This window comes from Nelusetta ayraudi, unplaced genomic scaffold (assembly GCF_046127955.1).
Source record: "Nelusetta ayraudi isolate G7.1 ecotype Tasmania unplaced genomic scaffold, CSIRO-AGI_Nayr_v1 ptg000042l, whole genome shotgun sequence".
Classification (NCBI taxonomy): Eukaryota; Metazoa; Chordata; class Actinopteri; order Tetraodontiformes; family Monacanthidae; genus Nelusetta; species Nelusetta ayraudi.
The window spans coordinates 18,531,324-18,600,413 of NW_027466092.1; the positions used below are offsets into that span (position 1 = coordinate 18,531,324).

Here is a 69,090-nt window from a genome sequence, read left to right on the forward strand (position 1 = left end):
AAGCGGAGTGGCAGCAGCATAGCTAGGATAAAGAAGTCAGTTGGGAGGGTCTAAATAGCCCACCTTGTCAGGTGAGGACAGCATGTAACCAATCAGCTGATCAGTCACATGTGCAGCCTTGAGCTGTCTGCCTGAACTCGCTCTGCAGGCTTAGCATCATTTCTATGGTGGGGAACGCTCACAATGCTGTGTGCTGCTGTGATGAGCTGATCAAAGCCTGGGAGCTGCATCTTCAGGGAGTCCAGCTCCTGTTTGCTATCCACTAGGAACATAATGTGACATAATGGTATTAAAGGAGTGTAATTCCCCTTGTAACGCTGGCACTCATTTTATTCAAGTCACAATAACAGACAAGACTTGTTCAAATTGGAGGGTTTTGCTGCACAGCACATGCTATAGCTTCACATGCCTGTGAAGGTTCTCAGTCTCAGTCATTTTAGTGTAGAAGGGCTGAGTTGAGGCAACTGGATTTGCTATCTTGAAGACGTTTCACCTCTCTTCCAAAAGGTTTCTTCTTCAGTCAGGTGACCGGCACCTAGACGATGGGGCGCCCTCTAAGGGTTTGATGGGGGAGTTGTAATTAAATGGATAATTATTATTATGTAATTATTAAATATTAATTGTGCTGGTCAATACGACAGGTATGGAAGGGAGAGTCCTAGCAGGTTTTCGCTCCTAGCAGAACAGGAAGGAAGTCTACGGCTGTGAAAGATGAGGAGCTCCTTTAAAGCAATTGTAGCGCCTCTCTAGTGTGTTTCACCATGAGGAGAGGTGGCTAACCTCAGTTCTTTCGATAGATATGAAATGATAAGACTTCTATAGTAATAATAATTCTATAATGTGTGGAAATCAATTGTTTTCAATACTGTGTGACCACTTCTTTGAACCAATTTTTTTACACATCAACTCTAGACACTTTAATAATGAATTGAAACACCTTTTAACTTATGTGTCTGCTCAACCAGTTTTTTAAATTTCTTATTTACCTTGACGAATTTAAAATAACAAACTCAATGACCAACACTGTTTTAGTAATAATAAAAAAAAAGTTTACTCAACAAATAAATTCAGAAAATAAACATTTGTAAACAGATTTCTTTCACATGTGCAAAATATACACAATACGCCATTACTGTATGGGGCCCCCAATAAAATAAAATAAAATAGCCAACAATACTCAAGTTACCGTAGCAGGCCTGGTGGCAGCTCAGGTGCGTGGTAGCCTAAAACGAATGGCTGCTTCACCTTACAGGCCAAAATAAAAGTGTGGCTGTACCTCAGGTGAGTAGAATAACTGCTGGCAGGGGAAGGGAGGATCCACGGGAAGGTAGAGAAAACTCCTGGCGCAGGCCGTCTCGCTACAGCTCGCTTGGTGGCTGACGATCCGCCTCGGTTCGGCTCCGTCGCACACCCGCTCCCTCAGACTCGGCCCATGAGGTCGCTAGCCGCTAGCTCGTTAGCCAAGTTCAGGGTTAGCAGTGAATATTACATTTAATCTTGATGCATTGATATAAATATGCATAATTATATAATCATTGCTATGAATATGTTTAAATAAGTCAATGTATACTTAAAGATGGGCAATCTATGCTTAATATACAATAAGATTCTGTGCAGAGTAAAATGATACCTAAGAGAGGAGACAGGAATGCAGCCATCGTAAAACAGTGACCTTAGGTGACCCGCAGCACCAGGCCGAGAGAGGATCCAGCATCTCTCTACCAAGCATCTATACCTCGGACCTCAGCCTGCATCTGGGAACAAAGCCAGCGGCAACATCCAATGAGACTGGGATACGGAGACCAGAGAGCCAATCAGAGGAGGACATAATCTGAGCGCGCCAGCAAGAACAACTGGATCTTCTCTATTTAAAAGACTGACCAGGGGACAAAGAGTCAGTCAGACTTCAGGACCTTATAGCACTTGTTGATGTGAGGCTTGAACTCCACCCAGAGCTCTGTATACTTTTATTCTAAATTTGCATATTAAAGATAAAATCAGCATTCTTCTCCTAAAACTCTTCATTAAACGAACACGCGGATCATCAGCACGACACTAGAAAATAAGGCCATCCAACAGCAGCTACTTGGTAAGCAGCTACGTGCACTCTCCACTTCCTCCGTTCGTTGTATCGAGTACTCCACTCAACACTTCCATGAAAGTCGTCACTAAGTCTTCAAAAGAGTTCTGGTTGAACACTAAAACAACTATAGTGACAAACTTCTAAGACACTTAATTCACTTTCCTGTTTCACCGTGCTCCTCTCCCTCTTCTTCTCTCCTTCTGCTCACCTCAACCACGTGATTCACATCAATATATTGATATATATATTAATATGTATATATATGTATATATGTGTATATATATAAATATACATATTAGTGGTGTAAAGATAAACCGATTTGAATGGGTTATCGGTCAGTGACGTATGAGATCCGAGTGCATTGGTTGATGGAGCCCTGGATCGGTAAAGTAAAAATAAGCACTTGGGGTTATATATATATATATATATACATATATATATATATACATATTTGCTGGACAGAAAGTATTGATTAGGGAGGATCCAGGCCTTCCTCTACGTCACATCATCCACAAATCAATACCCATAAGTGAAAATACTCTATTGTAAGACAGTAACATCTCATAATGGAACAAAGCTCATACAGATCTGTAACTTCAGCACAGAGTGTTGACATACAGTTTGACCACGACAGGAGTGAGTGTCGAGGATAACAGGGGGAATTGTTGATCTCTGACTCTTGACTGAGTTTTACAATTGCATGAGGGTAATGTATGGAATCACAGGAGTGTCAAAAAAGAATTAAAAAAAAGAAAAATAAAGAGTCATAAATTGATAAATAGAAAGGTAAGGTAAGAAAGGTAGCTTTTTTTATTGCAACATTAATCCAACAGCACTCGACTCCCTGGCTGCTGTTCGTTACAGGTGGCGCTCTACCTGTCATCAGTGAATTAGCCATCTTCATCGGCCTGCACAGCCACATGGCAATGCACGGCCTCAACACACCCCGATAGGCACCCATACCTTAACGTTCTGGAGCAACGTCATCACCAATAACCATGGACTGCCATAAGCTAAGTAAGCTTTTACCATCAGGTAAGAGTAAAGGCAGTCAGATGGCTTTGGGTGGGGCGTTGCAAGACAGCGAACCGCTGACTCATAAGTTTCGCCTCTTGGAGAAATATTATCCAGCGGCAGACTGGGAGGAGGCTGTTTAAGGCAAGGCTTCTTTGTGCCGGATGTGACGTCAGAAGGATTCAGTCCCAATAGGAGTAAACCACACACGTGGAGTTTAAAAGTTTTAATGGTGCTGTAGGATCATTTAACGGAAAAATGAACAAAAAGCCGTAAGGAGTTGTGGTAGATTAATGTTACGATCACAATAACGACGGTGGTATTCAGTCCGTTAACATCAATACAAACTTTATGCTACCTTGAATCCCTGCAAAACAGGAGCAAGAAGTCAGGCTTCGACAAAAACAGGAAGCAGCAAAGTACCAGTGGCGCTCTTCAAAATAAAAAGAAAAAATATTTTCACAGTCGCTCCATTTTTAATGTTCTCCCTCTTTGTTTCTAATTGAATTTAAAAAAGTATGAAGAAAAAAAACCTGTAACATTAATGTGGCTAGTTTTATGTTTTTGCTGGAATACAAATTTAGGTTTTGTTTGACACATTTATTTTCTAATTTTAGAACAGCTTCCATATATAGCCTTATGCAGTATGTTAGTTCAAAGTCTTGTGACGTTGATTCATATTTATATGATATTATTTTCAGAGACGTGCACAGACAGTAGGTGGTGTTCGAGCACCTGCCCTTGTTATCACTTAATTCTGGATTCATACATTACACTTATGACCCAAAATGTGTGTGTGTGTGTGTGTGTGTGTGTGTGTGTGTGTGTGTGTGTGTGTGTATGTCAGTGTCAGTGTCTCCCCTTCTTGAGTCGGTGTGGTGCCCCTCCCCTGACTCCCTGAGCTTGATCTCAACATGACTGCGAACACAGCAGCAGTGCGAGAGGTCTACGGTGGCCAAAAAGGGCCAAACACAATGCAACTGCCTAATGCGCCTTAGTTAGCGAAAACAGCTGCAAGCTTGGAAATTATGCAAATCTACAACACATACACAAGTCTAAAGAACTGCAAGACAAAAAAAATATATAGCTAATCGTCAAATGCTCTGCAAACAGAGAAGTGATGCAAAACACAACCGATGCAAACCAAGAAAACACATGCAAACGAAAAGAACGCTGCATAAAGCAGTCACTACAACAGGGATTCTACCATAGTGTGCATTACAATTAAGGCTGTTATGAGAGGGAGGTGAATAGCGAGGGCAGCCTATCAAAAAAAGACGAGAGAAGAAGGTTGCATGAAGTTGGGAAAACAGCTAACAACACTGGAACAGCAACATGAAAACAACAAGGACAATACAGTTTTACAACAAATGATCAGTGTCAGATGGCAGATAGATGATAAGGCAAGAGGTTGAGAAAAAAAACAAGACTCACTAAACAGATCTACTATGAATCAGGCTCTAAATCAACCAAACATTTAGCAAGGAGACTCAAGGCCCAGCAAGCTTCTCACACAATACACCAAATTAGAGACCCACTAATGAAACAGCAACTATTTGGACCTGAAGAACTAGAGAGGGTTTTTAAAGACTATTATGAAAACCTATATACCCAACCCACAGTTAAAGGAGAGTGCGAGATGAAAGAATTCCTTTACTCATTGGACTTAACGTCCATTGGAGAAGAGCAAAATGACACTAATTTCTAGTATTACTAAAAAAGAATTTGATGCTGCAACTAGCAGACTAAATAGAACAAAACACCTAGTAGTGACTTCCTAGTGAGTGGTAGAAAACATTTAGAGAACAATTAACCCTGCTACACCTAAATTCTTTTAATCTGACTCTGACAGAGGGCAAAACGCCTTCCTCATGGACAGAGGCTATAACTTCAGTTCTACCAAAGGAAGGCAAAAATAAGGAACTTTGTGAAGATTTAAATGAAGAACCTTTTCCAGGAGGTCAGAGAAATGGACTGCTTTTATTATGGCAATGGAGGATGCTTCTCATTGAAGACATCAGACATCAGACATCTATTATAGTACCACTACTGAAGGAGCCCCCATGTTTTTATTCTTTTTTCTCTTTCCTTTTTTGTCTGTTTGTTCTCTCTGTGTGTGTTTTTGCCTTGACATTTTGTTGTCAGCTTGTCTCCCCTTAAATTGAAAACACTAAATAAAAAGTATCAAAAAACCAGTCACTGCAACGGAAGTGCTCCAAACCTGCAGGGGCGCTCTTTGCGAAACAGCTCAATGGAGAGACACACAGGTTGATTGAGGACGGCTGACTGACGGTGTTATTAACAACAGCAAGAAGGTGCGGCTTAGCGCGGGAATGTGACTTTAATTTGAGTATATCTAACACCAGTTTCAACGAGAAACTTTCAAGTCAGCCGTCCTCGGTCTACATGTGTGGCAGTGCAGAAACCAACCTGTTGAATATTATCAAACATCTGCATCAGACTACTATTGCCAATAGTCATGCAGTCCCATGCAGATGTTTAATAATATTTTTATAATGCATATGTAATTATGTCTTAATTGCACATGTATTTATTCCAACAGTCTATTGAAATAAATACATGCAATCACAACATAATTGCATATGTATTACAAGGTAATATAATATGCCTGTAATAAATCTCACAGTCAGGGGTTCAACATGCTGCACAAGGTGCCCCTTTTTTCCACTTGAGCTCCACCTCCTCAAAATTTCTGTGCACATCAATGATTATTTTGATGTACGAGAATGCATAGGAAGCCGTGGTTATTGTAATAATTACTTTATGATGTTAATGTTAAATCTGCCCTGTGTCTCAAAACATTCAAATATTTTTAATAGTATGTAGCCATATAGAATTTCATCCTTAATTTACCTAGATCCTTCCTAGATCTTTAGCTTACACAGATTGTCTGGTTTGCGACAACCTATTTGAGTTGTAATGCAGAGTAGGCCATTCAATAAGTAAAAGTAAATTAATTTTTTATTAGTTTGAATAAACCAAAGTACTTGGTTTTTAACCGTTTTTACTTAACTTTGAATAAACTACAAAGTAACTATTTTTAAACTAATCTGAACTCACAATTGTGATGAATAAACCTTTCCTTAGCATCTGCAGTCATACAATTTGTCAGGTGGCAAATTATTAAAGGGCACCTATGATGATTTTCCACTTTTCTGAGCTTTAAAAACGGTTACAATGTTGAACCCTATTGTCAAAAGACCTCGATATTTTCAAATAATGAGGTTCATGCGTTTGGACGTCAGCCCTGCAAATTGTTGGGCATGGTTCTAAACGCTCTGTTCACGGAGATTTTTTCAACACTGGGAACGCAATGACGTCATTGTGTGCCGGATCTCCTTTCATGGCCAAGCTCTGGCACCCTCTCGGACTGGTTCCGCCCTCCCCCACTCTGCCCCGGAAGTGATGTCGCAATGCACTGCTCCAAGAAAATGTTTTTTCGGTGTCAGGAAAATTAAAAAAATAAAAAATACAGAGCGACTACCGAAGCACCAAGGACCACAACCGTCAGAGTGGAACCAACAGAGAAAATGTTGGAGGTTTGTTCAGCGTAATGCGGATGCCATGGAACACCGGTCTGCAGCCAGACCCCTCTCGTCTGATTGGCAACGGGAGTGAGGCGGGCTCGACTCGGCCCCCTGGTGGACGACGAGAGAATAGTCAGCCACGGCAATATTTGAAAACATGTATGAGGACTGTGAGTGTATTGTAACCTCAAGCAACATTAGTTTTAAGACTACTTGCAACGTACAACCACTGAATGGTGTTGATGAACTGTTAGCCACCACCGCTAACTCCGTGCTCTGCTTGTTATGTGTGTTGTGTTCGCTGGCAGCGAAACTGAAGAGGCAGCGAGTTTGACTCGCAAGTTTCACTCCTTATAGCGATGTTCACGCTGCCAGCATGGTAACATGGGTTGTATAGAGCTCTTCCTGCTTTGTGCTTGGTGTGGATGTAAGTTGTGCAGATATTCTTGTCTAATAATAAACGACTCTATGACTGAAGTGATGGTTTCAGCGTCCATATTTTCTTTGCTAGGACAGTGTTTTGATACAAGTCAACAGTATGAAACCAAATCATTCTAAGCCCTGTTAAAATGTCTTGCAAAAATACAAAACAAAAACACGGTCAGTACACAAAGTAAAATATATTTCCAGGGACACGGAAGGCACAAAAACCGTCCAGGGACCTTCGGTCCGCCTTGCGGCCGTAACTCAGCCCCTGCTGGGTCCGTACGAAGCTGGATTAGCCGCTAAACAGCTGCTAAAGAGTGAAGCCTTCACGACGGTAAGTGTTTTAATTGTGCCTGTTTCGTAAAGTTTGCCGTTTACTCTGAACTCCTGCACCGGCACGATGAGGAAGTGAGGCTCAGCAGCGACCAATCACAGCGGAGTGGGCTGGGCAGGAGGCGTACACGGAGGAGGCCGCGGGTGGAGTGAAGTGAAACGGACCGTTTTCGTGGGATGCAGGAAGTACGAGGAAATGAGCAGTGAAATACACAGATCTTACAAAGCTTTCAGTGCGGGTAACCGTGTGTCAAATACAAAGGCCTAAAATTAGTATAATAGGTCACCTTTAAGCATGATAAATAAACCTTTATTTTGCTTCTGAGAGTTTCCCAGTCTGAAACAGCCTCACCTGAAACTGCCTCCTCTGAGTCTGCAGCTGGACCCTTCTCCCTTGGAGAGATTTTCAACACACGCGTGTCAACATCTGTTGAATGAAGCTGTGACTGTTTAATGCTTTGAGTGGACTTCATTAAGTTGTGCAGATATTCTTGAAAGGCCCACCCAAAGCCATTTGATTGCCTTTGCTTTTACCTAATCAGAATAAGAATCAGCTTTATTGGCCAAGTTTGTGCATACCAAACAGGGAATTTGACACCGGTTTGTCTCCGTTGTCGCTACTTGGGTTAAAAAAAACAAAACAAAACAAAAAGACAGACAACAAAAGTAAAAAAGTAAACAAATGTGCAACTCGTTGGTGGAATAAAAGAAAAATACATACGCGAGTATACGTTATATAAAAATATAATATACTGTATATACAAGTATACATTAACATATACAACATATACCTAAATATTAAAAACATATACAAGTCTACATATATTTACTGTCACAAGAAAATAAAAAAGAATTAGATAGGGATCTCATAATTACGAGATGTTTGAAGAGATAAAATGAAGAAAAGGGAAACATCTGTAAATCCTTTCTAATCAGTGGGCAATAGTGTCGCTATTGCAGTTCTTGTACATATGAGATCCTGGTCTCGTTATCACGAGATAAGGTTCCTAACTGGGTTTCTGATTACATGATCTCATTAGGACACGTCAAGGCAGCACTGGTCCGACCTCAATGGGATGCAGGATGTAGAGGGGGTTTTGAGGTGTGGGAGGGGGTTTATGAAATGCACCAGTCTAGTCACGTAACTAGTGAGAGTGTCAGTGGAGAGGGCAGAAGAAATTCATTGACTTCAGCAACAACTTCTACCAGCTCTCAGTGCTTCTGTACATTCTTAACATTTTATTCATCTGGACAAATACAAGTATGTCTTAGCTTTAAGTTAGACTTGAGTGTTTTCCTACATGAGTGGTCGTCGCCACCACAGAAACAGCAACATCATCCTCAAATCAAAAGTTGAAAATATGTGATTCTAATTTGGACTTGCTGCTGCTGACCCGATCACTGATCTGTGCTGGCAGCAGCTCTCCTCTCTTTCAGCTGCAGCCTACCTGGCTATTGATGATTTCACGTCCTCCCTGCTCTCTGATTGGCTGCTCGCTACGTGACAGTCGAGCAGCTGTTGAGATTTTTTCCGCGCGCCCTCCTCAGCAGCGGCTCACACGCTCACTGGTTGACTCGCTGGTCGACTCACTGATTGACTCGCTGGTTGACTCGCTGGTTGACGCACTCACTGGTTCAGGGTCCTCCGGCAGCTGATGATGAAGGCGGCGCTGCTCCTCTTCCTCTCCTGCGTCTCCGCTCACAGTGAGTTTACTCTTCTCGCTCGAGGTGAACACCTGCTGAGGCGGACAGGTGAGTGAGTCTGCTGTCTCTGTCCTCAGGTCTCCATGAAGACATCGCCGCTACCGGCTGTTCTCAGTCTGATGGGGAGTTCATGTACGGTCTGGATGGTGAAGAGATGTGGTACGCGGACTTTGAGAGGGGAGTTGGAGTCAACACTATGCCGCCCTTCGCAGATCCTCTTGACTATGAAGAGGGAACCTATGAACAGGCCGTGGCAAATCAACAGGTCTGCAAAGCAAACCTGGGAATTGAACTGAGCTTCTACAAAAACGCGACGATGCGTGTTGGTAAATATCTAAATAACATTTTCTCTCTCCTCGTGAGGTGATCAGGCTGCAGATCAGTTCACTCTCAACTTCCTGTTCGGCTGTGTCTCTTCCTGTCACATCACACTTCTATAACCCCACCAACATTATTATTATTATTATTATTATTATTATTATTATTATTATTATTATTATTGGTGGTGATGATGATGATGATAATGATGATGATCTAGACTAAATACACAACTACATCCATCTATTTTCAATACCCGCTTATTCTTGAGCTCAGGGTCACGGGGTTCTGCTGGAGCCTCTCCCAGCTGTCCTAGGGCGAAGGCAGGGTGAAACTGCTCAGGGCGAGTGTTCAGTTCACTCTTTGACGCACTGCTCCGCCTGCTGGTGGGATACAGTATGTCATTCCGGAAATGATAAGCAGCTAAAACTGAGGAAATTGTCCAATACTAGTAATCTGAGGTTCAGTTTCTTCTATTTATTTTTAAAAATCTATTCTAAATTTTCCACTAAACCAACAGAACCTGACCGTGGAGCAGTTTGAACCTTCACTGTCCTGTTTCTCCACAGAACAACCTTCCAGTCCGATGATCTACACCACAGACAATGTGGTCGTGGGGAGAGACAACACACTCATCTGCTTGGTTAGCAGTTTCTATCCAGCACCAGTCAAAATCTCCTGGAGCAGGAACGGGGAGGTCTTGACGGAGGGAATCAGTAACACACCCTACCTTAGCGATGATTTGACCTTCACTCAGATCTCCCGACTGGACTTCACGCCTCAACATGGAGACAAATACAACTGCACCGTGACTCATCAGTCCCTCACCACACCATTAACCAGAGCCTGGGGTACACAACTCTGTTCTCTCTCACTGCAGACACAAACAACAAAACAACATTGTCCAAAATCCTGCAGAATAACACGTGTGTTTGTGTGTGTGTGTGTGTGTCTGTGTGTCTGTGTGTTTTGCTTGCAGAAGTGGAGGCGGAGCCCCCCAGTATCGGTCCAGCTGTGTTCTGTGGGGTTGGTCTGGCCGTCGGTCTGCTGGGTGTTGCTTTGGGAACCTTCTTCCTCATCAAAGGGAACGAGTGCAGCTGATTGGCTCAAGATGATGATGTCATTCATATATAATTCTTTTAACAATGTAAAAACGCATTTTGAACACTTTCTATTCTTCTGTTTTCTGTAATTAAAATCATATTATGATCTAATTTTGCTGGAACTGTTTTCGTTTCTTTTCATGATTAGAAAACATGCTGTTCAAACAAAGTTCAATAAAAAATAAATATTGGTTAAATATTGGTCAAGAGTTTCAATGACCTTTCTTAGAAAGGTTTATCAAACTGAGTGAGTCGACTTGATTGACTTTGAAGATGGAGAACTTATGGTTTTCGTTTCATCAACTGCGTGTAGGTTAAGTATGATAATATAAAACAGAAATGTTAATGGACCCCCGGTCATTTGATTCCAGGATCTTTAAGCTCAGAGAATTCCCAGTATTCCTACCTGCACAGAATTAGTATGAAAAACAGTTGAAGCAGCAAAACTAGAATGAAGTTGTGTTTTGTTTGTTTTTTAGCCAAGTGCTATGTAACATAGCTTCGGTTTACTCTGACATTCTACTCTGTTATTTTTGTAACACTTTTAAGTGTTCCATCCACCCATCCATTTTCAATACCCACTTCTTCCTGCACTCAGGGTTGCGGGGGTTTGCTGGAGCCTCTCCCAGCTGTCATAGGGCAGCATGACACCCTGGACAAGTCGTCAGTTCATCACAGGGCCACATAGAGACAAACAAACATTCCCTCTCTCTCTCCCTCACACACACACACCAACACACACACACACACACACACACACACACACCTATGGGCAATTTAGAGTTCCTTATTGGCCTTATATGCATGTTTTTGGACTGTGGGAGGAACCTGGAGAGAACCCACACTGACACAGAGAGAACATGCAAACTTTATAAGTTTCATAATTGTTTATTTACTGAAGTATAAAACAATAAATAATAATAAAACTTTTCTACAATTAATACAAGTTGAATTCATAACAGAATTTCAGTTGTATGTAATTATTTAAAAATAATGTAGCTTTACAACCCAAAGGATATAGAAATTAAAGCTAAGAATTCTTCATTCATTTTCCATACACGCTTCTTGCCGAGCTCAGGGTCATGGGGGTCTGCTGGAGCCCATCCCTGTCCTATAGCTCATGAGCCTATCGGACAGACTTTGGGCGAAGTCAGGGTGACACCGTGGACAAGTCGCCAGTTCATCGCAGGGCCTCATAGAGACAAACAACCATTCACACTCACATGCACACCCATTGATGTGCATGTGTCCTATGGACAATTTAGAGTGTCTTAAGTAAATAAAGCAATTGACAATATTACATTTCAAGCACAAGAAAGCATGCATTGTGATCATGCAACCAATAAGTCTGTGAATTATTGCTATTGCTATTATTATTATTATTCGTTGCTGTGATTTGGTATTTAGGCTCATCACAGCTGTATGATGAGCTTGATTGTACTCCTGCTGAACTATGTAAACTTCTGATAAAGTAATCCTATGTTTAATTCTTCTTTCTTAGCTGAGCTGTAAGGGAGTGGTGTTTTATTTCATCATCTACCTTACTACACTGGCTTTTTCAGTCCGTGAATGATTTCTAACTGTTCTTTGGCTTTGGGTTGGTATAACACTGGAAACAGAATTTGAAACAAAAACACAAATTTATCCCCAATATGCTTTACACCTCCACTCTGGAATGCACTTGCTGGTTCGCTAGTTCAACAACACTCTTTCTTTTAGAAATATCAATTCTCAATAATTCAATGTAACATTAAAATAGACTTTTAAAACTTTAATTTTGCTCATTCTAGATTAGCTAGACTAGTATTTAACACGGCTAATATTTACCTTGGCAATATAAATAGGCATTACTATGAATAACTACAGTGTTCTATTTAGAAACTGAGTAAACATGACTCAAGTTAAATTAATAAACAATTAAGTAACTGACTGTGCTGTCTTTAGTAGACAGTTTTAGCAACTATAACAATGCACAGAACATTTTTCAGCGAATGCTAATAAGTGTGCCTACAAGTGATGTTTATTTTTTTCACTTTTCCAAAGCTGAAAACCAAAGAACAGTGATGCTGGATACATAATGCAAAAGAGTACAATCAGTAAAACATCCTTTTGTTCTTGCTGGAACTTTGTTTTCTTTCCAGCTGCACTCAAGGTCGTGGGTGTGCCAGTTTATTGGAGGGCCAGAAGAGAGAAAACATAAAAACAAAAATAAAAAACATTTGCATTAATGTTAGCCATGGGCCTCACTGTTTTCGGACAGTGGGAGGAAGCTGAAGTACTCAGAGAGAACCCACACAGACACAGGGAGAACATGCAAACTCCACACAGAAAGGGGATGGAACCAGTGACCTTCTTGCTGTGAGGTGACAGTGCAAACCACCTTATTGCCACTTCCTTATTGTCGTCAAATCATTACACCTCATAATACCATCAGTACTGTCAAAACTCAAAAAGTAAATGGCAATTTTAAGACATTGGTCAACAAAGTTTTAACAAGTCTGGCAAAAATTTGCTATGTTAGCCTAAACAAGTTTGTTCAATACGCAGGACATTGTTGCTGTTTCATATAAGACACCAACGAGACAATAATGAAACAGACTATTATCTGAAAATAAAAGTAAACAGATTATTTGCATTCTTTGAGGGTATGCGATATCAAAACAATAACGCACAACATTTTCATTAAAAACCTACCACAACTTGGTTCCTACCTCCGGTTGTGTTGTCTGTTATGTCAGCACATGTTCTGGACTTTGTTGTGAACAGTATAGCCTACAGATAGAATAGTTGCCTTTAACAGAATTGTCGCCCTTATATTTGTATGCTTGGGCTGGTAAAATTTTCAACTATTTGTTTAAGTTCATTTTTAGTATGACTACAATTAAATTTGATGTTAACTGTTTCCGGGTAGGTTGGGAAAAGTATAGAAATGAAAAACACTGGCACCTTAAGGACCACAGTCTGTTTTTGTATTCATAATAAAGAGTCTAAAGACCACTCAAGCAGCAAGTTTTTCCTCATGTTTATGAAAATATACTGTAGAGATGAACAATGCTCTGCTACTAGTGGACTAGACAAAGCATCAGGGAAATGCCAGTATTCCGAGGGCTGTCATCTCAATGCTAGCATAAACCTGGTTGGATTAGGATTCAAAAAGGGATATGAAGCTTAATCTGGCATAATTCTAGTGTTAAAATGGATAAAATAATGGCTTCCTGTTGTTCTATATGGGCTCTGTCAATGATCTTGACAAATAATAGCTGGCAGGAAAGTATTGGAGAAAAAATAACTGATTTAGTTCATTTTTAGGAACCATGAATTTTAGTGCAAAATGTGGAATTATGAAAGATGAATTGAACTAGTTAATTGTAAAATGGTCTAAGGACTGAGTCAATTTGTTTCCTTTGTGTGCACTTTACCTCATTTCCATTCCATGAGGCAAAGTATTAAAAAATAAATATTGCACTTTTCCAAAACATAAGTTGAAGTGGTGTTCTTATTTTCTACAGACAATGTTAATTGTGGAGTTAGGTATCACAATAAAAGTAAGTAATATGTTTACTCCACGACAAGACATATGTAATGTGACCTAAAATTAGTTTTGGGGAAAAACACCTTCATATATCGGTATCGGTTGTTATTGGAATCAGAAATTAAGCGTTCAGACAATATCGACTTATCGAATATTGGCAAAAAGTCGGTATTGGACATCCCTTCTTAAAATATGTACATCAGGAAGACAATGCTGATCTTCTACCTGTTATCCAGTGCCAAAAACTCCTAGATGGATTCAAATTAGGTAATATTAGGTAATATTGTTTCTTTAATGTGGCAATCAAGTGTAGATGCACTATATTTTTTTTTAATCTTCTTTGCTTTTCAATTTATGAAGCGTAGCTTCATAGGATGCTGTCTCCACCATAGCATCCAACCATTCCCTTAGATTAGGGGAAGCTGTGCAGTGCTCCAATGGCATATGCATATAGTCCATAATATAATTCTCTGAAGAATTACAGACAGACAAAGACTTTAGACAATTCCTGATTTGTAAATATCTCCAAAAATGTTGTTTCCCTTTAAGTTTAAAATGACACCTTAACTCTTCAGAAGACACAAATTGCTCATTCTTGCACAGATCAATGCGAATAGTAGGATTAAACAATAATGAGGCATATGGCTGTACATCATTTGATACTTTGTGCATCCGGTGTACTTTGGCCCATATTTCTCTTGAGTGAATCAGAACTGGGTTTATTGTATCGCTGGACTGGGATAATTTCTCTTTTGCACTTGTGTGTAAACAGGATTTTTTTTTTTAATTTGTTGTTTTTTTACGGCTTTGTGTAAACCCGTTTTTTTTTTTTTCGAGTGTGGTTTCAAAAATATGCAGTTTCCAAAAAAATCCCAAAACATGGAGTTGAACTGTTTTATAATTTTTATCGTCACTTTTATCGTTATCGCAATAAATGCCAGAAATTATTGTGATAAAACTTTTAGTCCATAGTCACCAGTAAATTTGCTGGTGTTTTTTTTATTATTGAATATTTTTGTTGCTGACAAACTTGTTCTACACTTCAGCCCACTTAGCGGTAATGCCTGAATGACTGGTTTGCCAGTGAAAATGATTTATAGTGTGCGCCCCTAAATTTTCTGCTTGCGCCCCTAAAATTTTAAGTTAGGGTCCACTGTGCTCCTAGTGAAAAAAGTTGGTTTGGAGCCCTGCATCATAACTAAATAGTTGAGTTGGGGAGCTATTATCATTTTGATTATATTCATTTTCCTTATAGTCCTTATAGCGACGTTCACGCTGCCAGCATGGTAACATGGGTTGTATAGAGCTCTTCCTGCTTTGTGCTTGGTGTGGACTCAAGTTGTGCAGATATTCTTGTCTAATAATAAGCGACTCTATGACTGAAGTGATGGTTTCAGCGTCCATATTTTCTCTGCTAGGACAGTGTTTTGATACAAGTCAACAGTATGAAACCAAATCATTCTAAGCCCTGTTAAAATGTCTCGCAAAAATACAAAACAAAAACACAGTACAGTACACAAAGTAAAATATATTTCCGGGGACACGGAAGGCACAAAAACCGTCCAGGGACCTTCAGTCCGCCTTGCGGCCGTGACTCCGCCCACGCTGGGTCCGTACGAAGCTGGATTAGCCGCTAAACAGCTGCTAAAGGGTGAAGCCTTCACGACGTTAAGTGTTTAAATTGTGCCTGTTTCGTAAAGTTTGCCGTTTACTCTTCACTCCCGCACCGGCAAACTGAGGAAGTGAGGCTCAGCAGCAACGAAGAGTGTGACCAATCACAGCGGAGAGGGCTGGGCGGAAGGCGTACACGGAGGAGGCCGGGGGTGGAGTGAAGTAAAACAGAGCGTTTTCGCGGGATGCAGTAAATACGAGGATGTGAGCAGTGAGACACGCAAATCTAAAAAGCTTTCAGTGCGGGAATCGTGTGTTGCTGCTCTGGAGGGGCCAGACATCAAATACAAAGGCCCGAAAATTAGTATAATAGGTCCCCTTTAAGTACAGGCTCTAGGAACGTAGCCAGAACATAACTTTAGGTGAACTCTGCATGCAGTGTGTCTTATCTGTCAACCTAAACAGGGCTCTGTAATCCGCATCGACAAACCCATATGGATGGTTTTCGTACTGAGATTCTAGGAGGAGCAACTCTCTTCGTAATGGCCGCATGATCTATAATGTGGCAAGAGGTTAAAAGGGAACCTTTAAGTTGAAAGAAAATATTGTTAGATTTCATTCTGTTGAAATACACAGTAATCAAAGACCAAAGAATTATCAAATGACAGTAACAATGGGGCAGCAGAGGGTTGGGCAGCGGTGGGTGGGGCAGCAAAAGGTGAGAAAGTGGGTCGTGGAGACGCAGGCGCCTTCGCAACAGCAGCAGTGGCCATCACAGCAGGGTGCTTTTCCTTGCACAGACTAAACTGTTTCATAACCCTGCACATCACTATTGCCTGGCAATGGATGCAGTGGTAGTGCAGTTTTGCGCTACATTGTAGCCCACATCTGTGAATGGTATACCCTATAACAGAACACTAAATTGGAATATTATTCAATAATCATATAATTTTGATATACAACATCTGAAGAAATCATCTGCTACATGTCACAGAATGATTTGTTTGGTTCCATCCAAATAAAAATGATCTTTACTGTGACTCGCACAAAATGTTTAACGCAAACTTTACCTTCATGTGACACTGCTCGATTGAAATGGCCCTCCACATGGATGTTCACCTTGCAGCGTTAAGTTGGTTTAAACAATGAGGGCTGGCAGAATGGGCAGTGGTACAAGTCGAAACACGTGGTGCATCTTTGCAGATCTGGCAGAGAGCTTACTTGTATTGTGATATGCATCTGGAAGATAAGAGAGGCCAATTGGTGAAATTCAACATTTTTAGAGGATTCCACAAAATTAAGTATGGCCATAATAATAAAACAATAACTTTTTTTTTAATAACTGTCGTTGAAAATAATAGGATACCATACAATGTTAGATGTTTTTTTTTCCCAGTACTTTTTAAAGCCACGTAGAAAGCAAAGAGGGGGAACATTAAAATAGAGCTACTGAGAAAATAACGTTACACTCTTAAAATTCAGCATTAGCACAGATAAATTTAAATGTAATATTTTATTTAAGCTTATCAATTTGATCATGACATAACGTCACAAAATTATATGGAAATGGTAAATGGACTGCACATATATAGCACTTTTTCCAGTACTTTCACGGTACCCCAAAGTGCTTTACAAAGGCATCTCATTCATCCATTTACATATGTGTGTAAATGGATGAATGAGATGCCTTGTGTCACACACACACTCATCATACTAAATACAATTAGAGAGACGGAGGTTTTTGTTCCTCATCATGTTCAGCAAGCCAGCCAAGAAGCAAAAAACTTTAGACATTTTTTTTTCCAAACAAACCGTGTAAGTTGAGTAATGCGCTAACATGTAGATAATGTTAAGCTACAACAGAGATTTTCTATGTTGTATATTATTGCCTAGGACTTTAGTTATCTAAGCTAGCTTGTTATACACCCACTCCTTCTTTAATTCTGCACAGAACATGTGCTCACTGTTTTTTGCATTATAGTTTATATTCTTATTGCCTACTTTTTCTGTTGAATAGAAAGAGCAGGGTGAGGGAGGAGAAAGTGGACCTGAGACCAACAGCAGGGATGGCCAGGGAGGGTTTTCAGTCTTCACAGCAGGTGAGGAGAGGACAAAATAAAATATGTCCTTATAATGTCTCTGTTAACACTGGCTGAGAGAAAATGTTAATGACATAAATAGGATATTTTGGTTAAATTGTAATACTGCTGTATTCCTAATTCAATTTCAAAATCTTCAAAATTCCACAATAGAAAGAGCAGGGTGAGAGAAAAGACAGTGTACCAGAGGTCAACAAGGATGATTATACAGGGTCACAGGTGAGAAAAAAAAAAAAAAGACTTGCTGAGAAAAAAAACATAAAACTGACTTTGTGATTCATTGCCGCAGCTTTGTCACCACTACTATTCTTAAATCCATTTATAACTTTTGATTTGCACATTTATTATCTATATTATTGTAAGAGAAATTTTAACTGGCTAAGGAAATGAATATATGATAAGAAATACTCTAAGATTAGCATTTCCACTGCTATTTCAGAACTAATTTTATCTATACTAAATGTTTTTGTCTGTGTTGCTGTGTGCAGGGAGAAGGTCATGTGTCAGGGGAGAGACCAGGCTGCAGCACTTACTGATTTTTAAAAATTGCACCTGGAAGAGTAAATCCTGCACACTTACAAACATGCAGAAAGATCATTTATTTTGACGTTTCGGTGCAAGACCTTAATCAAGCAAATCTTTGTGTCAGAAGAGAAAGCCATCCTAATTTGGAGTGGCTATGTGACTCCAATCAATCGCTTTGCTGCAGATCTAGCACCAAACATCAATATGCAATCAATCAATACCTTTAACTCTTTTAATTTTGCAGATGATGATTTTAATCAGTGTTTTACAGAAGTTTTGGTCTTTTGCACTTAAATATCTGGCTACTGTTGAATGGTCTTATTTTCTAGTGTCGTGCTGATGATCCGTGTGTTCGTTTAATGAAGAGTTAGGAGAAGAATGCTGATTTTAGACAGTTTATTGACAGTTTACTGTTTTTATTCCGCTATGAAGGCGGATGACAGTGAGTGTGTGACTTGTGTGAGCTGCCTGCCTGGTAACAAGTGACGATGAGGTCATGTGACTGTCTATCTGTCGGTCCTGTTCTTAGAGAAGTTCTCAGTGTGGAAACGTCAGTTTGTCAAACCGACAGAGCAACATGACTTCGGCCATCCTCAGCGTCTCGGTGCTCCTCATCGTCTTCTGCACAGCAGGTAGGATGTTAATATTATGATCAATACACTGATGAATAGGGACCTGTCACTGATCACTGTATCCACAAATTCACTGGTCAATACTCCAATCAGTAGAATTAATACGTGGAATTTTCAATAGTCTGATCAGTACTTCGATGAATAGAGTAATTACAATGCTAACCGATACTCCGATGTTTGTGCTGTAAACTGACTGTTTCCTCCTCAGATGGATTTTTAAGTTTTGGTGTGGATCGCTGCCAATTTAACTCCACTAACCCGGAGGACATCGAGTACATCTATTCTGAGTATTTCAACAAGAAAGAGTTGTTAAGGTTCAGCAGCAGCGTCGGGAAGTTTGTTGGATTCGATAAATACGGGAAGTATCAGGCAGAATATTTCAACAACAATACCGCTTACCTGGAGCAGATGAGGAATGAGAAGGCCAGATACTGTGGACGCAACGTTCCTAACGATAACAACTGTATCCTGTCGAAGTCTGGTGAGTGTTCGCCCCTATAGCAAAGAACAGCATCACATCCTGTCATTTATTTTGTGATCGACTCATGCAGAAGCATCTCTGAAACTATGTTTGACTGACAGCTGGTGTGTTTCAATTAGCTTTTTTTTTTTTTTTTTTTTTTTTTTTTAAATCATTGGAAAATAACAAAAAACAAAAACAAACAAAAATTCACGCCCTCGACCCTTCGTTCTTATTTTCTTCGTCGGTACCTTCTTGTGAGTCCCAGTCCAAAAGGCACCACGAGAGAACTTTAGCAATTAAAATGAAAAACAGTTATGTTACGCTATCTGCTGGTCTAGTTGTGTTACTACAGCTCTACAGCTTCCTTATGCTGTGTGTCTGTTCACACCATTGTGTGTTTTGGGTTGTCTGTTATTGCATTCTGCTTTTCTCTCTACCACGACTTTGAGTGTCAGCCTAAAGTAGTTATTAATGCATCCTATAAAGACATTTATTAATATTGATATTTTAGTTGAATTGAAGGCCTTTATTGTTGTACTTTCAGAACAGTGAAATTCACTGTGCAATTCCTTGGGTACAATATCAAAAAAATAATTACATTTTTTTTTTTTTTTAAAAGGCACATAATAAAATACAATAATTTAAAATGTCACAGTTTAATGTGCAGGATTTAAAGTGCAGAGCATAAAGGTGCTCGTGTGCAGAGGGGGTGGCAGGCTAGCGTTTAGTTAACGTAGTTTTGGGAAGTGGAGGAAAATAAAACTGAGATGAATACCAGGGAGTGCAGTGTCCTAAATGATGTTATTTGCATATAATTAATAATTGTGGAAAAACAAGGAGTATTCTTATATTATATTCTTATATCAAGGACCAAAAGCATTGGTCTTGCTGGTTCGCAGATTTAAATAGCAAAGAAACTTTAAAGGACAGACAGTAATGATCCAACATAAGGAGCACTGACAGGAGAGACATTGGGAATGAGTGGGAAACACATAAGGAGTCACATGTTTTTTTTTAACTATTGATCTTTGTTTCTGTCTGAAATAATTTCTATAGATGTCATTCTCAGTTGAGCAACACTGTTTCTCCACACGCTTTCAGTTGAGCCGTACGTTGTTCTGAGCTCCGTCCCGCCCGCTCCTGGTCATCATGCCACCTTGGCCTGCAGCGTCTTCAAGTTCTTCCCCAAGGAAATCACAGTGGAATGGCAAATTAACGGAAAGACAGTCACCACTGGAGTCTCTACCACTGATGTGCTACCGAGTGGAGATTGGTACAACCAGGTCCACTCTAACCTGGAGTACACGCCTGGGTGAGTCCAGCTACAGGTTCAGCTCCAGGACCAACACCAGATCCAGGTCCAGGACCAGAACCAGATCCAGGTTCTGCTCATTTGGCAGAACTAGGGATCCATGATACAGATACAAGTATTGGGTATCGGCACAGATACTGGGCTTGACTACACTTCTTGTACTCATAAAATATGTGCCGACACCGATACCCGTTGTATATCCATATGCTAAATGTTAAATTTGTGTTTGTTCTGTGGATGTTTGTGCGACAGTCACTCATGATCATGACGAAACATGCTGAGGAATGTTGTTCAAACAGGACATCTGTGGGGGGGGGGGAATCAAAGTATTTCTATAATGTAATGGCCTTATTAAGTACTCAGTAATGTTTCAGTGAGTACTGAAGTGCAAATACTTGTACTCTACTCGTTCTGTATAAAAGTTGCATCAGTGCATTACGAGGCAGAACCTCTGATGTTACTTTTTGTCCCTGCAGAAGTGGAGAGGTCTCATGTGTGGTCCACCACAGGAGCCTGATGAAGCCTCTGGCGACCGTCTGGGGTAAATAAATACCTGTCTGTCTGTCTAATGAGCTGTTTGTCACTTCACCCGTCTGACTGCCCACCCGTCTGTCCCTCTAACCCGCCTGTCCTCAGAATCCTCCATGCCCGAGTCGGAAAAAAGCAAGATTGCAATCGGAGCGTCTGGCCTGATCCTGGGTCTGATCTTGACTCTGGCTGGGTTCATCTACTACAAGACCAAGAGTCGAGGTCTGATTTGGTCTTTGTCAGTTTGGACCCCATGTCTTACTTTATAATAACTTCATACAAACTAGCTGTTGCCTTTTAATCGTCTCTTTATCACAAGCTGCTCTCAGTTGTTTTTCCGTCACCCTGTGCACAGGAATTCTGCAGCAGCAAATATTAGCGATAGCAAAATACAACACATCACAGTATCACATCATTTCAGTATAGGGAATTTAATACTCTGACTCCAAACATACACCACAGCCGAGACTCTGTTTGGAAATTAAATGAAATGTTTGCCATTTAGACCAAGGCGTCAGCGTGGACGTGTTGTACATCTCATTCCTAGCAACTCATAAAAACATGTTTGACTCTAATTAATGTACTCATCTCCTCTGCTCTCTGTTCCAGGGAGGATTCTGGTTCCCAGCAGCTGATTCTGATCCCAAATCTGCAGCTGGGCTGCCTGGTCTGTGCTGCCACCTGCTGGAGCAGTTTGCTGATCTATACCAATGAATCTTCTCTGAATGCTGATCCTGATCTGTGCTGAGCTCTTAACTCTGAGGTTGACTCTGAAATCTGCTTTTCATCTGCTGGCATGATGCTTTACTGATTTAATTGTTTTCAGATTGAACATGGAAAATCTTATTAGTCAGACAATTGTTTGTAAATTTCTACTTCGGTGAAATGTCTTTCACAATAAAACATTAAAATATACAACCCAGTAATTGTTTTGATTGATTGACAATGTTACTTCAGTTGTGTTCACACTGCTTCCTGAAATGTTAAATACTAAAACTATGTTGGATGATTTTTTTTTTCCAATCACAAAGACAATACATCATACAAGTGTTAAAACTGAGCAATTTTATTATTTGTATATGAATGCCTGTGTAATATGACAAGAAAAATCTAGGATGAAGCTACAAGGTACTGAATTTATGAAGCAGTGAAAGAGAAACATCTACTGAAACACTGGATGAAGGATTACTGGGCCAGAGGTGAGTGATCAGGTGTGAAGACAGATTCTGGGTAATTTAAGGAGGTTCGTTCTCTGAAGTGTAAAAACGGTGCTGCGTTGAAAATTGATGTTTCAGATTAAATAACTGAAAGAACCTGATCACACATCAGTACAACAATCATTCTAGCTTGAAAAGGAATCACTGGACCCAAAATGCTCCGACTGCTGCACCTGCATCAAGACTGGATGCAGGTGCAGCAGTCACATGACATCACTCACCTGGTGGACCAGATTCTGACTGTAACCCAACAGCCCTTACAAATTGTATATATTTTTTATATTGTCAATAAGAAATTTTTGGTCAGCTGCACTTATTAGATTAAAAAACAGCTGATTCACAGGCATCAAAACACAAATGACTGGTAAAAATTGAGCAGAATATATTAAATATAGGATGATTATTTTGTGAAAAGAAAATTGATTTTCTCAGTTTGAACATATTCATTTTTTAGCAATAACAATGAACAACAATTAAAACACAAATATGTACAAAAATCTCAAAAGTCTCTCAGTTTTAAATAAGAAAAAAATCATAATGACATAAAAAAGAAAAATATTTGTCCAAATGAAAAATCTTCTGGTTGTGTTCACATTTTGCTGCTTAGATGTTGATAAATCTGAAAGAAGTGTTGGATAATAAATGATCAACTGATCAAAGACTAAAATGATATCAATAGAACCATTAATCCTATTGATCATAAATACAATACAAACATCTACAATATTCAGTCACTATGGTGATCAGCACAGTCAATGATGTCATAACGCAACATGACCAAATTAGAAATGTGGTCGTGGCCTCACAGGTTGTCATGGCTACAAGAGATGGGCGGAGCTTGAATGCACCTCAACCAGGTAGGACTGTAGTGAAAACCTCGTCATCATTGTCATTACCTTTTAATCTTGAACCTTGATGCTAGCTATGCTAACAACAGCTGCTTAGCCATGTTTACTGTTCTAGTGCACTGCTACCTAAAAACAAACAAAAAACAAACAGACATGATGTGGCACAGATGTAAAGCCATCAGCACCAGGACTCCGCCCCCTGCTGGTTATCTAACCAACCTTCTGCTCAGAACTCCTGATTGTCAGAATCAAAGTGTTTATCAGTTATTGGCAGTTTTATTGCTCCCATGGTCACCACAGTGTTTGCAGGTTCAAGCAAAGTTCAACTAAAACTAACAACTAATGCTTCTCGATAAAGCAAGGTTTCAACTTGTCACAGTTATAATGTTTGTGAAGCTCCATCAAAACCATGGATTTGATGTACAAGAACCTGGCTGCAGTCACTGCACTCAGCCTTACCTCCAGCGACACCTAGAGGCATCCTGGGGAAGAACAGTTTGAGGCGCCCGGCGACTCCGACTTTCTGGGACTCACTTCAACTTTCACATTAAAACTTGAGGGTCCATTCGCAACCCACACTGACAGGATCTGACGTTCAGGGCCGGCTGTGAGATCAGTGGACACACAAACGGGAAGTAAGGCAGGAAGTGAGCAGGTGAACAGGAGGGGGCGCCATCTTTGTGTCCGGTATGCGGCACGAGACACTACATCCATGTTTTGCATTGAGAGCAGCAAGCAAAGCTAAGAGGAAGCACCGACTGGAAGACGTTTATGACATCATCATCTTTTCCCAGCATGCCTTTGGTGTCCTAAACCACCCCTCAAACCCTGAGATGTTTGTTGCAATCTACAAGCACAGACACCCTCATCCTCATCTTCATCACCATCATCACAGTTGATTCCACAGAATAGTGTGCTAAACATGTGTGTGTGTGTGTGTGTGTGTGTGTGTGTGCGTGTGTGTGTGTCAATGCTCGTTAGGCATGTGTCTGATGGTGTGGAAGATCCAGTCCATCTTGGTGCTCCAGCCACCATGATGAGCGTCATTCATCTGTTTGGTGAAATACTCCAGCGCCTCCTGCTGGCTCTTCTCTGAAAGACGGAAGGCCGGACAGGGAGATGAGGAGAGCACAGAGTAAAAGTATTTCTGAATCACATTTACAGCGTTCGTTTGTTGATAATTCTGTGAAATTTTACTTTCCTGTCACACATCCACTCAAACTTTACACACTCTCCTCCCGTCTCTCTCTCTCTCTCTCTCTCTCGCCCTCTCTCTCCACACGCACCCACAGTGTGTGACTCACCCAGGGCCAGGGTCTTCCTCAGGTAGGCAATGTCGTCAAAGCTCTGCAGTTCAGGCATGCCGCAGCCCAGCAGGAGGGAGAAGAGGTTGATGAAGAGGCCGGCATGTTGACGGATGGCCAGGTACGCTTTGTAGCACATTTCCTGGAACCTGACACACACACACACACACACACACACACACACACACACACACAGGCAGTGAGAAGGTTTCACTCTAAAACGATGGTTGTTGAAGTTGGGGTCGCAGAAAATTGTAGGAAAAAAAAGCAAATAAATAATAAAATTGAATTATCTTTTCATTATTATTGTCAAATATCATCTCATTATCGTTTTATCATTGTTACTAAATATAATCAATAATAATATATCTTATAGCCTTCCAGTCAAAAACATTATTCATGGCGTTGAGTGTGTGATGAGCCAGTTTGTGGCATTCATCAAAGTGATTTGCTCCACAAGCTTAACCTACTTAGTGCAAAATGGACAGGTGTGTGACAAAGAGACTGATGGGACAGACAGTCGGCCCAGCTGTGGAAAACACTGCTGCAAAAACCTAAGAATTGGCCGACTAAAGTAAAAAAATATGAGGCAGCAAACATTAAGTTTGGCTTTACAGCCATACAGAAAAATAGCCACGATAATAAACATGTGAGTTGACAGTATTTTTTTCTAAACACATCTAACAATTACGGAATAGCAAATTAAAGTAAGAAAAACATTCTAAAGGTTGATGATTCTTTACATATTTTGGAAAATTGTCTGTTGGTTTGTGAAAGGGGTTTCCCGTAAGAAGCTACGGAAAAGGATTCGGGCCACAAGAAGAGAAAAAAATATTACAGGAAGGAGATTTTTATTTGTTTTCATTTTGAGTTTTAAGTTGAAATTTTGTGAAGTCAAAATTTCATGAAAAAAGTCAACCAAAAAAAAGACGAAATTTTGTGAATAAAGTGGAAATTTCAGGAATGAAGTCGATGCATATAAAGGGGAAATTTTGAGATTATTGATAAATCAATTTATGGCATTCGCCTTCATCACTTGACAACATGTCTTCTGTGGAACAACTTGTGAATTTGTACTTCAAAATAGTAACAAGGAAATCCTTGCTCTTCTAGCACACGAAGACAGTGTGGTAACAAGTATTAAGACATTGAAAAGACTGCGTCGAACTTTACGTCTGTACATGAGAAAAGAAAACAGACAAACTTGGAGGAGGTTGCTGCCTTCATGCAGAACGAATACGCTGGAAATGGGCAGATGCAAGGATATCGCTGGTTACACCTGTGTGCTACACAGCGAGGCTGTGTTGTATCGCAAGATAAAATAGGACAACTGATCAAGTTAATTCACCCTGAAGGTGTGAGGCACAGACCAGCCCAGTGTCTGAGGCGCAGGCATTACGAAGCCAAGGAGCCGATGTGCTGTGGCACATGGATGGCTACGACAAACTAAAGCCACACAGCCCCCATCAGTGGCTGCATGGTTTTAGCCATTACAATTTTGTCTTTTTTACGTCAACTTTATTCTCAAAATTTCGACTTTAATCTCGACATTTCCACTTAATTCTCAAAACAGAAACTTGAAAAAAAGTCTGTCTTCATTTTTTTCTCTCTTCTTGTGGCCCTAATCTTCTTCTGTAAGAAGCTGTTTCAGAGGCCATGGCGTGGAAAAGTTTTGGAACCCCTGCTCTGGAATGTATGGTGGGCAACAGCAGCAGTACCAGAGAGCGACCGGCAGGGGGCAGCACATACCTTTCAAACTCTTTGGTCTTGGTGGACTCCTGGACACCTTTACTGATGACAATGAGGAAGTCCTGAGTGAGGACGAAAGGAACGCGCTCCCTCTTGTAGCCAAACTTCTTCTTCTTGTGGTCTAGGAAGTGGCCGAAGTCGATGTGGAACAGCTGGAGGGAAGGAGGTGGGGGGGGGGGGAGCAGGAGACAGGGAGGTGTCAGTAGGGGAGAGAAGAGACAGGGAGGTGTCAGTAGAGGAGAGAAGAGACAGTGGAGGAGTCAGTGGGGGTCTCACCTGTCCGTTCTCCTTCACCATGATGTTGGAGTTGTGTCGGTCTCCAATTCCCAGGATAAAGGTGGCCACGCAGTAACCAGCGCATGACCTGGTGAACAGGTCGATGGCCCGGTCATACCTGGGTTACGGAGAGAGAGAGAGAGAGACGGACAGACGGACAGACAGACATCGAGGGAGAGAGGGAGGGACAGGAGGATGAGAGGCGGACAGCCAGCCAGACGTTTTCAGACAGACAGTGTGCTCAGGCAGACGGGTCACTGACGCCTCTCCCCGGTTCTTGTCCTTGATCCAGTGGTGCAGCGTGTTGGAGTTGAACTGCAGCGCCCCCTTCAGGCCTCCTTTGCACTGGATCTGCATGATGGTGAAGCTGTTCTTCACCACCTCGATCAGACCCACGCAGTCGCCGATGGACAGGCAGCCGTAGGGCAGCATGCTGCAGTCACACACGCACGCACACACAACACACACACACACACACACACAGTCAGTCAGCCAGCATAGAGAACAACATCAGCAATGCCCCCCCCCTGCCCCCCCGTCACGTCAGCATAGCTCACCGCAGGTCCAGGCCCTGGTTCTGCCAGATGCTCTCCATGATTTTAATGATCTGCAGTGTCAGCATGTCCTGACGCAGATCTGCAACACACACACACACACACACACACACACACACACACACAAGCATTAGCCTGCATTAGCCATGGCCAGCCTGCAGCATATGGTCAGCTGGCACCGCCGCAATAAGCGAGCTACCGTCTCCGTTCTTGAAGATGATCTCGTTGTTGGTGAAGAGCAGCTCCGACATGATGTCGGGGTTCTCCCAGTTCAGCCACAGGGGGCGCTTTGCCGAGGACATGATCCTGCACTCCTCCAGCCTGCACACACACACACACACACACACACACACACACAGTAGTGTCACATAGTAATTTTGGGGTTTTTTGGCAAGTCGGTAAACAGAGAACTACTTACCTGAGATTCCCCAGCTGGTGAACCGGGTTCAGAGGTGAAACAAATCCCTGCAGAGCCTCCATGTAGTCAGGGCGGGACATGTGTTCAACAAGGAACTTCATCTGAGTCTGTTGAGCGATTGCAGTCACTCAGTTGAAATGTGGTGCTAGCTTTTCACTGTACTCGCACTTTTAAATTTTCAACAGTGCAAACCCTGTGTCTGTTAACACACTTTCTGAGTTTCATCCTTCTTCTCTTGTTTGAGCGTGTCAGTCAGATTCACCAGTTTATCCATGGCTTCCACCTGCACATAGACAGAGACAGACGCGTGCGTGTCACTGGCTGCAGTACTACAGTCAATCACTAGATGGCAGGTTTACAACAATATCAAAACGGAAACGTCCAATCATTTTTGAAACGTAAAGACTCACAACTTCTTCAACAAGTCGTCATATCAAACAGACCGTGCATTAAAATCATGGCCCACTATTTGCCTCTATGGGTGTCAGTGCTCACCTGTCTGTTCAGGTGTTTCAGGTACATTCCACAAGCTCTGCAGAAAGCTTCCAGCAGCAGTCCGAAGCGCCGCGACACCGTCTTGTTGTGCATCTCTGACCTGAGAACACAGCCAGTCAGTGGGAAGTCCACCAACATGGTCCCCACATGGTAACCAACCACACCAGTCCTCACTTCAGGTGCCAGAAGAAGAAATGGCCGATCCTTTGATTGGTCAGAGCCTTCTTGATCAGGAAACGGGCCAGGGGATTGTCCAGGTACATCTCGTACTTCAGCACCTGCAAACAAGACAACAGGCAGCTCAGTGTGACCTGCAGGTAGGGCTGGGCGATTTTGGACAAAAATGAAATCCAGATTGTTTTCTCGGAAAACTCCATTTTCGATTTATATTTCTTGGTAAAACTACAAAAGACAACTGAATAAATTATTTCAATATTTTATCTTTATTTTTAAAGAAATATAGCAAACAAACTTCCCTATCGGGAATGAAGTGCACCTGAAAGATGTGAAAGTGTAAATCCTCATTGGGTTTAGTGAAGTGACAATATTTACAATCTTCTTGACCATGAATCCCTTGGAATGAATGAAGTGAGAACCTCACTTTCACCAAACTTCACTTGAAAATGAACAGGTTCTTCAAAAACAAACTAGATGTGGGGTCCCCCAAGGGTCCATTTTAGGTCCGGTTCTTTTTAATCTGTACATGCTTCCCTTGGGGGACGTCATCAGGAAACACGGCGTCAGCTTCCACAGCTATGCTGATGATACACAAATGTACATTGCCGTGTCTCCTGATGACACAGGGCCAATTGATGCCTGTTTTAACTGTATTTTAGATATCAAATCATGGATGGCAGAGAATTTCCTACAGCTCAACCAGGACAAAACTGAGGTTTTAGTTATTGGTCCTGAAGGCCGGAGAGAGGAACTTTTACCAAAACTACGGGATTTTAAACCCTCACAATATGTAAAGAATCTGTGCGTTGTTTTTGATTCTGAGCTCACCTTTGTTCCACATATACAAAATATTACGAAGATAGGTTTTTATCATCTAAAGAATATAGCCAGAGTCCGCCCGTTCCTCTGTCAGGCCAACACGGAGGTGCTAATGCATGCTTTCATTTCCTGTAGATTAGATTACTGCAATGCCCTGCTCTCTGGTCTTCCCAAAAAGAGTGTTTACAGTCTACAATTACTCCAAAACTCAGCCGCTCGTGTGCTGACTAGGAACAGAGGAAGGGAACACATTACACCGGTCTTAAAGTCGTTGCATTGGCTCCCCGTCTGCTTCAGGATTGATTTTAAGGTTCTCTTATTAGTTTTTAAATGTCTTAATGGTCTTGGCCCATCTTATCTATCTGACCTGCTTTTATCATATCAGCCCTCGCCGAACCTGAGGTCTTCTGGCACTGGCCTGTTAACTGTTCCACGAGTCAAAACCAAAACCCATGGTGAGGCCGCATTCAACCATTACGGCCCTACTCAGTAGAACTATATAAATTAAGTTTTTTATTATTATTATTATTATTATTATTATTATTATTATTATTATTATTATTAAGTTCCCTTATTTGGGAATAAAGTGAAAACTTGAGAACCAAACACAAATTAATCCCCATGTGGATAAAGTGACAAACGTAATTGTCTTTCACCAAACATCACTTTAAATAAAAAAGGTTTTTCTATCATCTTGATTAACGAATTAATGAATAAAGTGCAAAACTTTTCCTGGAAGCATGCCAGAGGAAAATCTATTTTAAGATTTTCCTTTTATTAACATCGTCTTGACTAATAAATCGAATTTCAATTTAAAAGTGATTAAACGCACAGCCCTACCTGCAGGTGGCGATTATACAAGTGTGTCCTTTAATTCTAACTTGGAGTGGCACCATACTTGAAGAAGGTTTTTCCTGGATGTGCTATCTTCTATATTACACTATGACAGAATCAACAATCTGGGTAGTCGATTCAACTTGGTGCTCTATTAGTTATGAATTAGTAGTGTTATTTTCCCCTGGATTTGATAATGTGAGGCAGAGTGGTTCCGGTGTACCTGTACCAGCTGCAGCAGGTACTGAGACAGCTTGTCGTCGGTCAGACCCTGCACCAGGCAGCGCAGGGCGAACTCCCTGACCATCGGATCAGGAAAGTTGCAGTCCAACAGCTCCAGAGCTGACTCAGGCTCCATCAGAGGCCACTCCTTCAGCAGACAGTACATCTGAGGAGGAGGAGATTGGAGGGGTGCTGGTTGGATCAGTGGAGACGTGCATAATCCAATCAGATTTAGCGACTGTGCTGGGTACCTGGGACACTTCGTCTCTGGAGTTCCATTTGACGGACAGAAGCAGCTTTGGAAGAGACTCTGGCATGTTAACGCAGTAATGCCTGCAGAGAAACAGGTGAACAGGCAGAGAGACAGGTTATAGACAGAAGACAATCCCCCAGTTTGAACAGGTCCAACCTCTCATGTGTCCTCACCTGTGTCTCCACAGGAAGTCCTTCTCCTGCTCTGACAGCTCGTACAGAGGATCCTTGGCGCACAGCAGACGGAGCTGCTCTGCATCAACTGCTGAAACACTGCTGTCGCACGCCAGTCGACTGCTCTGCACCACACACAGGCAGGGACACACGTGTTCAATCTGTAGAAGCGCTGAGTGTAGCAGTTGAGTAGTGGGTGCATTAGCATTAGGGATTCATTCATTAATCGTTAGTTGATAAACCTTATCGATCCATTGACGATTAATTGATTTTCCTGAGAACCTAAATTTCACTATGAAAAATGTGTAAGGAACACATTATTTAACACTTAAATAATGTTGAGGGTCCAATGTGACCCATTTTTTCAATAGACAACAGTAAAAAGCACCCTAAACATGTATCCTCCAACTTTAAGTTGACTTCTAATGGGTCACAATTCAACTTTTATTTTTAAAGTTGTTCTGGGTATATTATGACCATCACAGTATCTACAGGTGAATTGCTCTTTCCTGCCACTACACTGTTATAATCATATTCATTGATATTACTAGTTTAATTTAATTAATTTAATGATTAACTGTTAACATTAACATTATTGTGTAGCAGTAGTTCCGAGTGTGATACCATAGTGCAGCAATGATCATCAGTGTGTGTTACAATTACAGAATAGTGGTTTAGCATGTGATAGCAGTATGGAAGTGTAGTAGTAGTTTAGTGTGTGTTACCATAGTGGAGCAGTAGTTTAGTGTTACAAAATATTGTAGTAGCAATTTGGTGTGCGTTAACATAGTATAGCAGTCGTTTAGTGTGTTTTAACATAGTGGAGCAATAGTTCAGTGTGGTATGAAATATTGTAGTAGTAGTTAAGTGTGTTTTAACATAGTATACCAGTTGTTGATTAATGTGTGTTAACATACAGTGGAGGTAGTTTAGTGTGTAAGAAAATAATATAGTCACAGTTTAATTGTTTTAACATAGTACAGCAGTCTAGTTTAGTATGTGGTACAAGAGTGCAGCGGGAGCATGCTTGATACCGAGGTGTAGCAGCAGTATGGAGTGTGTGTGGAGTGCAGTACCACAGTGTAGCAGTAGTTGTAGCCAAGCTCTCTGCTGATGGTCCAGTTTGCATGCTCCTCAATCTGCTGCTCGTCAGGAAACACCACAGTCTGACTGAACCAGGAGAACTCCAGCTCAACGCACGGCGTCTCCTGCGGGGAACAAGACCAAACTCCATCAGCACTCTCCACATGTTGTCACCATGTTGACCACAGACAGACAGAAAGACAGACGGCAGCACCGGCACCTTGTTGGGGTTGGAACCAGCGACTCCAATGGGGTTGAGAAGGTCTTCGAGGCCGTGAGGGACGGGCCACAGGCCGAGGGCCACTTTACCAGAAACCAGGACGTCTGTGTAGTCAAAGAGGTTGACGTTGCCCCAGGCCAGAGGACAGTGCTCCTGGAGGATGAGCAGAAACACAGGTGAAAAAGCACACCACCTGTCAGCCATTCAATCAATGATCTCAGTATTTATTTATTCTACAAGTCCTGTGTCCTCACCTCCTTGGCTCCTTTCCTTCCCTTGACGGAGCAGATAGACAAGCAGAGTCTGGCTGAGCGAGGGAGGTCAGACAGGTAGATGTCGTAGGTGAGCCACTCGTTCCACCTGGCCGAGGACAGACAAGTGGAGGACGACAATGAGGCGCACACTGTAGTGGTGAGGTGCCTTTTTCTGTGTGCACGTGTGGTGAATCGGTAGTTCTACATCCCAAAGTACCTTGGGTTGGAGCAGGGGACTCTCTGTGTGTTGACGTTGTCACAGAGCGGCTCTCCTCCGTGATAAATCCCCGTCCTCACGTAGATCTACGCACACAAGCACAGCTGGCTTCAGCTTCTCCAACAACTCAAACAAACAGCTTCTGAGTGTAACAACGATCTGAGTATAACAACAATCTTACAACTCGGACTGAAGTTACCTGGTTTTAACATGCTCAGACACACACTGGACCTGATTCACTCAGGCAGTGAGTGCAGCCATGAAGCGGCTCGCACGCAAATCCATGTCATTTAAAAAGTAAGATGTGCCACCAAACCAGCGTCTCAGTGTTCTACTAAGCTTCACACATCTCAATAAAGTTCAATGTAAACATTTAGGAGAAAAACAGAATATTTATGTAAATTACCATCATGGGGAAAAAAAACTAATTTTCACAAATGAGAGCTGAATTTCTCTCATATACAGTACATAGCTAAAGTGAAGCAAACTCAATTGTTGGTGGTTTGACTCTCCAGTGATCTTTGAGGAAGTCATTCTGATGAGACAAAGACATCAGAAATGCTTTAGAAAATTCAAATAATAATTCACTTAATTTGTTTGGGAGTAACTTAGGTAAATATTGTTGACTATGTCACAAGAAAGCGTTTCGAGGCAGGACCCAAAAGCAGACATAGTCCAGGTTGCAGAAGGATGAAAACTATTTATTCTAACAAGAACGCAGGTCAGAACAATCAAGGGCAGGAGACATAGGTGATGAACTCATGGGACAAAGAAATGCGGGAAAAGAGAAACAGGAAGTAACTGAAACAGGAAATCCCAAGACAGACCATGACAGACTACTGTTGTTGGTGGTCCAGCACAGTGAACTACAGTAAGACATGAAGGCTAAAAGTGTAAAGAGATTTCTTTTGTTATTATTATTTTGAAAATAAAACCGGAGAGTGACTGTTCATTTCACTTGACCTGTTCTGCACTCAACTGCTGTGTCATACTTGAACCTTCTGTAAAAATAGAAAAAGTGAAAACAGAATAGTGGGGAAGGCTCCCAGTCGCTGGAGCGGTGATGGACCAGGGAGGTGTTTCCCCCAAAGGTAGTGGAAGAACACACACCGACTAATACTGAAAACTATCAGCTCTGCTGCCGTAGAACAAAGCAGCATATACATCTGATTATGTTGATGTTGTGATTTTTGTGCTTATAAACACTATGGTCAAATCCTGATGTCATTCGAGCAGTTTTGAGGATTGGATGACCTGGAACTAACTCTTTTTTCCTGTAATGTCTATGTCTGCTCTGTCTGCTGCAGAATACCAGGGGGTAGATCCTCAAAGAAGGGTGCGCAGCGCTAAAATGCGGTGCATTTTAGCGCGGGATTGCGGACGCAATTTGCGCCACAGATGCGGGGATCCACAAAGGTTTTTGCGCTAATGACATGCAGGCGCAAACACGCCCACAAATGCGGCACCTGAAACAGGTGCGAATGTTGCGGTAACCTGAGAGCAGTTTGCGCCAAAGGTTGTTGGTGAGTGAGTGTGTTTGACAGTGAAACTCTGCTAGGATAAAGGCGCTCCTGTGCTCCTGGCATTACGATGCCTCCTCTGTCTACCAGACTGCTGCCATAATGGAAAGAAAGCCAAGACGCGTTGGTCACCAACACCTGAGTACCATTTGTATTTTTCATAGCCTATCTAAAATATTGGCATATATACTGTAGTCTATGCCTATCTATATATAAGATTTGGGGAGCCATATATATATATATATATATATATATATATATATATATATATATATAGACATACATACATATATATATATTTCAGGCTTTCCAGAGAGGAAAGTTTCACTCAGAAGCCAGAAACACTCTGACAGACAGAAGCTGCTCCTGGTTTTGGCTGGCGGTGTTTGCGTCTGTCAAACTGCGCAAACTCTTTCTGGATCTGCCGCTGTTTGAATGAGGCATATTTGCATAGAAGGGGGTGTGTCATTTTGCAGGGAATGAGTCGTTTAAATATATTCAAATGAATCTGGCGCAGCCCTGCCGCTACCTGCGCCTCGGCGCATTTTGCGCCGATTTTCACGTTTGCGTCCCCTCTGTGGATCGGAATCACCGTTTTTGGCGCTATTTACACGGATTTTCAGGCGCAAAAGCTGCGCAATCGCTTTGTGGATCTACCCCAGGTTTCTTATGGACAAGGTAACAATTGCAATCTGAGGCAACAAGGTCACAACATCATCATGGCAAGGGGTGAAATATCATTAGGGCTTTGAGATTCACATGCAGTGCATCCGAATCACAATTAGAAACTGCACACACCCCGGGTGTGGATGCTGGTGGTCTAATGATGAAGGCAGAGTTACACCATGGACAGGTTGCCAGTTTGCCACAGGGCAGTATTTTGGCAAGAATTTGCTATTGGTACCTGCACTCAAACGTACACCTACCGGCCAATAGAGAGTGACTAACTCACCTAATGTGCATGCTTTTGGACTGTGGGAGTTGACTCATAGTGAACAAAGACACCGAGACATAACAATGGAAGAGCAGTTGGACGATTTCTATCCCTACAGGGACTCTGAACAAAGACTGACCCAGGCCAGCAACAAACCTTATCGATGTCTCTGATGTTCACATTGACATAGGTGGCACAGAGCAGTCGCACCCGCAGCAGCGTGTTGAAGGCCCACAAAGAACGAGGAGGAGAACCATCTCCACCTCCGGGACAGGGAGACGGCTGAGGTGTCCGCCGACTGAAGCGCAAACAAAAACAAAACAGGATTTACCTGGTGGTAACAGCACACCTGAATACTCCCTCCTGACCCGGCTGCTGAGGCGGAGTCGTACCTGTACGAAGGTGTGACAAAGCCAGAGGCAGGCAACTGGGAGTAGAGACTGTCCTTGGAGACCAGCATCAGGTGAGGGAGACGTCCCACCGTGATGCACGAGCGGATATACTGCAGGGAGACAGGCAGAGGTGAGACGGCTGAGCGTGTTGGGGCAGGTGGGCGGAGACACCAGGCCCGAGTGGTTTACCTTGTACTGACTGAGGGGATACTTCTCCAACAGGTACTCGTCACAGCCACACACCTGAGACGCACAGGCAGATAGACACACAGGTAGAAAGACGCACAGGTGAGTAGACGCACAGGTAGAAAGACGCACAGGTGAGTCAGACAGGGAGAAAGACGCACAGGTGAGTCAGACAGGGAGAAAGACAGACAGGTGAGTCAGACAGAAAGTCAAACAAACGTGTGAGACAGACGGGTGCATTTAACAGGCAGGTTAATCTGATGGGCAGGTGAATCGGAGTCAGACAGACAGGTGAGAGCAAGGTGTACCTTCAAAATCTACAGCCCTTAGAACTCCTAGACACAGACAGACAGGTAAGTCAGGAAGACAGGTGAGTCAGACAGACAGTTCCGGGAACACCTGGATACAGACAGACCAAGGTGAGAGGGGAAGGGAGACAGGCCAAAAATAGACAGACAGGTGCGTGAGGACATCAGGTGAGTCGGGTAGTCGGGCAGGGCAGGAATGGACGAGACAGACACAGAGGAGGACGGCTGGGAGACAGGTTGTACCTTGAGGATGTACTGGCCCTGGTACTCCTGGACGCAGAGGCGGAGCTGCTGTGGCGACAGGTGCATCGACCGGCTCTTCTTCCGGATCGACTCGGCAATCAGCTGCTCAGGTAAACTGTCGTGGCTCACCTGGGGGACGAAGGCGACAGAACATCAGGCCCTGGCAGCAGAGGTGGAGGGTAATGAAGTACTTTGTTTGTTACTGCACTTCAGTAGATTGTTCAGGTATCTGTATTTTACTTAGGCTTTTTACATTTATCTCGCTACATTTCTACACAGACGTGTACTTTTCACTTCTCACATTGGAAAAATATAATTAAGTACATTTCAGAACCTTTACTTTCTTACTTTTACTAGAGCAAAGAAGTTGAATATGTACTTTTACTTTCACCACAGTATTTTTTGTAAAGTATCTGTTGGAGCCATAATATTTCTTTTCTGTCATTATTTCTGATTTACGGCGATTGTTATTTAATTCATTAATTATGAACCAAATAATTGTTTGTTTGTATTTGTGTTATCAACGCTTTGCACTAAGGGCCACGCCTCCTCATCACCATAGGCAGGTGACTGCAGCACCTGCACTATATTAGTGAGGTTAATGGAGCCGGCAGGCCTCTTGAGAGGAACGCAGCCAGTTCACTGTTCACTGTTGCGGTAAGATTGTTTTGGGGTTTTTTTGTTGGAAATAAGCAAAGACAATATTGGATCGCGGCTTCCTCCCGAGTTTTGTTTTGTACAGCGTTTGTTGTTGTTTTGGGCGTGTCAAACTAAACGATTTCACCAAAGCTATTTTTATTGGAGGAAAATCACACTTTTGGTATCCGTACTTTGACTTAAGTACAGAACCTGAATACATTTGCTACCTGGGCCTGGCAGCGTCCCGCTTCTCACCACAACCGTCCCAGGTGGCCAAAGGACCGTCTGAAACCTCGACGCTACAGTCAGACTGGAAACAACTCGGATCTGTCTGACACAGCAGTTGCTGCTTCACTGGTGGATCTTTGACTGGAAACTGGGGTCAACAGGAGAACTTTCCAGGATTGAGGCCTCAACAAGTGTCTACCCTCTGCTGTTCATACTGTTCATTAGCCCCGCCCACACCCTGCTGGCAGGTGGGCTGCACTGAAATCTAACAGCTCACATCAAGTAAACGTCTCCCTGTGTGTGAGTTTGACTAGTTCCTGTTACACTGTGATGTGTCTTTGTTTGTGGGCCTGCTGGTATATCACATTAAAACCTGCTGACAAACAAACCACGAGGTCCCAAAGACAGCCGAGTTTACCTTCAGGGTGTACTTCTGCTTGGAGTTTGACGGGGACACGATCACCCAGATGGTGACGATCAGCCTCCCTGCAGACAGACATGGTCAGAGGGGCGGGTGTCAGACAGGGGAAGATGGAGGACGTGCTCAGAGACCCCACTTAGGGAAGCAAGAGGGTTTGGTGGGAGACAGACCGTCAGGTCCGGAAAAGCAGATGTTTGGAGAGACAGACTAAGACAGGCATGGGTAAACTACGGCTTAAGGGCCATATGTAACAGTCTTTAATCCGGCCCGCCAAACTAAAAGAAAATAAGTAAGTAAGTAAGTAATAACATAGCTGTATGTCACCCATATTTTTGGTGTTTAAAGACTAACTTTAATAAAGAGCTAAATACCGTGGGACTTCAAAGACAGATTTTATGTTGTAACGTTTTTGTTCATTTTTTAAATATACATTAAAGCACATGTTTTCTACATGATTTTTTTTTCCAATGCTGTGGGTCACCAGAACACTCCGTTCATCTGCTCCGTCTCCGGCTCCTCTCCTCTTTTACAACCTATCGTGGCCAACGAGTCAATGCACAGACAGACAGACAGACAGAGAGGGACGGCGTGGTCATTGTGCGGCTGCATCTACCTTTGTCCAGCTTGCTGTAGATGTGCTGGGGCAGCTGGGGGCTGGACTCCACGTTGGGGGGATAGACGTAGAGCGCCTGGCTGTGCGCCCCTCCCCCCTCCCTCTCCTCCATGGCCTCTCTGCACACACTCAGTATGGAGCGCCGGAAGTCCTGGACCTCGGGGTCCTTCATCATCTCAAACTCACACACCGGCATCCCGATGGCGAAGCCTGCGACACAGGGACGCCGTCAGCCCGCGGCAGCACTCGTCCCGCTCAAAGACCACCAGTCTGGCACACTGACCGGTCGATGTCCGGCCGTTTGGCCGACAGGTGAGTCACGGTGATGAGTGATGGCTAAGGATGGTGAGGGATGGAAGCCAACAGCGGGCAGTGACAGGTGACTAGCGGTGATGGCGGCTGACGAGATGCGATGACGGGGGGGAACGGCGGGTGACGAGAGGTGACGGTGATGACGGGCGAAGCTGAGCGACGACTTGGACTCGTGCACTCGGGTGGGCGGATCTCACCGATCTCGCGGTTCAGAATCTTCTCCTCGCGGTTGCCCAGTGGCTCAATGACCTTGAGGATGGGATGAAAGAGTCGGAGGTCGCAGAGCCGCCTGGTCTCGTCGTAGAACTCCTCCCTCTCCGCTTCCTGAGTGACGCCCACGAAGATGTAGCACGACTCCTCCTGGACCAATCAGAGAGCGGAGGCGACGGTCAGCGCTGAAAGGGTGGAGGCGGGGCCAAAGGCCACAGGTTAGGTCGGGATCTACCTGCAGCAAGTGGAACAAAGGGTATTTCCTGGCCTCGGTGAACAGCTGCTGCTTGATGCTGACCAGAGGAGTTTCTCTCAGACACTCCAGACTGACCATCATCCCTGTCGCCATGGAGACCAGAGAAGAGAGACAAACACAGAGAGACACGGCGTCTGATGAAGGTCAAGTCTCAATCAATCACTGACGATTAAGATTCTACATTGAAAGCAAAGTTTTTATTATTAAATCAAGTTGTAGCTGTCTGGCGGAGCGCTCCTACCATTGGGGAGGCAACAGTCCACCAGTATGCGGGGGGGCATCAGGTGAAGCCCCCATAGCTCTCCTGATGACGGCCTGGGTGCCATGGCAGCCAGCAACCACTAGCTGTCTCACCCCCTCAGCTCCTGGCTACCTGGACAGACAGACAGACAGACAGACAAACAGACAGACGGATGAAAAATGTTTTAGCAATCAGTAACTCTGATTGTTCAGATCCTGGTACAGTGGCACCATGAAGGATCCTGTGTCTGTCCTGTTGATGGTAAAGATGCCTCAAGTACTCTTGTGATTCTTCACACGTAAAAAAAAAATGAAACCATTAAAGTCAAGTATCACAATGGCGATATCATGTTGTTCTCAAAACAGTTACTGTCAATGCCTGAGTAAAACTGCCATGCTGCTAAAATTTATTTTTTTAAAAAATGAAATAAAGAAACAGCTGGGATTGGTTGCAGAACCCCCCAACCCTATGTAACAAGAGAAGCCGCAGTAGAAAAGAAAACAAATTATATCAATCTTTCATTATTTCTTTATATTCAACAACGCTTTGCTTCATATTCGTCTCTGTAGTTTAGTCTTTGGCTCAGGCACACGTTCCAATGACCATGTTGTCTTTGTCTTCTGTGGGGCGTCAAACAAAGAGCTGAAAGTAGGACACAACACAAACACACACGCACGCACGCACGCACACGCACACACACACACACACACACGCACATGCACACACGGTGTGTGAAGCTCATTTCCTTCCTTCATCTTCCTGTTGACCTCCTGGTTTAAAGGAACAGTTTGCCAGGTTTTCACTTTATCATGAACAAAATGTTGAAAATAAATGTAAAAAGTTTTAAAAATATTTAGAATTAGGCACATATACATTATGGTAAAGTAACTATAGATGTATATATATAAATATACACACACAAGAATATATAAATAGTTAGATTGCGCTTTGTAAACTAAAATAGAAACCAGAATAGAACAGCAAATGGAAAAATTGAACAAACAGAAGTACACAGACTGGATGCCTCCACCCCCAACCTGTGATTGATAGATGGTCGCTCTCCCTCTCCCTCTCCCTCTCTCCCTCTCTCTCTCTCTCACTCACAGACACACACACACACACACACACACACACACACACACACACACACACACACACACACAGCCGGCAGATGGTTGAGAGACCACCGGCTAAGGCTAGAGAGATGATGGGATGGTGTCAGCAGGGAGCGCTGACACAACAAACAAACAAACAACAAACAACATGCTTACACTCGTGTGTGAACAACAATTCCATCAAACCACGATTAAACGACCACTACACTGGACTGAAGTGCTGGAAGCAATCAGTGGAGTTTGTATGACTACGGCCATGGCAAAATCAGTGAAATCAGTGTATGGAATTTTTTTGTGTGTGTAAGATCTGATGATCGTCCAGGACACGGGTGTTGTCACTGTCGATGACGTCACAACACCGCTGTACCCATCGAGCGTTCTCAGTCCGCCTGATGTGACTGATGGCGCCGTGACGGCTCAGTTTATGTGACGTCATCACCGTGCCGAGATGATGTCACAATGGGCGTGAGGAGGGTGTTGATGATGTCACTGTTCAGTAGCAACTTCAGCCGGCGTCGAACGGAAGAAGAACAGCCCAAAAACAACGTCTCCAAGCAAGTGTAATTACGAGGGCGCTAACGAACTACCGGCGCTCGGGCGGCAGGCGGGCGGCAGACGGGCGGCGCTTCCTCTCCTCGTCTCCTCATGACCTCAGACTAGGAGATGGTTGCTATGACAACGGCACATCAGAGAAGGATGGAACCGGAGGAAGAACACTTGGACGCGGTTCTCTTTGTTCTGTTCCGTCTCACCTGAGCTCGTCTCCGTCCGTCCAGCAGTGCGCGTCACCGGCAATCATGTCCACCTGTCTGTCTGTCTGTCTGTCTGTCGATCTGCCTGCCTGTCTGTCCTCCTGTCTTTGTCTCCCCTCACCGTGACAGCCAGCCGCTCCGACAGCCGTCGTCCTGTCAGACTCACAGACAGACAGACAGACGGACCCGCGACGACGTGCAGAGTCCACACCGACAGGACAACCCTATGTCGGTCTGTCTGTCTGTCTGTCGGTCGGTCTGCCTGTCAGTCTGTCTCTCCGACACTGTGTGCGTGGATGTGGTGGCGGCGGCTGCTGGCTGGCTGAGGAAACCGCTGTTCGCCGGTAGCGGCAGCAGAACAATGTGTCTGAGGGGGGAGGGGGAGGATGGGTGAGGGAGGGGTGTTGGCTCATCCTCTTCCTCTTAAAGGGCCGGTACGCGCGATCCAGAGACTCCAGTGACGTACGATACCGCCGTTTCCCTTTCCGATCCGATACTGAGTTAAAAAAATAAATAAAAAATGATGCCGATACTTAGTGCAAGTGCCTCTTTGTATGTGTGCATGTGTGTATAAGCTCACTGGGACAAACAAATGATCGGGCGACTCAGCACTGAATTCTATTATTTAGATTCAACTAGTCAGCTACCATAGAGCTTACACTAAAGGGAAACAAACACTCAGTGTTTTAAAATACTTTGTGACTCAAACTGAAATTGCCAGTAAAATATTTTATCAACTATATAAACAATAATTGGAGTGCACTTACAGTGACTCTTACCCCAAAGCGCTTTACAATGACCTCTCATTCACACACTAATGCAGAGTAATTTTAGTTCACGGGCCAATAGAGGAAAATCTATTTCTAAGCGGGCCGGACCGTTAAAGTCATGGTATGATGATAACTTCAACTAACAACAACTTATTTTGGTTGTGTTCTTAGAACACTCTGCACTCTGCATGCACGTTTCTCTTTTTTGACAGAGACAATTTGGGCCAATGAGAGTGGCAATCACGAGATGTAATAAGTTAGGCCGGAAGACAATGAAGCTTCAGAGTGGCTCTACTTGGGTCCACTTGCTCAGCCCTGGTATTAGCAGTTGGTTTTGCATAAAATAAAATGCTATTGCATCATCCAGTGGACAGCAGAGCAGCAGTCCATTCAATTTTAAAACATTGCAGCTAATTTTTAAACTTTCCAAAATCATCTTGCGGGCCAGAAATAACACGTTCACGGGCCTGATCTGGCCCCCGGGCCACATGTTTGACACCCCTGCACTAATGGATGGCTACTGTGATGCAAGACGCTGTCAGCCCCATTGGGAGGAATTTAGGGTTCAGTGTCTTTCCCAAAAACACTTTAATCAAGTGGATTTGTTGGAGCTGGGATTTCAACCACCAACTCTTCAATCATCAATTTGCAGCCAGCTCTACAAACTGAGCCACAGCTGCCCCACGATTGCACAGGTTTGTTGATACCTACATTTAACAATTAAAGCAAATTAGACTGATTGTCAACAATGATGGATATATGTTTAAATAAGATAATGTTTGTTTGTCCATCTTATAGTATTTATTTTTCAAATTTTATCGTGGCTGTTTTACTACAATTGCTCTGTATATTTTCATGACTTTGTTCACATTGATGTTAATTAATTTGAACAACTCCAACAGCACGCTTTCTCCCTCCGTACCTGGGTAGTTCCTGACTGCAGTACCAAAGTATTCCACCAGAGAAGTCTGTCTTGCCCCAGACACTGTACTTAGCATACCAGTTCTAACAGATCACACACTTACCCTTAGCAGAAAAAAACTGCAAATCGATAATTTAGTTACTTACCACTTTGTTCCTTTTAATGTCATACATCACCACAAATGACTAAAGTATTGATATTTTGATGTGAGAATCGATGTTAGAGGACAAAGATGTGTGTATCAGAGGTATCAATATTTTAGTATTGGTCCGCACATCACTACAAGAGAGGAAGTGGGATCAAGCGTATGTCCGCATTGGCAGCGCCACATCCGTGAACACCAGCAGTGTGTGTGTGTGTGTGTGTGTGTGTGTGTGTGTGTGTGTGTATTGTTCCCTCTCTTGTGTTTCATCCACAGAACAACACTTGCGCTCCAGAGTTCGAAGACGTCCTGCTAAGCAAGCTGCTCAGGCCGCTGGTGGTTCATCACAAAGTGGACATACAATGACAGTCTTGACGTTATGCCTCATTACTACTGCAATAGTTATATAGTGTGAATGAATCATTTAACATCAACACACTTGGCTTCTTGGTGGCTTCTGGATGTCATTTTATGCTCTTTCCATCACAATCTAAAGCAGTTTTTTCCCCCTTTTAAATTACAGTAAAGTTAGGGCCAGACACAAAAGCAGGAAGGCCTGAGACAGCAGTTATACGACGAGCAGACATTCTGGTTTGCATAAAAAGCCTTCATCTAGCTCATGATGTTTGTTTTGAATTGCCCATTAAGTTCTTCTTCATTTTCTCCATTATGGTTGACTACTATGAGTTCGAGTTGAAGGCTCCGAAGCCTTGACGCAAGCTGGTTAAAAACAGCCTGCGTTTACCACGATGACCAATGAACACTTTATATTCAGCGATCTTATCGCTTCGCTCCTTTAAAGAAGATGCAACCAGCTTGGTTTTTCCATCCTATGTCATGGCATTGCTATAGATGATATGTTGGAGAACCATTGTGTACACATCAATTTCATTTTCACACTGTGGCAATAGGAGGTCCTTCACGGTGATGAATTCAAAAACGTAAATTTTTCATAGATATAATACATCTCAATTACTTTCTCTGATTGAAAGTTAGGAATAGATCTATCATCCATCCTTTGGTACCTTTATTGATCATCAGCAAGATAAGCAGTTTCCACGACAACAGGTTCAAGTATTTCTCAAAAACCTTCTGTCATAACTCCAAAAATGCTGATGTTGAACCTCCATATCAATCTGAGTCACAAGTAATCACGAAAGGGAAACACATTCAAATATTTTATTGGTAAATGGACATTTGAAAATGTTGTAACAGTTTCAGTGACACACTGTCCACTGAACAATGACCTTCAGGATGACGTCACAGCTGCTGAAGGCTAGCTCTGGAATCTAAAAAAAAATTGTAAATCATTTGCTTGGAAGTTTGTGGTTGCTATAAATGCATCAAACCACTAGATGGCAGTGGTAGTCTGTCTTTGAGGTTTTCATGCTTACTTTTTTTTTTCTCAGGAAAAGGCTAAAAACTTCACAAGGCATCTTCTGACCATCTGTGTTTAGCGTATTTCCTCCCATGAGGAAACAGGGCCACAATCCACAGCTATTGTGGTGTAGATAAAAGCATTTAGTGGCATTCTTTGCTCTTATTTTAGTGAGTTAATGTTGACTAATTCTAATCAAAATGATCTAACGATACAATTTTATGACCTAAGTGTTGCTTCCTGTTTCTGTCACAACTAGAAGGGAAGCTGATTGGTTCTTCACATTCACAGTGAATGGTGGCCCTGCTGTTCAATGTGTAAAAGGGAAATAACAGCGAAACATTCTTCCGGTAATTATGCAAGAGCCCTGTGGGTAAGCAGCTTGTAGGTACACACAAGTATTTCTAATCCGAGTGGCGCAAAATTACCCAGATCTCCTTTTTTGGACTGTTGCCACAGTGAATTGTGATATCAGGCTCTGTTAATGTTGAATGAGCACAATATTAACTGAATTAAACCTACTTAAAGATTATTAAGTAAACCATATCAACAGCTCTGGAGTGAGAAACTCAAAAAGTTCTCCTTTTTTTGGTAATGAACCCAAGGTTTGGCAGCCACACCCTGGAGGTTTCTCATCAGTTAATCGTCCCCTGTTAGCTGTGAAGTTACGTATTAAACGTGATTAGAAGTTACTCATCATGATTATTTTATTATTTCGGAGTCACTCTTCGTGGTGTTTTGTGTGTGCCATGTGAAACGCGTCATGTTGTGTATGGGGTGCGTTCGCATGGGAGAGCGTTCTCAGGATGGTGTTCTCTCTCTCCAAATGCTGGTTTTTCTCCTGAAGCTCTCGGATTTGTTCCCTCAGAAGCTCCACCTCTTCTCTGACCGCCAGCATTAAGTGACTCTTTACCAAGTCCTACATGCAGACACACACACACACACACACACACACACACACACACACACACACACACACACACACACACACACACACACACACACACACAGTTTGATGAGCAACTCAAAGTGACTGTCTGATTCCAGACAACAGAAGGTGCCAAAGAGCTCAGACTCACCATCGCTTGCTCTATTTTGTTGTCGATGGCCATCAAATTAGTAGTTGAACTACAAGGAAAGCAGACAGGTCAGACAGACAGTTATGAGACAAACTGGTAAACCCACACAGGTGCAGCTGACAAATTTTTTTTTTCAGAACTGAAAAAATACTGATATTCTTGATTAATGAGAGAATGACTGACGACTCCCATTGCAAGTACTTCTACACGACTAGCACGGTTTACCTGCGGAAGAAGAGAAGCAAAGACATCAAGTTTGCCTGACAGCCCAACCCAGTGGGCGGCGCTCTAACAGGGACGGACCAATGTGGACTCCTGGTGGAGACCCAGGAGTTGTGGGAAAGTGCAGGTTGATTTATCGTCGAGGACGAGGCCCACGAGGGCGGAGTCGCTGACCGCTGACTCATTCGCGGTCGATGCTCAGAATCTTTAGGCCCCGCCCCTGGCCAGGATTCCCTGATGCCCGACACGTGACCTTTAAATTTCCCATGGTCTCGCAACACAACACTTGCCTCTGGCAGTTTAGCAACCAGGTGCAAAGCCTTGAGTGGGAGGGGCGGGGTGGCGGGTGCTCGCCGCTGAGCGCGAGGACAGGCAGCAGGCTGGAGAGGTCGAGGGCTCGTCTGACGTTGGTCCACTGCTTTTTTCTTGCCAAACATTGCGGTTCAACATCAACCCTTGGTGTCGAAATAAGTGAATTCAATATAATGGGAATTTACAAAAAAAAAAAAAACGACTCAAAGCTTATTAATCCATCGCCTTCCATGTCCTTTTTGTCCTCACTACCTGGCCACTGGACCCTGAACCCTCGTTCAGTCTAGACTCCTCAGTGTCGCTTGTTCAGATCCACAGTTCACTGCATCCTCCGTTAAGGTCCAGGCTCCTTGCTGCTCCCCAGTAAGGTCCAGACTCCTTGGTGTTCTTCCTCAAGGTCCAGACCTCTCACTGTCCCTCAGAGTCTTGGCAGCGCAGTGTTTGCCCCTGGAGATTGTCCCTCTCTGTCTGACTTGTGAAGGAGTCGGAGGCACAGAGTTTTTCTCTGTGATTGGCTCCGCTGTCATTCCAGTTCCATCCCACTCATGTCTAGGCCAATGCGGTGGCTGCGGTGAAATTCTCCCCCCGCCCACTCAGAAGAAGACAGAAAAGAAAGCTTCATTCATTCTTCGACAGACTCAAACATCTGTTGAGTTCTTTGCTTCACTCGTGTCAGAAATCAACATCACCCTCATCACGCCCCTAATGTCTCTCCTTCCTGTTTGTCAAAAGTAAAATAGTGCATGTGCTTACAAGTTATCAAAGACCAATCAGCAGAGAGGATGTCAATAAACAAATGGGCAAATTAAGACTACCTGGAGTTCGCCTGCAGGTGGAAGATAGTATTGTCCAGACTGAACGCTGCTGGTGATTGCATGGGATGATGCCATCCAGCAGGGGGTGAGCTCGGCTGAGAGTGAGACAACCTGAGGACAGACTGGGAGAGAGAGAGATGGACAGCATCATCAGAGCCATTTATGGTTTATAGTTTGTTGTTAAATATCAATAATTAATTTTGATGAACATAACCGTTAAATATATTAGATTATGACCAAAGACCAATTTCCACGTCCAGTTGTTCCAAAACTTAAAGCACAGCTATAACTTCACACACAACAATATAATGTAAAGACACACAACACTATTGAATATCAGAAGAAAAATCTGCCAAACAAAACAGTTTTGATGACTTTAAATCAGGTGTCCGTCAAGGTTAACGTACAGAGGGCCAATTAAAGTCCATGATGTGCAAACGCAATGGGGCAATGGATGAAGTGTATGGAGAGTATATACTGTATAATCAATTTATCCTAATTATGTTTTGTGTTGGATTACACAAAGCCATTTAGAAATAGGCATAAAGTACCATGTGCAAGCCAAGGGGCACTTTACTTTTTTTTTTTTTTTTTATGCGACCACAGATGATTGCATGTTTGACCTATAAATGGCCATGATGACTGCACAAAAAAACAAAAAAGCACTCATGTCTATAAATTGCATGTTAAATTGCATGGTGCTTCTCCCCAGGTGCATCCCTTTGTCACAGGAGCCATCAAACTGTTCAACTCTGCACTCGGTGGGGGTGGGGGTGGTGGGGGGTCGCGGGAGGACAGTGGAGGGGGAACTTGCAGCACTGTAGCACTTCCTGACTGACACCTTTACCGATACTGGATGTGAAATTGTCTGCCTGGTGAGTGTGTTACTACCTTTTATTATATTTTAACATTTTTTTCATTTTTCATTTTTTTATTTTTATTTTTAATATTCTATTTTTGCACTATTTTATACTTGACTGTACTTTATACTTAAAACCTTTTCTGTGGTTTTGTGTTGTGTCTGAAGCCAATTTCCCCTGAGTGATCGCTGCCAAGGGATCAATAAAGTTTGAATTGAATTGAATTGAAAATAAATTAATATGATGGTCACATATCTGGTTCCAATGAAATTTGAATTATTGCTGAGAGAAGGAGGCTGTATTATAATTCACAGCCTCATTTTGAACCAAAGTTATCTACCAAAGGGGTATCGTGCAGTCGCCTGCTAGGGGCTCTAGTGTTGCACAGGTGTTAACTTGTCTGTTAAATACATCAATGTGTTGGAGGTGGTGTACCTTCATGGGGGATTGTACGCATTGTGCAGGCATTTTTTAATGTTTCTGAAGTTGTAAAAGATATTGCCAGCATTACTTAAAGTGGCTGTAGCGCAAGCCCGTGTTCGTACCCGCCCAGAAGCATCAACATCCAATCGCAGAGGAGGGGGGAGAATCCGGGGGCGGGGCGGTGGCAGTAGTGGGGGGGTGCCTGTTTCCTCCCTGCTGTGCAGTAAGTGCAGACCGATGGGCTCCTGGTGCGTCGGCGAGGGCGGCCCGCTGTGCAAAGTGAGACCTGGCCCATCTCGCCCTCGGGCTGGATTGGTGTGCCGGTGGGTGGGGTCTCTACCGCTCTCCGGCTCGCGCCCAATCATCTGCAGGGAATCAAGCGAGTGGGCGTGCCTCATTGTATCCATCAACCGCTTGAACCGCGTCCCTTCCTTGAGTTCCAGGAAGTCCGTACATGTCCAACGTCCACGGCTGTACGGCTCGCCGCGCCTGTTGCCTCCGGCCCCGCCCACTGCCAGCCTCACCACCCGGAATCTAGAACAACCTGCTCCATGCCCCGAAGTATCGTGAGAGATAAACTTCCTCTTTGAAGTGGGCGTGGTTGGCTGGGAGGAGCTTCCAGACGAGACTGCTGCCTGGACGATACTCAGGAGTGCGCTGGGAGGGACTTGTTTGCCCAGGGTGTGGTTGATGTCTGAGGTCACGCTGGTGATCTGGAAGCCACTCCTCTTTTTACTTCCGCTCATCCTGAAACATAGAGATAAGTGTGACGAGTGTCAATGAGCTTACAGATTGTAAAAACGATACGATTACGAGGTCAGGGAGAAATAAACTGGCAGTTTGGTCAGCACCTCTTCGAGCAGTGACGTCATATCAGCATCATATCAGTAATGCCATTATACCACATCAGAACACACCCTTTGCTCTAAATGGCTCTGATGCTGATATTTTTCCCTTTCTTTAGTCTATGAATAATTTTATTTCTATATTGTCTTTTTTGCACTGTATTGTTGCTGTAAATTTCCCCAATCTAGGATTAATAAAGCTTCTTCTTCCTCGTCTCCTTCTTCTTCTTCCTCTTCCTCTTCCTCTTATTCTACACAGCTGCAGGTTATCTGTTGTGGCTGGTCCGGTGCTTTTTAACCTTTTTTGAGCCATAGCACTTTTTTTACATGAAAAAAAACCCTAACCCACCAATCCAAAGCATTATAAAATGACACTGTTTAGCTTGATAATGACAATATAGTCTCTTTATTTATGCTCACTCAGTGTGGACCTGGGCCTGTTTAGATGAACTCAAAGCTGATATCCTGGGAGGAACTGAGGAAAGTAGGCTCACATTTCCTTTAAAAGCACAGTCACTCCACAATGGAATATTATTATTATTATTATTATTATTATTATTATTATTATTATTATTATTCAGACCAATTAAGTGAAAGTAGATCATTTTTGACAGCACACCTGATATCTCCCAGCACACTGGTGTGTCGTGGCACAGTGGTTGAAAAACACTGGGCTAGTACACTGAGGATAGTTCTGCCTGTGGCCGTGTCCATCAGATGATTTCTTTTAGAAGCGCTCAGAAGAATCTTCAGGAGAGAGGCGCCTGTCTCACAGTTTTCACGCCCTCGCTCTCTCTCTCTCTACTGATCCAGCTGCACAGTGCAGACACAACAGAGGTGGTAACAGGTGTTCACCTCGCCTGGCTTTGATTCAACTGTTGCGTTAAGTTTCTGACCAGGTCTACCGAACTTGAAGAAGTTAAATTTATAGTGAGTAAGTAATGAAATAGCTGTATTGCATCCATTTCCAGTGTTTCAAAAGTCATTTCAGTAACAAGCTAAATACCGCGGGGCTTCAAAGACAGACATTTTGTTGAAACTTTGCTTTTGTTCATTTTCAATAGTCATTAAAGCACACGTTTTCTACATATCCCATGATATAGTGTTCTCTCTTCTGAGGTGTGTCACCAAAACACTCCATTCATCTGCTGCTGCTCCTCTGTCAAGTTTAAGAACCCAATGTGGCCCACCAGTTAAAAGGTTTGCCCATCACTGATCCAGGGACTCTTTCTCGTCCCCTCTTCTTCTGTATGCCCCGTCTACTTTCACCTGTTGTCTGACGCCCAATCTGTCCAACATTGGTGTCATTTCAGGTTTAGCAGGAATTTCAAGAACAAAGAATGGCACATTGGCACGCTATCACACCCATCCACTGTGGCCCTGTAGCAGCTGTGGTGTACTGCTGTAGTTTTGTCGTCGGTAGAGGACTTCAGGTTTTCGTGTATTCAGAAAAGTCTTTTAATCTGGTCACCCTGCAGCTCAGAGTGATGACGCAATCACCAGCTCAATTTTTACAGATGTGTGCGTACACGTGTCCCAACAGACACAAACTTGACAACAGGCTGCATCGCGTCATCGTTGTCAACAAAACACAAGGCTGGCGCTGAGGCGCGCTCACACCACGTACCTTCATTTCTTGGTGAGCGCGCCTACTCCCGTCGACTGGTGACGTCAGCACGGGGTGCGACCATACAAACGTTCCATTGTGTGCGGAGGGGAGGGGGGGAGCGCGCGGAGCCTGCGCGCTACAACGGCGCGGGGGCGCGCATCAAAAGTTCCGCCGGGGACTTCTCCAACTTCTTCCTCCGCGACTTTTAACCGACTTGAGCGCTGACGTTTCCGGTTCCTCCGTCTCTGAAGCAAGACCAACTCCTCGGCGCCGCTTCCTGCCGGAGAGGCTCTACACCACGGCGGCCCGAATCATTATAATCAGCTGCACCCAGTCAGCTGACTCTCTGCGCTCCGCGGACGGAGACCACGGGCAGGCGCGGGAACGAGCCGACAGCGACGGCAGCGCGTAGCCGTGTGGCAATGGGAGGAGACTGTCGATTGAATCAAGTTCGTCAGAGGGAGGATAAAAGTAGAATCGGCTGTCGAGGACGGGAGAAGGCGGTGCTGACGTCATCACGGACCCTCGTAAAATACAACCCCCCCGCCCGCCCGCCCACACACACACACACACACACACACACACACACACACACACACACACACTACTTACTGGCAGCGTGTCAAAGAGCTGCTGATTGCGAAGCCTTTAACTTTGGTACCACCCAATGGTGTGTTAGGCTCACTACAGTTCACAGGAATAACCCATCCATCTATCCACCTAATTAATCTAATTCACCTCATATGCACATTTTTGGACTGTGGGAGGAAACTGGAGAACCCGGAGAGAACCCACACAGACACAGGGAGAACATGCAAAAATAGGCCCCATGCCCAGAGTCAAACCCGTGACCTTCTTACTGTGAGGCGACAGTGCACCACCATGACAACAGAAAGAACCAAGTTTAGCAAATTAATCAGCCACACTGCAGCGTCTCCTGTCACTCATTTAATGTCACACAGAGGTGGTTGGGGGGTGTCACCATGCCACCACAAGTCTCCTCACCAGCAGCAGCATCCCATAATATTATCCATTTATTTCCACAAGACCGGCCAAATTTTGGCCTTCTTATAAGCATTCTTTGGGCCAATCAGAGGGACCCTTCTAGCACCAGCTGTATTCCTTTGCATTTAGCTTTTGCAAGGGACGTTCATAATCATTTGTAATAGAAAACATTTACACTGGTAGCACACCATTCAACATTTCTACTGCTCTGATATATTTACATCATGTAGTCAGCCAGTGCTCATGTGAGCATTGGCATTTTAGCTGCTTTCATGTCCTGTTATTAACATGACTGGGTGTTCCTTATTCGATACTGACACACATCCTATCAAGAGCAGCGGTTGGCTTTCCTCACCAAAACCAGGTTCACATCACGACAGAAGAAAACCAGGTGATTATTTGCAGGTATAGACAGACAATCATTGGTCAGGCAATCATCCGCAGATTATATGATGATGATGATCATATGGAGGTCAGATGAAGGTGAGGTGCTCTTCTGGTCTCAGGCCATAGTTCTGTTTGTGTTCTTCAAAGAGCTCGGTGAGACTCTGCAGGTAAACTCTGTGTAGGCTGTCAATGTCCCCGCTGCTGGGACCGGGGGTTTGGACGACTGCGATAGGCTTGCCCACTGAAAATGGGGAGTGAGACAAGACAGGTGCTGTTAGCTCAAAGCTAACTGTTGTCCCGAGTTAACAAAGTTAGCTGAGCACTGTGTCCATCATACCGACTGTGTTGATGGGTTTCCTATAGGGAATCAGACCAAAGCTGTACTGGAAAACTCCACGGGCGTGGAACAGAGGCAGTGCTACTCCCATGATGGTCTGCAGCCGGTTCTGTTGGTGAGGAACCACACTGTAATATGGGACAGTGACTTTGCACGCAACACATCTCAAGCGGTTGAGAGGATGTCCCACCTGCAGCCTCCTGAGTGGAGAACCGCTGGGGTTCTGCATTTGATCAAACAGCTCATTTTCTCCGAAGGAAAAGACAGGAACCAGCTGAGCTCTGGAAAAAATATGTGTAGAGAAATACACAGTATCAGTGGGCTGTTGCCGCTCCAAACCTCTGACTGTCCCACCTTAAGCTCTACCCACCCGTGTTTGAGGGCCAGTTTGATGAAACCCTTCCTGTTTAGAATCTGAGGAGAAAATAGGCAGTGTCATGTGACTCCTTGACACACAAGGTACTAAACAGGAGGCAGTTTAGGTCCAGAGGAACACTTGGTTACTAAAGACCTTGCGACAACATGGGCCCACGTGAGAATGCTTATCCTGTTTGGGACCCAGTTTAATTCCACAGAAGCAGTTTTTCATTCTCCAATACATTCTGTTAAGACCATTGAGAAGCACATTGAGTTCACTGAAAAATATGTCCTGAAGTAATGACATGCATGTAAGACTTTTAAAGCCTGTGTTTGCACAATTTTAATCCAGTTAGTACATTTGGTCAAACTTGGCCTGTTTTTTTGCCAAGGAATCCCATACATGGAGATTCTGCCTGTAACTTCACAGTGAGTTACTGAGATCTCTTCACATTATTATAAGACCTCAACTTGTTGGACTGTAGTCGTCACGAGCATTGCCCATTGTGGAGGTGCTCCTACATCTGAGGACCACTGCCTGTGCGGCCCCACGTGTAGAAGCTAATTATTTTTCAGACACAGAAAAAAAAATGGACTCATGGACAATCAGCATTGCCATTTTGCAGGTCTGGCAAAACGGGATCTCTAAAGTTACTGTAGGTGTGAGTGCGAATGGTTGGATTATCCAGAGTGTAAAGCTGGGATAGGCTCAAGCGCATTGGAAGTTTATTCTCTGTGTTTTGCCAGTACGACTGTACAAGTTTTTCCATCTGAAAATGTGCTTGCACCTACTGTCAGTGCGTCAAAGTATTTATTTTTCTCATTGATTGTCACTGTGAATTTTAATGTCAAGGTTCATCAAGTGATTAACGGTACTGTATTGCATATTCTATTAGTGATTCTGTTAGTGATGTTCAGTTTCAAGGTAGGAGAGGCCGTGTGTGTATAAGAGACCTGTAGAGTCAGGGCTCCTGGTCGAGCATCCAGAGCCTCTGGAGCTCCACCCACCGCAACGACGGCCACATTTCCTCCTTCAGGGCGGCTGATGAGGTACGACAGGCTGGACTTGGAACTCGACACCAGACCTGGCACACAGACAGGTGAAGGACAGACAGATAACGGAAGGGGGTGTGGGGCACGGGAAGACCGACGGGTCTGTACCTCCGCACATGATGTAGTCCCTGAAGAACGGCACTCTGAACCAGAAGGGCAGCATGAGCAGGTGGGACTTCAGTCCGGGAAACTGCCGAGAGAAACCGGTCGCCTCCGTACAGAAATTCCCAAATCCACCTGCCACCAGGACACCTGGGAGGCAGGGTGGTGGACACAAAGACAGGTAAAGATACAGACAGGCGTAGAAGCAAAATAAGCAGTCACAGCGGGGTAGTGGTGATGTTCGAGTTTTTTGTTTGCCTGTTGTGTGTGTGTGTGTGTGTGTGTGCCATAACGGTGAAATCCAAAGATGTAGTTTTTCTTTGTTTTAAAAATCAAAATGCTTAAAAAATACTTTTTACTCAAGTACATTTCAGAAAATGTACTTTCACTTTTACTGATGTAAAGGAGTTGAATCAGTACTTTTACCACAGTATTGGTTTTGTTTTTTTTACAAGTATCTGTACTTTTACTCAAGTATAGAAGGTGAATACTTTTGCCACCTGTGATATTTGTTTGTTGTTTGCCTATTGTGTGCGTGTGTGTGTGTGTGTGTGTGTGTGTGTGTGTGTGTGTGTGTGTGTGTGTGTGTGTGTCTTACCATGAGGGTGAAATCCAAAGATGTAGTTTTTCTTTGAATCCAGGTTGACTGTTTTTATGAGCTGGAGACAAAAATCAATGATCAGTTGGCAGACTGACAGCTGATCACCGACCGACCCGACGCTGATGCCAGTGGCATCGACAGCCTCACCGTCAGAGGGAAGTAGTCCCTGAAATAGTCCCAGACTCTCCAGCTCCTCACCCACTGTGACCTCCGACCCCCGCTACAGGGGGTGTCCCAGTCTAACCACAGCCAACCAGCATAGAGTAGGGCCACCGTCCACCAATGGGAGAGCATCAGCAGGACGAACGCAGCCAGTAAGAACTGAGCTGTTGGAGAGACAGACAGGCAGACAGGTGTGTGTTGGTCAAAATAAGCTCACTTGAATATCAATGAATGAATGTTTCTAATCGATAGATAGATTTTTCAATTTCATCCAGTTGTCGGTTTCCTCATACATGCATATTTGCATTTTCAGTTGACAGTGTGAGTTTTAAGTATAGATCAAGGTAAGACAGTTTTAATATCCTACAGATGTGGAGATGGTCAGCCAAGGCCCAATCACAATGTCCACCCTCACAAACTCTGAGACCGTGATTGTGACGGTTTTTTTTAACTCTGTGTGTGTGTGTGTGTGTGTGTGTGTGCGTGTGTGTGTGTGTGTGTGTGTGTGTGTGTGTGTGTGTGTGTGTGTGTGTGTGTGTGTGTGTGCTACCCAAGGCCAGGAAGGAGAAGAGCCACTGCAGCACCGCAGCTGTCTCCAGTCTTCTCCGCAACGGGATGTTCAGCGGGGCGAATTCGATCTTCATGCCGGCGATCAGGCGCCTTGGCTCGGCTCGGAGGTCTGCAACTTGTCGGTGCCTCAGTCAGAGTCTCTGGGTTTGGCTTTGGACTCAGCGTCTGAGCCCGTTGGACTTTAGCCCCCGGACAGAAGTCCGTCTGTCCGTCTGTCTGTGCACCTCCCAGTCTCTCAGCCTGTGTCTGTGCGGCTGTGTGGACAAACTTTGCCGTGTTTGTTTAAAACTGAACTCTTGTCCCCCTCACCACTCCACTAACAAACACGCGGCGCCCCCGCCCTCTCTTGGTGCGCATGCGCCTCGGACCTGCCCTCTCACGGGCGAATCAGAGGCGGTGACGAAATATTGTGGTGGTCGAGCGTGGACCCAAAGCGCGTTCACGGTGAGGAACTGTTGAGAGTTGATGTAATTCAGATGACTAAAATACGAATGAAGATAAAAACGGATGGAACATTACAGAGGTTTCCTGTTAAACCAAGGTGAGATGTAACAAAGCAGAAACACTTTGTTGCTGTACTGAAGTAGATTATTCCAGGTGTCTGAACAATACTTGAGTATTAATTTTTATGACGACTTTTTACTTTTACTCCCTACATTTGTACACAGATATCTGTGCTTTCTTCTCCTTTCATTGGAAAAAAATGTGTACATTTGTGATTGATAATAATAAATAATAATAATAATACTAATAATAATCTTTATTTATGAAGCACTTTTCAAAATAAAATCTCAAAGTGCTGCAGGTAAAAACAAAATGCAGTGCAAATCAACACAATTACAAACAAACAAATGTATTATTACACTGATGGCAAAAAAACATGTTTACTTTTTACTCAAGTACATTTGAGTGATTGTTTTGTTTCTTTTTGTTTTTTACTGAAGCAAAGGAGTTGAATCAGTACTTTTACCACAGCATTGGTTCTTCTACAAGTATGTACTTTTACTTAAGTACAGAATGGGAATACCAGAATCAGAATAGCCTTTATTGTCACTGTAGCAGAAGATACAATGAAATTACGTGGCAACTCCCTTTGTGCAAAACAATATTAAAAAATATAAGACCTAAAGATAAATAAAAATAGAATACAATATAAGACACTATAGCTAGTGCTGTCCAGACAACACAGTACAGGAATATACAAGTATTTACAGGATTGAGAAAGCTAAAGAGCTAGATGTGTGTTATTGCACAGGACAGGGGTGATCAGTGGTGTGAAGTCTTCTTCAAGTTGATGATGTAAATACCATCACTTTTCCTCTTGTACACGTACTGATCCATCTGGAAGTCCAAGTTGGTGCCTCCTAAATGGCTGTCTATGAAGTTAGAGTTTGTTCTTTGCTTATTGGGTTTCTGTTTATATATGGTTGACCTGGTTCCAGTGCAAACAGTGGGTTATTTTCTTTTCTAATTACCTGAAGCTTTGTCTAAACCTTTTTAACCAAAGGGGAATGTGACCATTTGTGCACGCAGTTTTTACAAAAATGCCCCGCTTGAGCCAACAAGACTTTTCCAATCTGAAGATAAAATGCATTCAGCCTTCATTTGACTTATGATCAACTTACGACTGGTTGTTGATTAAGAGTTAGAAGTTAAATTTAGGCCTTTTGTCAAAACATCTGTAAGACAGCAAACAACATACGAATAAATATAACTTCTGTTTGTTTAGCAGCCATTCATATTTTAAATTGTGTGTGTGTGTGTGTGTGTGTGTGTACAGAAAGAAAAAAAAAACAGTAAATAAATACAAAGAGTCCCAAGTCCATAATAAAATGCTTGATAATATTTTATTATCAAAGTATACAGAACACAATTCAAAGATAGAAATCACAATGAACTAGCGCTGGTAGTCTGCATTCCGCACGATTTTTTTTTCTTTTTAAAAAACAGTACGCTGACTCTTTTCTGACTCTTGCAATTTTGGTTGAGAAATCTGGACTTTTGTTACAAACTAGACTAGACTGCTTGTTTTGGGATGGAGCTTGTCCTGCACTGAAAAGATAATGTAGTCTAACCTATTTCCACCTGTCTGAAACACCACACACACAACTTCCATTGTGTGCTCCCTGCTTAAAAGATAACTTCCTCACCTAGCCTGAAAACAGTCTACACACTAGACTATACCTGCACTAGAACCTAACTAGTACTACACTAATAGTACACCTCAACTGAACCTTACCTGCGCCTACACTAACCCTGGTTTAAATATGAATTAAACCCTCAACATTCCCTGCTCTAGACCTCAACTAAACCTGGGGCCCGTTTCACAAAGCAGGTTCAACAAACTGAGTCCAACCCTGAACCCTGAGTCGATCTGTTGAAATAGGAAACTGAGTTTTTGGTTTCAGAACCGCTGATTTGAGTTAATTTGACCGGCTCGGAGTAGTTTCACCTGGAGAGAAGCGCTCACACCACAACAAGACAGCACCAAAGGGTCCCTGATTCGACTTACCGTGGCAACAGGGAAGAGGAGGGCTGCGATTTGTGCACCACTCGAATTGGCCATTATCTCATACAATCTCATACGGCAAAGTTGAACATGTTTTTTTTAGAAAGAAATGCAAAACTGCTGCAGCTGCAAAAAAGGGAGAACCTTGCTCCTCAGGTCAGAACATCGGTGTCCTGAACTAAGTACTGTAAGTAAGTTTGCAATATCCTTTACACTGACAATTATGTTACAGGGGAAAACTGCTTGAATGGTCGCCTATTCTTTTATTTAATTTAGGGGCAGTTGACATCATTTTAAGATTAAATATGAGCCTGTTCAAACAGGTTAGACCGGTATAATCGACGTAACGGCATCATCTCACTGGGAAACCTTATTTTGATTATGGCTGTCTGACTTTGCAGTTTTTTTAATCCCCAATATAATGTTTTTTTCATACACATAAATGTCCTTTTGTCTACAAATGCTAGAACATCTTAGAACTATCGCCCAACAAATATCCAATTCTCCGCACAGTAATGCTGCACCTCCATCGATGGGATCCAAAAAACCCAGGCACTCAAGGCGGTTGAAAAATATATAAATAGCCTTCTTCAAGGCAGATAGCATTGTCTCTGTTATCTGCCTTGAAGAAGGCCTACAGGGCCAAAACATGTTGGCATTTTTAACTATGAAGCCATGATCTAATAAAGGCTTTTTTTTATTTTTCAACCTCCTCGAGTGCCACAGTTTATCTTTGATCCCCACGCCAAAGAGCACCAGCACTACACTTTTTGTCTTCCACACACACAGCAGCAGCACTCCATGTACTTAAACAGTTTGACTTAAAAAATGAAGAATGTTCGCAAAAATGTCACCACCTGCAGTAACTAATTGACATCCAATTCAGGCCTACGGACTTTTAAAAAAAAGTATTAATAAAAAAATTTAAAAAACAGACGGCAGAACTGTTGCCCAACCCCCCCCTGCTTGACTGACTAAATGAAGAAATCAAATGCCGTGCATAACCGAAAGAGGGCGGCGACAGAGAGAAACTCACGGTTTATTGCGAAAAACCTGGTCACGACCAGCTTAGTTTCATGGACTCTGTTACTATGGTAACTGACTAAGAGCTGACGTTAGCTCCCTCTGTGAAACAGGCTAGGGTTACCCCTCTCTCCCTGCTTTGACTTACCACTCAAGAGTTTCCCTCATTCCAGGCTCAACAGACTCAAGACCTGATTTACTAAGAGCGGAAATAGGTGGCACTACACTGCTAGCGCACGCTTATAAAGTGTTGGTTGATTGTTAGTTTGCGGGTTGAGGGTGATCTGCTCAGATTGCACGCGTAATGGCCTGGATGCACAAGAACAGGCGAGACCGCCCGATGTAAAGGTCAAGTGTGTAAAATTTTTAAGGAAGCCCGGTGTTCAAGGAAGCCGGCCTGACAGCGTGTTTTGTATATAGGGCACTGTCAGGCAGGCTTCCTTAAGAAATAGTGACGCAAGATGGCAGCTGACTAGGAGCAAGACTCATTATATATTTATGTATATATGTATACGTAGAACTGTTGTAAGGTTAGGAAAACCAAATTACTTTTATTGTACTCTGAGTATACACTTTCATTATTGCATTTATGGGGTAGTATGTTAAGCTTTTACCAATATAAAAATCATAAATCAAGCCAAATTTTACACACTGGACTTTTAAATGATGAAGTTTCAGCCGCTTCGCTTTCGACCACGGAGAATATCTGAGACTGCAGAGTGACTGCAAGCGACACGATTGCAGCCACGCAACTGTAACCACGACAGTACAATGTAACAGGAAATAAGAACTGTTGCCCTTGATGCACTACTGACCTGATGGAATGCTTGTCAGTGCTGCCTCTGGACTGACTGTTGACATCAGTGGCAGGAGGGATTTAAATCATTAATTAAGTGGGGAAAAAGCCAATAAAAAAATGTATCATTGTGCCAAATGTGTTTACATACAAACTACTATTTTTTATTTTTTTTTTTACTACAAGTTTTTTTTTATTTGTTTTGAGTGATCTATAACAAAAGGGAATAATTAATGATTTCACTATCCAACTGTCAAAAAGCTCATGTCAAGTGGCTCTGAATCAGATCGCTCGTGCCTGCAACCCAGTCGGCATGGGTTGCGCCTGCCTTTCAAACGTGCTACATAAAAACACGAAACTTGCGGCCGCAGTCGGTTTCAGTTTTGGTAAATCACGGTGCACCCGCGGAACAATTCATTCGCATCCTCTCTGCCCAATATTTGGCACGTTCTGTCAGAAACTCCCGCATCTACAAAAGTGCTAAAGGGACTCGATTTGCATTATTTCCCGAGGGATGGTCGCAACCTGCGCTGCGTCTCCTTAGCAGATCCGCTACGTCCTGAGTTAGCGCTTCTGATGCTTTTTGCCGTTTTCCTGCCCACAAACCTTTAGTAAATCAGGCCCTGAGAGTTTTCACTAAACCTGCTTAAAGAAACGGACCTCTGGTCGACACCCGACCAGACTTTCACTCAGCCTAATCTCAAGTGAACTACACCATAACCACACAACACCTGGCTGTCAAGTAAATTGAACCTTGAAAGAAAGTGCACGGTGAAGCTGACTTACCTAACTGACCCTTGCCTACTCTATTGGGTGGACACCTGGGCTGAACAGTTTTGAACCTGCAATGGGCGCTGCAACAGTCTGACCTTCCCCAGGCTCATGACCAAGGAAGGAACCAATGCTGTTGGTCTCTGTGGTCCAATTCAGGTTCTGACTGAGCTGCAGTTCTTCAGAGAGTCAACGTAGATGAGAAACATCAGCAGACTTCAAGAGACAACCTGCAGTCACAGATGAGACAGTCCTGAGGGGGAAAACCAAGTGGGCATGAGTTCTCAGTGAGGCAGAGTCAGTGGCTGGATGGGAGTGGTTAAAGACGTTGAAGGAGCCCAATACCTCCTGCACTGAAGTTCTTCTGCCATCTTCGGCGATACAACAGGACAAGGCACAGAGTCAGCAGCATCAAAGCAACCAGCAACGGGACTCTGCAGACACAAACACCGTGGTCAGAGTCTACCCCACAGGACACCACGCCCCCATCACAAAGGTTTGACAGTAAAGGACTATGTCCCTCATAACTGATTGGCTCATTACCAGTCTACCATGAACACACGCATGCAATCAATGAAGCCTTGTGTTTTTCCATGCATTTCCTCTTATGGCAAAGTATTAGTTCATGCACTGCCTATCAAATTTAATGAAATCATCCACACTTCACAGATTGACACCAACTACAAATTGAAAGGGCAGAAAGGGAATTCTTACATTCCATAGATAACCATCCACACTCCAGGTACATCGACTGTGACAGGACAGAAGAAGAAAGAAGGGAAAGGAAGGTGAAGTTGGAGCTGTCAGAGTTGTGAAAACTCAAGACAAGTTGCTGGCAGGCGTGCTTACCTTCGACGGGAGCCACGGTCAAGTTTCCACACACCGAATTAGATGTTCCAAAGCATTTGTCCACAGTCTGCTGATTAGTCGCTGCGGGGAAATAAGTTCATTCAGTTTTCAACAGATGACAAAAAGAAGAAACAAGAGTGCAGCGACCTCAGTGGCAGCCAAACAATTCAGAGGAGCAGGTGAGACCAAGCTTTACCTGAGCAGTTGGTGCACTCTATGCAGCGGCCTCCCACGGCCCACCCATTCTTGGTGGTGCATATCTCCACCATGAAGAATCCTGAAGGTCAGAGAACAGGGAGTCAGGAACAGGATCTTCGGGGCCAACTGGTGATTTTCTGGCAGTGCTGTCTTGGACTGGGATTGGTCTCATACCTTCTGGACAGGTGACGCACTTCGTAGCGGTGACGAGATTAAAGGTCAACGTCAGCAGCAGACATGCAGCGCTTCCCTGAAAACAGAACATGAGTGGTTAAAGGTCTTCCTCGCTCTCTCACACACGAACCCGCAGAAAGAGCAAGAGAGGGAGAGATAGAATATGAGGCAGAAACATCTGAAGGAAGAAGAGGAAGAAACAGAAGACGAGTTCTGGTTAAATGTCTGTAACACAGCTCACCTGGAGTCGGTTCATGATGTCTCTAACACAATGTGAATGCAAGAGAAACGCACCTCCACTTTAAAGCCGAGCTTCTTCCGGCCCCGCCTCCAGCTGGCGTCACGAGAGGAGGCGCATGCTCTGTTTTGGACTGGTTACTACGGCGAAGTGAAAACATCGAGACTCTCTGGACAGAACGAATGTCGTCATTCGGATGTTGACCGTGTGGGGTTGTTCGCTAAAATCGAAACGAGTTGGATTGGTAGTTTGGAAAGTGTGCATACAAGCATAAACGCCGTATCCCACTACTGGCAAGTGGAAGTATTTTTGTTTGTACTTCTCATGTGTCTTGTCCTGCTATTTTCGCCGATATCAACGCAGGTATGGCGTGTTTGTTTATATACTGTGGGTATGTGCATCTCCTGCATTCACCCGAACACCGGTGTTGTGGCCCTACTGGTTTCCGATGTATCTGGTTTCTTTGCCGAGCAGCTGCAGATGTGCTGCGCCGCCGTCAACGGATTCGACACAGATTCACATCACATTCACAACATGCACCATGTATATTACCGGCAATTTTAAAGGTATATGCTAAATCTACCACAGCTAATATGCCTCTGTTAGTGAGCGCTACGAAGTAGTGACATTAAAAAATAAAAAATAAAGAAAAATTGGAAATAAAGAAAATATGCAATAAACAAATTTGCATTGAGTTGGGACCTCATGCACAAAGACGAACGTGGATTTCATCCTAAAACCTGACGTACGTTCAAATCCAAAAAACTACGTTCGACCAAAAAAATCCGGATGTTCACAACGTTACGAACCCACGCACGTTTCCTTTGAAACACCCCAATAATCGTGGAAGTGATCGCACATGAGCGCGAGCCTCGCTCCTCCTTCGGAACGCCTCCATATACAAATGCATATCGATCGAAATTAACTTTGCAGATTGGCATTTCATTCGTTCTGCAATCGATCTCGGCATGAAAAAGAAAAACTTTATATGTAAATATGTAAATATCTCCGCAGACAGAGTTAATTTATGGGCTTCGCGCTCGGTCAGTCCGCAGCGTCATCAGGAGAGGACGCTGCGGATACGGGTCGCGACCAGTATCTTTAGCGCCCCTAGTGGTAGAGGCCACTGGACTGCTGCTGCCCCTCCCACGACACCGGAACTTGATCTACCTGGTTGACACAAGGATGATTCTGTAACACACAGCTGGCATGGTTGGACTGGGTCGACTGGTACCGATCGGTCTGCCAGCTCTCTTTGGAAGGAACCCCAGCGTGCGTGGTCAGCAGCTGTTGGCCCCGCCAGTCCTTGTCGCACGGTGTTCTGAAGGGCTGCAGCTCGGAGCAGAGTTCTAAAAGAACCGCCCTTCAGAACTTGACACGGCTCATGAAGTCCGGATGGTCTCTTAAAATTCTTTGGTGGCGAACTGCTCTATTCACCTCGTCCTCCATAGTGCCCGTGCTGCGGCTGTTAGCTTAATTGTCCAAACCTCTGTGCGCACATGCTTTGGTACCGATCGATATACATGAATGTGTTGTTCGTCAAAAGCCGATTATCAAAAAGTTGATGATCTTTGATATGTATTCAGCTAACAGTACTGACAACACGTTCAGTGAACGGAGAAGGTGCATTAAAAATCAAATACCACCGCACGGACCCCTTTAAAACTGATCCAGACAACAGACAGACCACAAGGTGCACAGGAAAGACCACTGGAGAGCAGTCACGACCAGTATCTTTAGTGTCCCTAGTGGTAGAGACCACTGGTCCGTGCCAGAGCAACTGGTCGGTATCAGTGTCTTTAGCGCCCCTAGTGGTAGAGACCACTGGTCCGTGCCAGACTAACTGGTCGGTACCAGTGTCTTTAGCGCCCCTGGTGGTAAAGACCACTGAATTGGCTACAACCCCCTCTCCAAAAGCCTGTTGGAAAACCGCTTCAGAAATCCTTTCCCAACTTAACCAGTAAGTGTCGCCAAAGGACCAATAAGGGAAGAAATGTACGTACGCAAGTTAAAGACTTGACGCAAAGCACCGCACATTTCCACGGTCAAAAATGTTTTGTCCATCTGAACGTGAACGTAGAATCTTTTGTACATGAGGCCCCAGGACATATTTCAGGACAACACCAAATCTTTGAAAAACTGCAGTGTCGGTCCTAGATCGGCCAACAGAAACTTGAACTTCATAAAAAAGCGTATGTGCCAAGTCCGACTGGACTACCAGGGCCAACAACACACCCACAAGCAACACCTTTTCCAATTAGACAGAGAGACCAACCCTCCCACAGACAGCCGTATTTTGACAGGTACACTTTACACACCTGATAAACCACACAGAGCAACTGGACAATCGCTGCTGTACCGTGACTCACTCATTAGTCCATTCCCACCTACACAAAGAACCCCCTGGACCTCACATGGACCAACTACTATCCAGAACAGAATGGACAGACAGGTCTTTGTCCCAGCACTACTGAGTGAGTCGGCAGCTGGACAGGAACTCTGTGGATGGATCACAGGAGAACCACCTGCATATCTTCATTCTGGATACATCAACCGCTTAGGGAAGGATGTACCTCTAATGAACTGGTCTATTGTTCAATGGACAGATCCAGTTCTTAAAGTCACTTCCTTTAAAGGTAAAGCAAACACAAGCTCAGCACAAGGTGAACAGGTTAAGTACCAGTTATCAGTTGTTGTGTCCTAATCACAGGACGGGAGCCCAACCATAAAGCCAAAAAAATGGTGCTGTAATTGGACCTATTTTTTTATATATATATTACTATTATTGTTGGTACTATTTGACGACCCGTCATTGACCTTGGAAGATTTCAGGATGTTGTGGTTCTGGAGGTTCTGACTACTGTTCGTCTGTATTATCAGTCTGTGTTTATTTATTAATTTATATACTTCATTTTTATATTTATTTTTTGATATAACCAGTTTTGTGTAGCATGAGGCAGCAAGGATGAAAAGTGAGTTGCTGTTCAAAGCTGAATCTTATTTGAAGAACCGAGTTGTGTTGAGAAACAGTAAATGCGCGCGGATCGTTCACAGATTCATTGCAAAGAATACAGACGATCGATCGTCACGGTGATACACTCCATCTGGTCCGCCTGAACGTCAGTCTTCATACCAGCAGGTGGTGCCAGTGCTCTAGACCCAAAGTGAGACGATGAAGTCGACGAGGACAAGGACCAAAGCAAAAAAACAAACAACCCCAAGGATGACAAGGACACGCAGTCCCACGGGGTTACAGCACCCCCTGCTGGTTACACAGACTAAAACAATTCATATAATAAATAAAGGGAATATATGCAGTATTTACATTCACCCTCTCCAGTGATAAGCTGCTAAGTTTGCTGCTGTTAATAACTGCTAGTAACTCTTATCAATGATATTTCATCAATAAAAATTGATTTGAAAGTTGATTTGATGCCTCCATTGTTGCCTGCGCTGAGTTATTTCGCTAAGCTCCTTCAGGTGATGTATGTGTTTGAGCAGCATCGACCCTCCACGGACTCTGCTGAGTCAGTCACAGGGCCGACGATGGTTGGTTCGTGGACCAACCGCGGTTCTCCTCATCGCTGTGGCGGCCTGCCGCTGGTGCTGATGCTGCAGCCGAGTGGTGTGACAGACACGTGAGCGGCGTCGCCGCAGCTTTTCCTTGTAAAATGTCCTCTTACGTCACGTGACACAGTCTGCAGGGGGCGGGGTTGTGGCGATGGGGACGCTGTGTGATTGGTGCTATGACGTCAGACGGCGCTGTAAACCGCAGTGACAGTGACCTGTCTGTCTCTTCGCCTGTCTCTCTCTCCCTCTCTCTCCCTCTCTCACTCTCTCCCCCCTCTCTCTTTCTCTCTTTCTCATCCCGGCAACATCATTGATCGGACGGATCGATTCTCGGACTCTAATTGATTCCAACGCGGTGATTAACGCGGGAGCCCCGAGGAGTCTGAGCGGCAACGTCTTGCAACCGTCTGCTGAAAGTGACGTCCGTCTTCATCGTTTGATCACTTCCATCATGTCTGGGACCAAAGAGGAAGACCGCAAAGGCTCCAGCGAGTGGCGGGAGTTCTTCTGGAACCCGCGGACCCACGAATTTATGGGCCGAACCGCCAGCAGCTGGGGTGAGTCCGAATAGACTCGGTGAAAGATGAGCCGAGAGTGTGTTCATAAAGCTCCCCCATAGCAGGGTCTCTCTCTCTCTCTCTCTCTCTCTCTCTCTCTCTCTCTCTCCCCCCCCCCCCCCCGCGTCTATCTGTCACCCATCCACCTGATTATATTTAATCACCAAATATAATGCATCATTACGTATGTTTAATCAACAAATGTATCGTCAAACAGCAGATATGTTATTACTTCATGAATAATCGGTCGATAATCGATTTGAATAGAGCAAATTAATCGTGGTAAATGCAATAGATCATATTATTAATGAACTCATGTATTTCAGTAGAACATTCAGTCAACCATCCACGGGATCCAGCCATAACAAATCCGATGCTATACCATGGTCACTCAGCCGCTTCACAGCTCATTCTGCAGGGGGCGCAACCTTTTGTTTTTGCAAGTGGAAACGGACTGTATTTCTTTTTTCCCCTCCGTCTACAAAGTGTCATTGTAAGTGGCATGACTAAAGCTAGCGTCAGACAGCAATAGCATCGTAGCCTTAGCTTCCAAAGGTCTTTTTTTTTTTTTTTTTTTTTTTCTAGCATAGTAGCTACAGCTAGTATGGCTGGGATCATAGTAGCCACACAGGCAGTGTGTTGAGCATCGTCGTTACTTTTAGCATTAATCCGCAGCACACAGTAACAGCACACATCCGAGTTGCCACTTAGTCTGTGTTAACAGCAATCTATACGGACCCAATAGCAAATGCTCGCAATGATTATCTTAAGCATCCTCGTACCTTCGCCACTTGTGCAGGCAGGTATGCTTACTGACTGATCTAATGCGGTACATCAGTATTACGCCCCTGGCGGTGATAACTGTAAACACAAGAGTTGGTGGCTGAGGAGATGACTTTACCTCCTCTGTGCTCTGTGACTTCCGGTTCCTGTAAACGTTCGTGAGATTGGGGGTGAGTGAGTGTGAAATAACCAATCAGAATGTGGATGGAGTCATTTTGAGTTATGACACTGTAAATATAAATATCCATTAAGATTGAAAGGTCTTAGATATCCCACAATCCCTTGCAGCTGAGCCTCTCCTGCTCCTCTCTAATCACACACACACACACACACACACACACACACACACACACACACACACACACACACACACGCACACACACACACACACACACACATTTTAACATAACATTAAAGCGTATAAGCGCAGAGACACAGCCTATAGCCTAGAGATAGAGAGTGAGAGAGAATGACCTTCACACAGACATGGCTGACAGAGGACAAGTCAGCATCTCTGACTTCCAGGCAGAGGGAGAGGTGTTCTCCATGAAAACTTTACTGAAACAGGAGGCAAATGACATGGGCAGGGGCGAGCTGCTGTGTAACATGGTTCTGGTCCAGTTCAGAACTTAGATTCGAGAGCAGACAACCAGAACAGCAGCACCTGGGACTGGTCCCAAACAAGTGGTGGGTAAAGTCAAGGAAGGATGGTGACGGCACAGCAGGAAGAACTTTTAGTGTGAAGGTAGAAGCTCCAAACAGCAGATTCTGAGCAGAGACTGCCAGGACAAATCATCGAAAAAATAAAATTCACTGAGAGTGAACAATGCACCTCCCTCTGTGTGTGTGTGTGTGTGTGTGTGTGTGTGTGTGTATGTGTGCGTGTGCGCACACGCACGCGTGTGTGTGTTAATCCGGATTACAGCAACAGACGAGGTTGATTGGACTGTAATCTATCCACACACATCTCAGTGTTGTACTTGTGAGGACCCACACCGGCCTGTCCTTAAAGGGACGGCGCAGTTTAAAACCGCTGTGGCCTCCTCCTCTTCACTGCTTAGAGGAGAGAGAGAGACACGAAACCACTCATTTGCAGCTTCACAAACACACACAAACACAGATACAAACACAAGAGGTGTCACTGCATGTCTCGGATTGGACAGGGCGAGGAGCAGGAGGACGTTCCTCAGTTTGGAGTGATCCTGTTAGAGCAACAGTTTAATCTGCAGCAGAGGACACGTCTGATGACATTAGCGCTGCTCCTGCAGGACATCTTTAACAGGATCCAGGTCAGACTGGGGACACTCACCTGGTCTGACCAAAGGGAGAGAGAACTCTGTCTCTGTCAGGGCAGAGTGAGAGTCCGAAAGAGGGACAGAGACTGTGGAGAGCTGTGAAACGCTGAGAGACGACACCCTCCCCTCCTCTGCCATCCCCTCATTCACTCTGAATGTAGGTCATGAGCAGGGGGCGGAGCAAAACACAAGAGGATTATGAAGATGACATTTATGGGAGGGGTGTGTGTGTGGTTCAGTGTGCGTCAGGCCCCCGCCTGCTCTCTGTCGCCCCCCTCAGGTCTGATCCTGCTCTTCTACCTGGTCTTCTATCTGTTTCTGGCTGGGATGTTCATCCTCACCATGTACATCATGCTTCTCACGCTGGACGACTACAACCCCACCTGGCAAGACCGCCTGGCCACTCCGGGTGAGCAAAGCTAACGCGCCTCCTACTGTGTCTTGGAAGTATTCATATACTTCAGTCAATACTTCAACTTATACGACCAGACCAGGGTGACAACCAGGAGCCTTCTTGCGTACATCAGTTTTCTGTTTTTATTTCTCGGCAACATACACACACAGGACTCAAGTGGCCTCTAGCGCAGGGGTAGGCAAACCTTTTGACTGGTGGGCCACAACGGGTGTTAAAACTCGACGGAGACAAAATTACGGAGATACATCATGGGATACGTAGAAAACATGTGATTTAATTAAAAAAGAACAAAAGCGCTACAACACTATGTGTGTCTTTGAAGCCCCACGGTATTGAGCTCCTTACTGAAATGACTCTCGAAATGACACTGAAAAAATAAATGAAATACAGAGATTTTTTTACTTACATACTATTAATATTACTTCTTCAAGATGGGCAGGCCGGATTACAAAGCCTAACCGGCCGCATATGGCCCCCAGGCCATAGTTTGCCCACTCCTGCTCTAGAGGCAAACACCAGTACGGTTGTAATTAAAACATTGTAACGCACCTCTGTGCTGGGAGCTTGTGTGATTGGCTGAGACGCTAACAGGACGCCGTTTTTCTTCTGTTGTTTTTTCTCTCGCAGGCATGATGATCCGTCCGAAGGGAGAGCAGCTGGAGATCAGCTTCTCTCCCTCCAGCACGGAGACCTGGGACGGCCTCGTTCAGAACCTCAACACCTTTCTGTCCCGTAAGACGCCTCGCCACCTCGTTTTGCTCCGACGGCCAGGTTTTCCCACCTGTCTGTCTGCCTGCCTGTCTGTCTGTCTGTCTGTCTGACTGACTGCTTCTCCGTCTCCGTACAGCCTACAATGACAGCTACCAGGTTCAGACCAATGACGAATGCCCCTCGGACCAGTACTTCATCCAGGAGGACAGCGGAGAGGTGAGGCCGTCCGTCCGTCCGTCCCTCTGAACCAGTCTGCGGGGGGGACGCACTCTCTGAAGCCGCCTGTCTCCACCCGTCTCTCCGCAGGTCAGGAACAATCCCAAGCGCTCCTGCCAGTTCAACCGCACCATGTTGGCCGACTGCTCCGGGATGTCGGACCGCTTCTATGGTTACAACCAAGGGCAGCCCTGCATCCTCATCAAGCTCAACCGGGTAAAGATTCCATTTAGCATGGGAGGCTAACAGTGCTATCAACACCTCCAGCTCCGCCCGCTGACCTGTCTGTCTCCACCAGGTGATTGGCATGCTGCCGGGGA

At 43.9% G+C, this 69,090-nt stretch overlaps 7 protein-coding genes across 13 annotated transcripts in view; 3 read left to right on the forward strand and 4 right to left on the reverse strand.

Moving 5' to 3' along the window:
- The first annotated feature begins 8,949 nt into the window (after positions 1–8,949).
- Positions 8,950–10,640, forward strand: LOC142894058 (rano class II histocompatibility antigen, B alpha chain). Its single transcript, XM_076035181.1, has 4 exons — positions 8,950–9,108; positions 9,186–9,434; positions 9,996–10,277; positions 10,406–10,640. Exons 1-4 carry the CDS (start codon positions 9,060–9,062, stop codon positions 10,525–10,527), a joined length of 702 nt encoding a protein of 233 aa, XP_075891296.1. The 5' UTR covers positions 8,950–9,059; the 3' UTR covers positions 10,528–10,640.
- Positions 10,641–18,778: 8,138 nt separating this feature from the next.
- LOC142894093 (H-2 class II histocompatibility antigen, E-S beta chain-like) lies at positions 18,779–22,149 on the forward strand. Its single transcript, XM_076035240.1, has 6 exons — positions 18,779–18,928; positions 19,137–19,409; positions 20,493–20,703; positions 21,180–21,244; positions 21,340–21,453; positions 21,841–22,149. The coding sequence occupies exons 1-6, from the start codon at positions 18,874–18,876 to the stop codon at positions 21,864–21,866; spliced, it is 744 nt and encodes a 247-aa protein (XP_075891355.1). The 5' UTR covers positions 18,779–18,873; the 3' UTR covers positions 21,867–22,149.
- Positions 22,150–22,275: 126 nt separating this feature from the next.
- Positions 22,276–41,170, reverse strand: LOC142894088 (phosphatidylinositol 4,5-bisphosphate 3-kinase catalytic subunit alpha isoform). 5 transcript variants are annotated; one of them, XM_076035229.1, is made up of 28 exons: positions 40,715–41,157; positions 38,848–38,975; positions 38,586–38,689; positions 38,338–38,500; positions 37,829–38,038; positions 37,213–37,280; positions 35,928–36,056; positions 35,380–35,433; positions 35,191–35,300; positions 34,955–35,096; positions 32,345–32,430; positions 32,128–32,233; positions 31,874–32,026; positions 31,647–31,778; positions 30,571–30,695; positions 30,396–30,477; positions 30,146–30,310; positions 28,267–28,370; positions 28,093–28,192; positions 27,809–27,880; positions 27,598–27,704; positions 27,379–27,500; positions 27,183–27,261; positions 26,888–27,058; positions 26,626–26,743; positions 26,350–26,501; positions 24,601–24,749; positions 22,276–24,388 (listed from the first exon to the last, which is right to left on the reverse strand). In XM_076035229.1, exons 2-28 carry the CDS (start codon positions 38,930–38,932, stop codon positions 24,264–24,266), a joined length of 3,213 nt encoding a protein of 1,070 aa, XP_075891344.1. In that variant the 5' UTR covers positions 38,933–38,975; positions 40,715–41,157; the 3' UTR covers positions 22,276–24,263. The 5 variants fall into 5 exon arrangements, with proteins under 5 accessions (XP_075891344.1, XP_075891343.1, XP_075891347.1 ...); XM_076035228.1 differs by having other exon boundaries at positions 38,848–38,979; positions 40,715–41,156; XM_076035232.1 differs by lacking the exons at positions 38,586–38,689; positions 38,848–38,975; positions 40,715–41,157 and adding an exon at positions 38,112–38,227 and having other exon boundaries at positions 38,338–38,467.
- Positions 41,171–43,713: 2,543 nt separating this feature from the next.
- On the reverse strand, positions 43,714–50,633 carry tsc22d4 (TSC22 domain family member 4). Its single transcript, XM_076035182.1, has 5 exons — positions 50,110–50,633; positions 47,760–48,384; positions 46,355–46,476; positions 45,006–45,054; positions 43,714–44,845 (listed from the first exon to the last, which is right to left on the reverse strand). Exons 2-5 carry the CDS (start codon positions 48,381–48,383, stop codon positions 44,648–44,650), a joined length of 993 nt encoding a protein of 330 aa, XP_075891297.1. The 5' UTR covers position 48,384; positions 50,110–50,633; the 3' UTR covers positions 43,714–44,647.
- A 393-nt stretch (positions 50,634–51,026) lies between these two features.
- mogat3a (monoacylglycerol O-acyltransferase 3a) lies at positions 51,027–54,974 on the reverse strand. Its single transcript, XM_076035184.1, has 9 exons — positions 54,646–54,974; positions 54,081–54,259; positions 53,931–53,991; positions 53,339–53,482; positions 53,132–53,262; positions 52,191–52,234; positions 52,011–52,101; positions 51,821–51,929; positions 51,027–51,724 (listed from the first exon to the last, which is right to left on the reverse strand). The coding sequence occupies exons 1-9, from the start codon at positions 54,737–54,739 to the stop codon at positions 51,570–51,572; spliced, it is 1,008 nt and encodes a 335-aa protein (XP_075891299.1). The 5' UTR covers positions 54,740–54,974; the 3' UTR covers positions 51,027–51,569.
- A 1,519-nt stretch (positions 54,975–56,493) lies between these two features.
- Positions 56,494–61,713, reverse strand: LOC142894065 (uncharacterized). 2 transcript variants are annotated; one of them, XM_076035189.1, is made up of 7 exons: positions 61,227–61,713; positions 60,986–61,061; positions 60,810–60,890; positions 60,614–60,694; positions 60,479–60,515; positions 60,110–60,198; positions 56,494–59,994 (listed from the first exon to the last, which is right to left on the reverse strand). In XM_076035189.1, exons 1-7 carry the CDS (start codon positions 61,239–61,241, stop codon positions 59,954–59,956), a joined length of 420 nt encoding a protein of 139 aa, XP_075891304.1. In that variant the 5' UTR covers positions 61,242–61,713; the 3' UTR covers positions 56,494–59,953. The 2 variants fall into 2 exon arrangements, with proteins under 2 accessions (XP_075891304.1, XP_075891305.1); XM_076035190.1 differs by lacking the exon at positions 61,227–61,713 and having other exon boundaries at positions 56,494–60,017; positions 60,986–61,156.
- A 1,423-nt stretch (positions 61,714–63,136) lies between these two features.
- atp1b2a (ATPase Na+/K+ transporting subunit beta 2a) overlaps positions 63,137–69,090 on the forward strand; it is an 8,244-nt gene continuing 2,290 nt past the window's right edge. Inside the window, exons 1-6 of one of the 2 annotated variants that reach the window (XM_076035186.1) lie at positions 63,137–65,350; positions 67,709–67,837; positions 68,471–68,575; positions 68,691–68,770; positions 68,861–68,986; positions 69,069–69,090. The exon at positions 69,069–69,090 is cut by the window's right edge and continues 38 nt beyond it. In XM_076035186.1, coding sequence (XP_075891301.1) covers positions 65,245–65,350; positions 67,709–67,837; positions 68,471–68,575; positions 68,691–68,770; positions 68,861–68,986; positions 69,069–69,090 — 568 coding nt within the window. In that variant the 5' untranslated portion in view covers positions 63,137–65,244. The remainder of the gene's footprint in view (positions 65,351–67,708; positions 67,838–68,470; positions 68,576–68,690; positions 68,771–68,860; positions 68,987–69,068) is intronic. The other variant, XM_076035187.1, reaches the window with a different exon arrangement.

Coding starts and splice junctions, on each gene's coding strand:
- LOC142894088 (XM_076035229.1), bottom strand. CDS start 38,932: ATGGCACCCAGGCCGTCATCAGGAGAGCTATGGGGGCTTCACCTGATG. Junction 28,193..28,266: donor TTCTTCTTCTGGCACCTGAA/GTGAGGACTGGT, acceptor CTGTGTTCTCAG/GTCAGAGATGCACAACAAGA. Junction 24,750..26,349: donor AAGACCAAAGAGTTTGAAAG/GTATGTGCTGCC, acceptor TGTGTGTGTCAG/GTTCCAGGAAATGTGCTACA.
- LOC142894093 (XM_076035240.1), top strand. CDS start 18,874: ATGACTTCGGCCATCCTCAGCGTCTCGGTGCTCCTCATCGTCTTCTGC. Junction 18,929..19,136: donor CATCGTCTTCTGCACAGCAG/GTAGGATGTTAA, acceptor TTTCCTCCTCAG/ATGGATTTTTAAGTTTTGGT. Junction 21,454..21,840: donor CTACAAGACCAAGAGTCGAG/GTCTGATTTGGT, acceptor TCTCTGTTCCAG/GGAGGATTCTGGTTCCCAGC.
- LOC142894065 (XM_076035189.1), bottom strand. Junction 60,891..60,985: donor GTGCGTCACCTGTCCAGAAG/GTATGAGACCAA, acceptor TCTGACCTTCAG/GATTCTTCATGGTGGAGATA. Junction 59,995..60,109: donor GAAGAACTTCAGTGCAGGAG/GTATTGGGCTCC, acceptor CTGTGACTGCAG/GTTGTCTCTTGAAGTCTGCT.
- LOC142894058 (XM_076035181.1), top strand. CDS start 9,060: ATGATGAAGGCGGCGCTGCTCCTCTTCCTCTCCTGCGTCTCCGCTCAC. Junction 9,109..9,185: donor CTCCTGCGTCTCCGCTCACA/GTGAGTTTACTC, acceptor CTCTGTCCTCAG/GTCTCCATGAAGACATCGCC. Junction 10,278..10,405: donor ACCATTAACCAGAGCCTGGG/GTACACAACTCT, acceptor TTTTGCTTGCAG/AAGTGGAGGCGGAGCCCCCC.
- tsc22d4 (XM_076035182.1), bottom strand. CDS start 48,383: ATGAGCGGAAGTAAAAAGAGGAGTGGCTTCCAGATCACCAGCGTGACC. Junction 46,477..47,759: donor ATGTTGATGCTTCTGGGCGG/GTACGAACACGG, acceptor TCTCTCTCCCAG/TCTGTCCTCAGGTTGTCTCA. Junction 44,846..45,005: donor ACAAAATAGAGCAAGCGATG/GTGAGTCTGAGC, acceptor GTCTGCATGTAG/GACTTGGTAAAGAGTCACTT.
- mogat3a (XM_076035184.1), bottom strand. CDS start 54,739: ATGAAGATCGAATTCGCCCCGCTGAACATCCCGTTGCGGAGAAGACTG. Junction 53,992..54,080: donor GGGACTACTTCCCTCTGACG/GTGAGGCTGTCG, acceptor TTTTGTCTCCAG/CTCATAAAAACAGTCAACCT. Junction 53,483..53,930: donor CTTTGGATTTCACCCTCATG/GTAAGACACACA, acceptor CCTGCCTCCCAG/GTGTCCTGGTGGCAGGTGGA.